General features: G+C 34.2%; 1 protein-coding gene, 1 non-coding gene and 5 pseudogenes across 2 annotated transcripts; 6 read left to right on the plus strand and 1 right to left on the minus strand.

Annotated features, from left to right (window-relative positions):
* Positions 1–2,256: 2,256 nt before the first annotated feature.
* LOC140692203 (olfactory receptor 5AK2-like) lies at positions 2,257–3,138 on the plus strand (annotated as a pseudogene).
* Positions 3,139–27,021: 23,883 nt separating this feature from the next.
* Positions 27,022–27,945, plus strand: LOC140692177 (olfactory receptor 4A47-like; annotated as a pseudogene).
* A 5,417-nt stretch (positions 27,946–33,362) lies between these two features.
* Positions 33,363–34,291, plus strand: LOC140692193 (olfactory receptor 4A47-like; annotated as a pseudogene).
* Positions 34,292–44,571: 10,280 nt separating this feature from the next.
* Positions 44,572–45,495, plus strand: LOC140692178 (olfactory receptor 4A47-like). Its single transcript, XM_072956937.1, has one exon. It carries the CDS (start codon positions 44,572–44,574, stop codon positions 45,493–45,495), a length of 924 nt encoding a protein of 307 aa, XP_072813038.1.
* A 1,815-nt stretch (positions 45,496–47,310) lies between these two features.
* On the minus strand, positions 47,311–47,417 carry LOC140692265 (U6 spliceosomal RNA). Its single transcript, XR_012067835.1, has one exon. It is a non-coding gene; the product is annotated as a U6 spliceosomal RNA (small nuclear RNA).
* A 5,672-nt stretch (positions 47,418–53,089) lies between these two features.
* LOC140692188 (olfactory receptor 4A47-like) lies at positions 53,090–54,010 on the plus strand (annotated as a pseudogene).
* A 12,661-nt stretch (positions 54,011–66,671) lies between these two features.
* On the plus strand, positions 66,672–67,617 carry LOC140692191 (olfactory receptor 4A47-like; annotated as a pseudogene).
* The last annotated feature ends 4,472 nt before the right edge of the window (positions 67,618–72,089 follow it).

Genomic DNA, 72,089 nt, shown 5'->3' on the forward strand with positions numbered 1-72,089 from the left:
GTCTTTTATATTATGTGGCTTGGAGCAGAAGGATGAATGGGATTTTCAAAAATAATTCTCCCCACCTCACTTGTTTTGAATCAACCCTCAAGGAACAAACATTTCCACTATTGATTTATATTCAGGAAGATGGATTTCAGATTCTGAAAGCAATTACCAGAGGAGAATTTTCAAAAACTATTTTGTTAAAGGCATTATCACTGGTATTAACAATTCAGTGTCTGAAGCACATTGAATTTGACAATTGTCATTGAAATGTGAGATTTTGGTAAAATGTTAATCTTAATATTTTGCTGGGATACTATTTTGTTAAAGGCATTATCACTGGTATTAAAAATTCAGTGTCTGAAGCACATTGAATTTGACAATAGTCATTGAAATGTGAGATTTTGGTAAAATGTTAATCTTAATATTTTGCTGGGATACTACATATAAATTAGTCCTGTGATTTTAGCAGCCACACTCCCACATGCAGTTGTCATTTGATATTCATGATGGTTAGGTTTAGAGAATTTTGAACACTTAATTTCTTTTAATGCCCTAAAAGACAAAGTACAGAGAATAAAAAAAAACTGACATTGGAGTGTATCAATTATGCTTTCTTTTTTGGAAAATAATGCATTCTAAACCATATAGACTCTCACAACTAACAAGACTCAGTCTTACTTTAACAGTACTCCAATTTACTGTGCATCAGACAATTAAAGGTCACTCATGAATAATCAGAAGCATGACTGCAGTGAGAGCTGATTAAAATAACACTAGCTGTGAGAATAAACAAATCTCAAAATCTCAGTGACTTCTCATACCCGAAGTTCTCAATCACATACAGTCCAGTGGAGGAAACAGTTTGCTGGCAGAGGGTCTCTGCTCCACAGTGTCATTCAAGATCAGAGACTGAACAAGGCTACAATAGTGACGTAGATGGGGCTGCCAGACTTGGCAAATAAAAATGCAAGTCTCACTTAACTGTGAATTTCAAATGAACAGTAATTTTTCATAGATTTTCCATGCAATATTTAAATTTTAGTTATACTAACAAATTATGTGGTTTATCTGCAGTCCTGATTTAACTGGTTGTCCTGTAGTTTATCTTAACACGTGGCTTCCAAAATTTTCCTGAATGTCAGTATCCAGTCAACAGATGAGGGATAAAGGGAGTAGAAAGTCATATGATTCCACTTGGAGGGGAGCAGGGAAGGCCTAGAAGCAGCATTCTTTCCTTTTGCCCATGTTCCACTGGCCAAAAAGGGTATCCTGGCCAAACTTAAGAAAGTTCGATTGGAAGTGATGTTTAACTGTGTGCCTAGAAGAGAAAGGAGATCTACTGATGAGGCCATTTCTGCCTCAGCAAAGGCCCATGACACATTACTCCACACTGAGCAGTGCTCAGCAGTTGGAGTCATGTTTAAGAGTAAAGGAACTAGAATAGAGAATTTGGGGGGCTTACAGAATATGAAAAATTATAGAAGAAAACAACTCAGCTGTATTCCTAACCAGGTACATAGGTAACAAAATTCAGAGTGGAAAACAAAGAGCTCTGTGATTTAAAATATGCTATCATTATATACTAATAGAGTTATTACAAGATGATTTGTCCTGCAGATGGGCTATGGCTAAAGAGAAAAACAAGGAAATGGGAAATGCAGGACTATCTCTTAGAAATCCACAAATATATATATACACAAATAAAAGTGTGTGTGTGTGTGTATATAAATATATGTATTTATGTATATATATATAAATACAGTTGCATGCTAAGGATGATGGTATAAAGATGCTCTGAAGTCTTCCATGCATATGTGAATCATAAACAAATCTCAGAAAATTTCCCTAGTGAATGCTGCTAACTTCAGGAACTTGACCAGGATTCAAATGATAAGTGGTTGAGAAAAGCTATAGGTTGTTGAAAGGTACAAAATCATATAAGAATATTGGTTTAAGCAAATATGAATACATTTTTAATATAATGAAAATGTGTTAATCTGTGTTTCCTAGATTAACACATATTAGAAATCAGTCTTCTTCTATGAAATCTTACTTATTTTGGAGATGAATCCATGGCTCACATATCACTGTTTTTGTGGTGGGTTTTTATCAAGAAAATAGAAAAAAAATTGGAAAGAAATAAGCCCTGTTGTGAGTGTTTGCCATGAAAATCAAAAAACGGTGACTGGAATATAACCTTTCATGTTTAAGAAGATTTATTTTCTTTTCTTGGTCCTCATCTTGGTCCTTTTTAGGCTTTTGATAGTCATGACACAAGGAAATAGCACTAGAGTGACTGAATTCTTTCTTCAGGGATTTGGTGCCCAACACAAATTTCAGTATGTCCTCTTAACTTTATTTTTGGTCATCTATGTGAAGTCCAGACTTCAGACACCCATGTACTTTTTCCTACAACATTTAGTTTTTGTTGATATCTGTTACAGTTCTGCTATCATTCCCAAGACAATGCAAAACTTCATAGTAGAAAACAAATCAATATAATTCAAGGGCTGTGTCATGCAATTATTGGTTTATGCAACATTTGTGACCACTGACTGCTACCTCCTGGTGACTATGGCAGTGGACCATTATGTGGCCATCTGTAACCCACTTTGCTATCCCATAGTCATGTCCCAGAGAGTCTGCATCCAGTTGGTAGCTGGTTCATATGTCATGGGCACTATAAATGCTTCTGTGCACACAGGGTTTACATTTCAGTGTTCTTCTGAAAGGGCAACACCATCAATCACTTCTTACATGACATTCCTCCAATCCTCACCCTCTCATGCTCCAACATTGACATCAACATCATGCTACTTGTAGTCTTTGTGGGATTTAACTTGGTGATCACCGTGTCAGTCATCAAATGTTCCTACACGTATAACCTGACTGCCATCCTCAAGATGTCTTCCAGTTCAGGGAGGAAAAAAGCCTTCTCCACGTGTTCCTCCCAAATGATGCAGTCACCATTTTCTGTGGGACCCTCTCTTACATGTACTTACAGCCTCATTCTAATAATTCCCAGGAGAACATGAAAGTGGCTTCTGTATTTTACAGCATTGTGATTCCCATGTTGAACCCCTGATCTAAAGTCTGAGAAATAAGGAGGTAAAAGAAGCTCTAAAAGTGATGGGGAAGAAATTCTTCTAGATTGGACCCCAAGGGTTAAAATGCAGCACACCAAAGTATGCAGTAAAGATGTTTGACCATATTTAATGTTTCTGAAATAGGGAACCTGTTCACCTCTTAAACCAGTGATACCTCCTTCAGTAGATAATTTCTTAGAATGTAATAAATATAGTGACAGCTCATGGGACTAACTTTTTGGTTATATATTTTGAGAAACATATCACATACTACCCATGAAGAAGAACTCTATGGAACTTATTTCAAATATTAAGGAATATGTGTAGACTTTACAAAGTATAGTTATTACAAATATATTGTAGATACATTCTTAAAGACTGTATTTTGCATATAATCAATATTAAAATTGAAGTTCACTATTTCCTATTCATTTAAACAAGTTCCCCAAATTATCTATGAAGTAGCTCTTTGTATGTTCTGTTCCAATTGTCTTGTATACGTGAATGCAAAATAAATGTACTGCTTTGAAAAGCACCTTATGGCTCAGGCCACTGTACTTCCTACTTACAGCACTTTAAAACACTTACTTCTCATGTGACATTGTGACTTGTTTTGTCATTAGTTACCCTCTTTATTCTGAATCCTCCCTTTTCTTGTGGAAGTTAAGTAAACTTCTAGAAATAGTTTCTATCTCTCTAATAGAAATAGAAAACATAGAATGTAAATGGATCTAAAATGGCAGTGGTCATTCATTTATGAAAGGTGTACCAATCATTTTAGACCAGACAGAAAATTTTAAACTTAGAGATGCACTGAGAAATTCAAGAAGCCAAGAGCACTTTGATTCAGGAAGACAAACTGTTGACAGAAAAACTTTAGTAGATAGATTGTGGGTAAGTGATGGAAATCCTCACATAAATCTAAAGACAACATGCTAGCTAGATGAAAGATCAAGTTTCATATTAAAATAACAGCAGCCAATCTAATGAACTGGCCAGGGAATGTACTGTTAAGTAACAGCACAGGGAGAATTGGGCAAGAGATGAATATATTTTTTCAAGTACATTATCCTACATAAATTCTAAGAGATCAGTTAAAATTAACCTGAAGTCTGTGCAGCATGACCATAATCTGCCCAGCAAAAGTCTAACTTTAGAAAGAAGAGATCTTGTATCCAGGGCAGATCCATGTGTCTTCAAAGACCAGGACAAGGGACAATAGCTGGAGAATCATGGAAAGTAGACAGAGGATTTCCAGAGACCCTAGAGGGGAAAACTGGAGACTAATGTACAGCATGATGACTGTAGTTAAAACACAGTGCTATACACTTGAAATTTGCTTAGAGAGTAAATTTTAAGCATTGTCACCACAGGAAGGAGAGAAGGAAGGCTAGGAAGGGAGGAGAGGGGAAGGAAGGATAGGAAGGGAGGAGGGGGAAAGGAAGGAAAGAAGGATTGGGAGGGAGGAGGGTGGAAGAAAGAGGAAGGAAGCAAAGGAAAGAAAGAAAACTTTAAATATGTGAGATGATGGATATTTTGAACTTAATTGTTATGATCATTTTACTATGTATATCTATATCAAAATACCATGTATATACCTTAAGTATATACAAATGTTATCAGTTATACCTCAAGTAAATTTGGGAGGGAGGTGATCAAGCAAAGAAGAACTTAGTGCACATTGCGAAGTCTAAGTGGCCAAATTAGAAACAGGGCACGAAGTGGAGAGTTGCATAGTACTAGGCATTCAATACCTAAGTGAAAGAAACCCCAAAAGGAAATAAACTGAATGGTAAATGGACAAAAGTAGCAAAAATCTCAGAGTCTTATGTAAGGATGAAACAGTTGATGTGGGTTCTGACACGGGAACAATTAGCAATTGTTAGCACTTGTCGAAGAGAGACATCCCTTCCGGCATTGTGCAGAGTAGCAGTGGTCTGTTGCATAATCACATATGTTTCATAAATCATCAGCTGCCTTAAAGCTGTTTGGGCCCCGTCAAGACTGAGGGGAACAAAAAATATAAACTCCTGTCTTGAGTGAACCAGTATTCTGTGCATCCATTCATGTATTTTTTTTTTTTTTGCAATTTCAAAAATTTACTGGGGGTAGTGTAGAATCACAGGGCACCTACAATTGAATCAGGTACTGACCCTAGCAAGACATTTAGGAAGCATCTAAATCACTAAAGAAATAATAATAATAACTTGTTGACCTATTTCCAAGGAATCAGAGGGATAGAAGTAGGGCTCGTTCCCAGCCTAAAATAGCAGCCTGGGAGCCAGGGAGAAACAACTGGAAGAGTAGCTAGAGGCTGAGACAGGATGAACGCTAAGCAAATATCCATGAAGCAGAAGCCCAAATCTCAACCATTAAGAGGACACCCTCCTAAAAAGTGAAATTAGTAAAGAGTAAAAATGAATAAAATTTTGATACACACAACAACTTGGATGAATTTACAGGGAATTAAGCTAAGTTAAAAAAAAAAAAAGCCAAACCTCAAAGTTGTACACTGTATAGTTCTAGTTATAAGACATATTTGAAATGACAAAATTTTGAATGTTGAAGACAAATGAATGGTTACCAGGGTTAGGGATGGAGCGAAGTAAGTGTTGGATGAGGTGTAGGTTGTGTTATAAAAGAACAATACATGAGATCCTTGTTTGAAACTGTTCAGTATCTTCACTGGGGTGGTGACAATAGAAATCAGCATGGATCATAAAAATTTTTAGCAGGGGAGGGATATAGCTCAGTGAAATTCATGCATGAGATCTTAGGTTCAATTCCCAGTACCACCATTAATTAATAAATAAATAAATAAGCAAATTTATAGAACTTACTACAAGCACACATACACAAATGAGTTTGGAGGAAACTGGAGAAATCTGAATAAAATCAGTGCAATGCATTAGTGTTGATATCCTGGTTGTGATTTTATACTATAATTTTTTCAAAACCTTACTATTAGTGGTGTATTAGTTTTCTATTGCTGCTATAACAAATTACCAAAAAGTTTAGTGGCTTAAAACAACACAGACTTATTATCTTAGAGTTTTGGAAGTCAGAAGTTCCAAATGGGTCTCTAGATGAAGTGTTATCAGGGTTGTATTTCTTTCTGAGTAAACTAGAGGAGAATCCATTTTCTTGATTTCTTTTCAGCTTTTAGAAGCCACCTGTTTTCCCTGACTTATAGCTTATTTTCTCTATCTTCAAAGCCAACATCACAGCATCTGCAAATTGCCCTCTGACTCTCACTCTTCTACACCCCTCTTCCAACTTTAGGGACTCTTAGAAAACTCAGAGTATTCTCTTGACCACAAGGTCAGCTAATTTACACCCTTCATTCTATCTACAACCTTAGTTGCTCTTTGCCACGCAGTCTAATGGGTTTACAGATTCCAGGTGTTCATAGATGTAGATTCTTTGGGAACTGTTACTCTGCCTATCACAAGAGGAATCTGGACAAACTGTACAATGGATCTCCATCTGTTATTTCTTACAACAGCACATAAATCTATAATCATCTCAATTATTCAATTATAAAATATTTCATGAAAATGTTTTTTAATCTATCCTGTGATTAACTTAATTTTGAACTGTGTTGCTCATTATTTTCTCATACACACACGCATCATCTACCATCCTGAGCTTGCCCTCTGTGATAGGGGAAGTAAAGGGGCTCTGTCTTGCTCCTGAGCTCTTATCTTTTCTTTAGGGCCCCCTCTTGCATGTACTTACAGCCTAGATCTACCAACTCTCAAGAGTAGGGAAAACATCCTTATAGTGTGGCATTATGATTCCATGTTAAATCTCCTTATCTACTGACAATGAAATGAGGAAGTAAAAGAAGCTATAAAATCAATAAGGATTAAGTCCTTGCTTGGGCATAAATCTAACACTGAGTGCCAGAGAAATCCAAGTGGGATGTTTTTATGCACTAGCTGGTATCACATTGTCCATAGCAAGTCACATGGCCAACCCTGATTCAAAGAATTGGAGTCATTGACTCTACCACTGAATGGTAGGACCTGCAACATCACATAGAAATGATGTGCCTGCATTGAAGGAAATAATTTGTGACCTGATTTATAACCTATGAGAAAATGTTCCTACCTGGAATAAGTATTTTTTAGCTGACACCCTGATCAGGAAATGATTTATACTGCCATAGGTGTGTGCATGACAAAGACTCAAATTTAATCTCTGTAAACATAATGATAATTTTTCTTTTGCTCATTATTATGTCCCCAGCATCCATTAATTCAGGAATACATCATGTGCTCATTAAGTGCTTAGTAAAAGAATGAGCAAAGAATACACACAAAAATTTGACTATGGCCCCACGTGGAAAATAAATACTAGCTACATCCCAGTACTGCTAACTGTTCTTATAACATCTCATGTTTCATCCCAGATTGTTGGGTCCACCAACTGTCTCTAAGACATTATGATAAAGGCTCAGTTCTTCAACCAAAATTTGAGATCAAGGAATAGCAAAGATGGCTAACTTTGTTAGTCTAGACCAAAATGGAAGGAAAGATGATATTACATGTAAAAGTTTTGAACAAGAATGACATGGAGAAGACAATAATTTAAAAAACTGAAAAACAAAGAATCTCTTCACCATCACTAGTCATGGCAAAATATACTGATTTTTTGACCCCCTTTCCATTCTCCTCCCATTCCACCCTAAAAAAACCCGATGTTATGTGGAAGGTAATGCAGCCAGATAAACAGGTACTTACCTCCTAGCTTCCACTGTAGCTAGAGTGGTACGTGTCATAGTTTACATACCTGAGATATGGCCTTGGGTGAAGTTAATGTATGTGGGGGTGTTTAGTGAAGAATTAACCTTATCTGAAGAAAAGTTCCAACTTTGCCTTCACCTACTGGGAGGTGACCTCAAAGACCCTGAAATGCCATCCTTCAGAGGAGTGGCTTTGTTTGCCTGGAGGCTTTGGCCACTGGACAGTCCAACAGTGTGACTTATGATCAGGGCTTTGGAATGTGCCCTATCAGCTCCAAACTCCAGAGGAACTGGGAACTAAAGGTATAACCCTGAACCTCCAGGAGGGATTGAGAACTAAAGATCAGCCACATGGGCAGTGACAGAGAGCCCCAAAAGGAACTGTGTACACTGAAGTTTCAGGTGAGCTTCCTGACTTGGCCAAAGTCCACGCATATAGCAACATGTTGACATCCTGGCAAGTAATATGTCCCCGAGGACAATGAAAGCTTCAAGCTTGGAACCTCACAGACTTTATCATCTATGTATGTTTGTTTAGGTGGTTATAATTTGTGTCTATTTGCTGTAATAAAATTGGAATTGTATTGTAGTGGTTTCCAGTTGTGTTTGTTCAAGCTCTATTATAAATTACATACACCAAGTGGCTTCTAAAGAACAGAAATTCTTGGCCATCTGAATTTCCTCTTTGGAAAAATGTGTGTTCAGTTCTTCTACCCATTTTTTAATCATATTGTTTGGGCAACTTTTTTGTTTTTTTGTTTTATTTTTTGGGGGGGTTGATGTTGAGTTGTATGAGTTGTTTATATATACTAGCTATTTATTTTCCCCTCATTGGTTGGGTCATTTGAAAATACTTTATCCCATTCACTAGATTATCTTTTCATTTTGTTGATGGCATCCTTTGCTGTGCAAAAGCCTTTACATTTAATCAGGTTCCATTTGTTTACTTTCCCTTTTGCTTCCTTTGCTAGGAAATAGATCCAAAGAAATTATAATCTTAAATTTAGATTAGCTTTGGATATCTTTTTTCCAGATTTCCATGTTTTTTTGCTGATCTGGGGGACAAGATCAATTTTCTAGACCTGAATACAACTTCTTAGACATAGCAAGAATTGCTCAAAGTGATTCTTAACAAGAAAATATTTTAAAGCCTTGCTCTATAACAAGGCAACACACACACCCAAAGTCCCTGATGACAGTAACATGATTAAATTTATTTCTCTAGAGAAAACTTAAACATTCTTCAGCTGAAAATAACTATTGAACATTGTTCATTCCAAATCCATTTCAGCCCCTGGAAGCCCAGTTTCTCAAGGGAGCAAGTATCAATCCCTTAGGCTCAAGCTTTAAACTCTCCAGTTAGAAAGAAATACACAGAGAACTTGGTGGCCATCAGCCTGTACCAGATGCAGAAAGAAAAATCTAGATGCAACCCTAGTGTAAGTAAAAAGAAGCAAACCCTATTTTTAAAAATCAGCCATGTGCCTTCCCAGTGCATGCTGGAAATGGTAGAGCAAATGGGTCAGACTCAAATTTCTAGTAAGTTTCAGCCAAGACCAGGAGTAATCACTTCATCCTTGGTGACAAAATGGAAATGAAGTGAGGGACCTGAATTGAGCTGTGTGTTGCCTGAGAAGGATGTGAATGAACATATGATTGGATGAATGAATGAATGAATGATATTATATACCTTTAGTGTGTTATTTGACTGTGTTATTATAATCAGTTTTGAGTTCCCACTCAGTGGCTGGCCCTGTGCTGGGAATTTTACATAAATCACCTCACCTTAAGTCACATCACTGCAAACCAGACTTCACTCTTCCTCTTACTCTTCTGTTTCAAAATACTTAAGGCTTTTTTTTTTAAAGAAAAGGTGATGAACTTTATACGTTTAAAGACTTCCTCTCCCCACTCTCACTCCCAAGGATAATCCCTTATAAGTTTGGTGTGAATTCTTTCTGAGCTTTTTCATGGGTAAGTAAAATGAGAAAAATAGAGTTCAGAGTGAAAGAAATTTTTATTTTAAAAGGGTCCATACTTTGTGTATTATTCTGCAGCTTGTTCTGCTCATTTGAAAACATGACATGAGCACCGTTCGTAAAACATATATAAAAGTATATATGTTCCTCATACTTTTTGGACTCTGTATTGATCCATAATATGAATCTGCTCTGACTTAGTTAACCCTATTTCCAAACTTCTGCTATTGTACACAGTGTAACAATGAACATTATCAACTTCCCAGTAATTCTGTGATCCACATTTTGTAGAGGCTGGAATTGAGAAGACAGGAAGCTAAATCCTTTGCCTCTAAGAGATAGTGCAACTGGAATTCAAACCCAGCCATACCTGTCTCCTTTCTACTGCACAGTGCTGAGTATAAATGAAGCTTGAGAACCTCCAGGGTTCAGCACAGGTTAAGAGGTTCAAAATGCTCGGGCATTTGTCTTAACATTGTCTGTGTGTCCCTTGTACTGGTTTTCCATAGCTCTTGAAAATTGTCTCCATATGTCATACATTTTATTTTAACACAAGAGAAATAAATTAATATGGTAAATGTCATTATCTCATCAAGATTCTAGTTTAAGTGGACTCACACCAGTGCTAGCTTCCTCTGACAAGTGCTTCCACACACTGCATGGACGCCTCCTCGAAAGGGTTGCAGTTAATCTGTTTTACAATAAATTTAACCTAAGGAGGCAGCTCACACATACTTATTGGCCTGTGACCATCACTAAATGTTGAAAGAGGAGAATTGTCTCTTATCCCAGCACCACAGAGTTACCCCACTCTTTTTACTTCTCAAGATGTTTGAGAGAACCGGATTGCCCACATCCCCACAGGTGGGCAGGTGGGTTTGCTGTACTCCCCACCTCTAAAGGCACCTTCTCATCCCAAACTGATCCTCCAATCCATGGAGCTACAGACCTGCCCAGAGTTACCCACATCAGAGTGAGGAGCCCTCTACTGAGGTGTCGGGGTGGGGTTTGTCTTTCTGAGAAACTCCTGTCCTTGCACACTATTTAAGATGTACAAAAATATATTTAAAAGAATTCAACCATTCTTGTAGCCACCATCTAAATTCTGCACCTTACTTTTCATTACTGATTTATTTAATAGTTTATATTTTACTATATTCAAAGATGTTGCTATGGCTCTTCTTGTGTGTATATAAGTATATTTACACATACACATATTCATACATATATTTACATGTGTATGTAAATGTGTGTACATGTCCTTGTTTACATGGTCAAAAATTAATTTAGAGTATATCCCTACAGTAAACATTCTGGACCCAGGGACATAAATGTTTAACTTTACTAATATTTCCAAATTTGTCTCCAACATGAATATGCAAATTTATTTCTCCAAAAAAAAAATAAGTGAGTCCACATTCTCACCTAAAGTTTGCATTTTAGAGGCTGTGGACTATAAAATTGTATTTCCATGCAATGTTAATACATTGCCTTATTAGTGAGCTGTGTATATATATATCCATATTTCTATTGACTATTTAAGATTTTCCTTCTATAAGTGTTCTGATTATGTCTTTTGGGAATTTTTCCCTTGGGGAAATTCATAGAAATTATTTAAACATGCTGGATACTGATTGCTTGTCATTTATATGTGTTGCAAACAAATTCATCTGAGTAAATTCCCAGTCAGTATCTAATCTTTTCTTTTTTATAATGTTGGTAATTTTAATTTAAAGTTGAATTTTCAGTGTTTTACATTTTATGCACTTAAGTCTTATTTAAATTTTTTACTTCGTAACTAAGTCATATATATTATGCTATGCTTTAATCTTACAACTTTATAATTTAAATTTAGTCATTTAGGATTCATAAAATGTAAAGTAGAAATACAACATAACATTTCATACCCACAAGCATTTATAGCACAGTAGTTTAATGGGCCATTTTTCATTGTTATGCATGCTACTGTTTTCATACTTGAAGCTTCAGTGACTTGTGAGCCTGTTTCTGATCTTTCTCACAGTTCCATTGACCTGCTTGTCTCTCCTCACACCAATACCACACTGTCTCTATTATTGTTGCTTTATAATTAGTTCTGATTTCTGAAAGGACAAATTCTCCCTTTTTATCCACTGAAATTCTCTTAGCTATGTTTAGCTCTTATCTTTTCCATATAAGTTTTATAAGTTTTGAAGGTGTACATGAAATTCTCTCAAGCATTTCACTGAAATTGCATTGATCTTGTAAACTAATATAAGGGGAAACATCACGTTGGTACAACTTGGTCATGACTGCTGCTGGAGAATACTTTGTCCCTGCTCCTGCTGTTTCTCTTCTGTGAGTGGAGCTCAATTTATGTAATCACAGCCACCCTGTCCCCATTTTATTCACTCAGTTCCTGGAAAGGTGGAGGGACTTACCTGATTGTTAAATCTGAGAACAACCTGGTGTGCCCTGCTCTGCCCTCACCCTTAGGAGCAGCCAGGCTGCTGAAGCCCATGGACCCCTGCATTTCAGAGGTGCTTCCCCACAATGTGCAAGAGGGCTGCCCCTGTCACTGCCACCAAGACTGGATGGATAAGCCTGTTTGCTTATGGTGTTCATTATGAGCAAGCAACTTGACTTACAGAAGTCTAATTTCACTTGACTAATGAAGTCTTCCCCCAGGTGTCTAAAGGTGATATAATGGTCTCCATATACACACTGTCTTTTATTTCTCAACTTGTTCAAATCTACAGAAAGGAAGAATTGGGCCCTTCTTTGAAACCCTAACAACCATTTGTTTAATGTGTTAATGAATTTGATTATTGAATGTGTATTTTTAAAGGGGTTTGCATCTATATTCATAAGTAAAATTGGCTGTAATTTTTTTCTCAAACTTTACTTAATTGGGTGTCAAGTTTACATTTGCCTCATGAAATGAGTTGGGTAATACTTTCTTTGAGACTTAGAGGAAAAGATTATGTAATGCTAGAATTTTCTGCTCCATAAGTGTTTGGTAGTAGTTTCTGTAAAATAGTTGGGTCTAGTGTCTGCATGTAAATTTTTAAATAACAAGTCAAACCACATAATTGTTTAAAATATTTAAATATTTTGCTCATACATAGAGAGACACACACAGACTACAGTAAGTATCCTGTTAGTCTTTTGTAAAAACAAATAAATAAATATTGAGAAAAAACAAACATTTATCAAATTATTTGTATGATATGAAAAGTCATAGTGCCACAAATAACATATGCCAGAAACCCAGCATAAAATGAAAAAAAAAAGTTTTCTTATTGCTTTTTACTGTCCTGGAGAAACAAGCTAGTGAAAGAAATGATCTTCATTCAATTATTTTTTTCAAAAGAACAAACTGTGAGGCAAAAAAGATAAATTGTTATTTTAAATTTAAAGATTTCATTGTATAAAGGGTATCTTAGACAAAATTAGTAGATGGTACAATGTAAGAAAGATTTGTTAAGTCAAAAACTGACAAGAGATTCAAATCTTGGATAAACAAATACCATCAACAATCAACTCAATAAAAACTTTCACCAAAAAGTTAACAAACAATTTACAAAACCATAGAATCTCAAAATTCTGAGAACATTAAATAATGATCAAATATATTTGTAATTAAAGGGAAAGGAAACAAATAAAATCATATATCACCTAGTACACCTGATTTCCTGGCTAAAAATTTATTAGGAAAATACCAATATTCACTAGGAAGTGAGGGTATGGGATCCCCATACACAAATAATAGGAGTGTGCACTGGTGCAGCCATTATGGAAAGCAATCTGAAAAAACTTGGTCAAATGAAATATAAGCATACCCTCAGACTTAAAATATTTTTCTATAGGAAAATACCCTAGAAAATTTTTGACAGTGAGTTCTTTGTAGTGAAGACAAATTGTTGGCAATCTGCTCTCCCTCACTACAAAAGCACATAGGTAAATTATGATGGATGGACACCATAGAGCAGTGCTACGTAATGTGTGGTCCATGGACCAGCATCAGTCCTTGCACTCTCTGCTTTCACTCTATGATGAGACAACTACTGAAAGTGAGGTTGAGCATTTAAACTATCACAAGATTTTGATAGTTTTCAAAATTGCAAAAATATGGAGCACAACAGATTGTAAGTCTTACAAAGAACATTATCATTTACCATTAATACTTTGATAAGCTATTCTATAAAAGACTCTATATGTCCATGAGTCCATCATGGCACAGAAGAGTTACTAAGCAAGGGCAAAAGATAAAATGAAAATATGAAAATGATAGGAGTAAGATAATTTAGAACTTCATGGATATGTCAAGATTTTAAATATAATGATTAGCATTTTGGCAAATTAGGGCTTCTAACTGAAACATAGAGTGTATAAAAGAAAGCATAATTAGCAAGGGGTCAAGATGGTGGAGTAGAAGGACGCTTTTAGCTCACCCTTTCCCACAAATACACTAGTAGTCACATCCATGGACCCACCTACCTGCTGAACTCAAACATAACATCGCCCTCTTCAAAAGGCAAAGACACCACAAATCTGGTAGGAGAAAAGGAAAAAAGAAAAAGAAAAACAATGTGGATCTGGTCCTGCAGGGAAAAAGTGGCAAAGGAGGACTAGTGCTCATTTGCTAGGTCTCCCCCTCTCCAATGGAGAGGCCAGCAGGACAGAGAGGGAGCCTCCTAGGCTTGGGTCTGTACAGAGCACCCATTGGCTGACAGGATTAAGTTAAATGGGCACAAAGGGTCCCTGTGACACCCAGCCTGAGATGTGAGCCAGAAGCTGGGGGAAAGTCCAGGCTGCCCGAGCCAGGCAGAAGACTGGGGTGGCTGAACTGAGGTATCCCTGGGGGACAGCAAAGTGCTGCATGCCATGTCTGGGAGGGGATACAGAGCAGAAAAACCTGGGCCCTCCATAAATTACAAAACAAAAAAAGCAAAGTGATACTGCTGATGTGCCCTGTGGGAAGGGGCACAATAGTCTTTGTCTCTTTAGCCCTGCGGCACCATTACTGGTGCTTCTCATGAGAAGAGAGGCGGGGCACAGCCACAGCCACCATATTCTCCTGGGTGCAGTGCCCTGTCGGGGGCGGGGGCTGGACATAGACCTGAATCTGCACCTGGAGGCTCTGCAACCTCCTAGGCAGGACTGAGATCTGTCTACAGCCTGGGGAAGATAGGATCTTCCTGCCCTGGTACCTCAGAGAACTTGCACCACCACGACAAACAAGGAGCAGGGTTTTGGCAAAGAGCAGGGGAGGGGCTGTTCATGGTCTTCCCTGAGCCCACCTACAGAGCACTGACCCCAGATGGAGCAGGCAGCTGCATACAGCATGGGAGCAACCAGCACCTGGAGAGGGCAGGCGGCCACCTGCCTTCCAAGCAGGGACACAGCACCTCACCATGGTGCTGGGAGGGAGCATGTTCTGCTTGCCTATCTCGCCCGAGCACAGCATCTGACTGCAGCACCAGGAGGGGGAGTGACCTGCCAGCCCACCATGTAGGAGCGCAGCACCTGACCCAGTGTTGGGAGGGGGTGTGATCTTTGCCGTCAGGCACTGGAAGCAGCACAGATGAGAGTGCCAATGGAGGGCCTCTGGAAACAGCAAGCTGAGTCTGAGAAACAGGGTGAAGACAGAAAGACCTATCAATAAAATCATCAAGAGCACATGGTCTCCAGGAGAACACATTTTTTTAACCTTTTATTTCATCTGTTCTACTTTTTATTGCCTTTTTAATCTTTAAATTTTAAACAATTCTATATAACTACATTTTTAATTCCTTTAAATTTTTCTTTTCAAATTTTTTATTATTATTATTTTTAAAAGCCACCTCATTTCATTTTTATTTCTCTTGGTTTTGATCTCCTGTTATAGATTATAAACAGGTTTCAATTATTGTTTTTTTATTTTTTTCTCCTTTTTTAATGTTTTAAAAAACATATCAACTCAATTGCTATTCTGCTTCAAGTTGCTCTTCTATTATTGATTATATACTGTTTTTAAACTTTTTTCCTCCCTTCTTTTAAAAATCTCTCTCTTTTTAAAAGTTTTATTCCTGCATAGGCTTTAGATAAATAAATAAATAAACTCCTTAAGGACCACAATACATAACTGATACTCTATAAGCCACAGTGCCAGAGAGATATGAGCAATATGAAGAAGCAGAGGAACCACTCCCAATTAAAAGAACAAGAGAAATCCCCTGAAAGAACAATCAATGAAATAGACATTGATAGCCTACTAGATGAAGATTTCAAAAAAGGAATGATCAAAGTATTGAAGGAGAGATAGTGTTTAGAGATATAAAATATGTCAAAAATGAAATTGAAGCTATAAAGAAGAGTCAAGTAGAATTGGTAAACTCATTTGCAGAGATGAACTCTGATCTAAAGGCTGTACAAAACAAGCTAGATAATGCAAAGGAACAAATAAGTGACCTAGAAGACAGGATGGCAGAAAGCAATCAATCAGAACAGCTGAGAGAAAAACAAATTAAAAATAATGAAAATAATATAAGGGACCTATGGGATAATATAAAGCATGCAAATCTACTCATAATAGGGGTTCCAAAAGGGGAAAAAAGAACAAAGGGGATTGAAAAGGTATTTGAAGAAATCATGATGGAAAACTTCCCAAACTTAAAGAAGGAATCAGATATCCAAGTACAGGAAGCTGAGAGGGTCCCAAACAGGAAGAACTCAAATAGACTCACACCAAGACATATCATAATCAAGATGGCCAGAGTCAAGGATAAAGAAATGATCCTAAAGGTAGCAGGAGAAAAGCAAAGAGTGAGTTACAAAAGAACCCCCATAAGGCTCTCAGCTGATTTCTCTACACAAACACTACAGGCCAGAAGGGAGTGGCAAGATATAGTCACAGCCCTGAATGAAAAAAAGAGACAGCCTAGGATACTTTATCCAGCAAGGCTATTCTTTAGGATAGAAGTAGAGGTAAAGAACTTTACAGACAAGAAACAGCAACAAGAGTTCAGCAACACTAAACCCATGCTAAAAGGAAATATTGACAAGTCTACTCTAAATAGAAAAGAAGCAGGATGCTACAGAAATGAGAAATCCATAACTGGAAAGGTGATAACTATCATGAATTCCAAATAGAATAAACACAAAATTGTAGAAGAAGACATCTAAATCATTAAGAGTGGAGAGGGAAGCAAGAAAATATAGAGTAATTATTTTGCTTTTTTAAGTTTTTTGTTGTCGGTAGGATGAGTTTGAGATTATATTACTATCTGCTTAATAAAAACAGTTATAGTGATGGGTTAATAGATGCACAAAAGGGAAACCACAAGCCAAAAACTTACATATGAGTCACAAAAACTAAATAAAGTCCAAGATAATACAAAGAAAAATTACCAAACCACAAAAGGAAGAAGAAAGGAACAGAGAGGAAATACCAAGTCAACTGTAAAAATAAGTTCAAAATGGCAATAAACACACATCTATCATTAATTACTGTAAATGTTAATGGACTAAAAGTGCCAGTCAAAAGACATAGAGTGGTAGACTGGATAATAAAGCAAGAACCTTCAATATGCTGCATACAAGAGACCCACTTTAGGGAGAAGGACACATATAGATTGAGAGTGAAAGGATGGAAAAGGATATTCCATGTAAATGGAAAAGCAAAAAAAGCAGGTGTTGCAGTACTGATTTCAGACAAAATGGACTTATAAGAAAGGACATAAAGAAAGAGAGAAGGACATTTTATAATGATTAAAGAAGTAATACAGATGAGGATATTATACTCATTAATATATATGCACCCAGTATAGGAGCACCTAAGTTCATAAAAAAAATTACTAACACAGATAAAAGGGGAAATTGATGGGAATACAATCATTGTTGGAGATTTTAAGACCACATTGACATCACCAGATAGGTCTTCCAGATAGAAACTAAATAAGGCAACAGAGAAATTAAATGATACAATAGAAAAATTAGAGTTGGTGGATATTTTCAGAGCATCACAGCTCCCAAAAATAGGATACACATTCTTTTCAAGTACACATGGAACATTTTCTAGGATTGATCATGTACTTGGGCACAAAAGAAGCCTCAACAATTTTAAGAAGCTAGAAATTATCTCAAGCGTCTTTACTGATCACAATGCCATGAAAGTAGAAATCAACTACAGAGAAACAAAGGACAAAAAAAGGAAAGCATGGAGATTAAACAACATGCTATTAAAAAGCCAATGGTTCAATGAGGAAATCAAAATTGAAATTAACAAAATAACTTGAGAAAATGAAAATGAAAACACAACCACACAAAATTAATGGGCCACAGCAAAGGCAGTGCCAAGAGGGAAGTTTATAGTGATATAGGCTTTCCTCAAAAAAGAAGAATGATCTCAAATAAACAATCTAACCCAACAGCTTAAAGAACTAGAAAAAGAAGAGCAAAAAAACCCCCAAAAGTCAGAAGAAGGAAGGAAATAATAAAGATCAGGGAGGGAATAAATAAAACAGAGATTAAAAAACAATAGAAAATATCAATCAAACCAAAAGCTTTTTTTTGAAACAGTAAATAAAATTGACAAACCTCTGGACAAACTCACAAAGAAGAAAAAATAGGGAGCACAAATAAGCAAAATAAGAAAGGAAAATGAAAAAAATTACAAGTAACATAGAAATATAGAATATCATATGAGAATATTATGAAAAACTATATCGGACCAAAATGGATAACCTAGAGGACATGGACAAATTTCTGGAAACATACAGCCCACCAAGACTGATTCAAGAAGAAACTGACCACTTGAACAAACCAATCACTAGAAATAAAGTTGAATTAGCAATAAAAAGCCTCGCTACAAATAAAAGTCCAGGACCAGACAGCTTTACTGGGGAATTCTACAAAACATACAAAGAAGAACTCATACCAGTCCTTCTCAAACTCTTCCAGAAGATTGAAAAGGATGGAATACTCCCAAACTCATTCTATGAAGCCACCATCGCCCTGATACCAAAACCAGGCAAAGACACTACCAAAAAAGAGAATTATAGGTCAATATCACTGATGAACATAGATGCCAAAATCCTCACCAAAATATTAGCAAATAGAATCCTACAACACATAAAAAAGATTATACATCATGACCAAGTGGGGTTCATCCCAGGGACATAAGGGTGGTTCAACATATGCAAATCAATCAATGTAATACATCACATCAACAAGAGAAAGGACAAAATCACATGATCATCTCAATAGATGTAGAAAAAGCATTTGATAAAAGTCAACACCCACTTATGATTAAAAACTCTCACCAAAGTGGGTATAGAGGGAACATATCTCAACATCATAAAAGCTATATATGACAAACCTACAGCCAGCAGAGTACTCAACAGTGAAAAACTCAAAAGCTTCCCACTAAAATCTGGAACAAGACAAGGATGCCCACTATCACCACTGCTATTCAACATAGTCTTGGAAGTCCTAGCCACAGCAATCAGGCAAGAGAGAGAAATAAATGGGATCCAAATTTGAAAACTAGAGATGAAAGTGTCACCATATGCCAATGACATGTTACTAAATCTAGAAAACCCTAAAAGCTCCACACAAAAACTACTAGAGCTGATTGAAGAATTCAGCAATGTAGCAGATTACAAGAATAAAGTTCAAACATCAGTTGCATTTTTTTACACTAACAGTGAATCAACAGAAAAAGAAAGTAAAGAAACAATCCCTTTCAAAATAGCACCCAAATTAATAAAACACCTAGAAATAAATCTAACCAAGGAGGTGAAAGACTTATACATGGAAAACTATAAAACACTGATTAAAGAAATTAAAGAAGACTTAAAAAAATGGAGACATATCACACTCCTAGATTGGAAGAATCAATATTGTCAAAATGGTCATACTGCCCAAGACAATCTACAGATTTAATGCAATCCCTACCAAATTACCCAGGACATATTTCACAGAACTAGAACAAACCATAATGAAATTTATGTGGAAACATAAAAAACCTAGAATTGCCAAAATATTACTGAGGAAAAAGAAAGAGGCTGGAGTAATAACTCTCCCAGACTTCATACAATACTATAGAGCTACAGTAATCAAAACAGTATGGTACTGGTACAAAAACAGATATAAGGCCTAATGGAACAGAATAGAGAGCCCAGAAATGAACCCACAAATTTTTGGTCAACTAAACTTCGACAAAGGAGGCAAGAACACACAATGGAATAAAGACAGTCTCCTCAGCAAATGGTTTTGGGGAAACTGGACAGCAGCATGTAAATCAATGAAGCCAGAACACTCCCTTACACCATACACAAAAATAAACTCAAAATGGATCAAAGACTTAAACATAAGACAAGATACAATAAACCTCCTAAAAGAAAATATAGGCAAAACATTATCTGACATACATTTCAAAAATGTTCTCCTAGAACAGTCTACTCTAGCAATAGAAATAAAAGCAAGAATAAACAAATGTGACCTAATGAAACTTACAAGCTTCTGCACAGCAAAGGAAACCATAAGTAAAACAAAATGACAACCTATAGAATGGGAGAAAATTTTTGCAAATGAAACCGACAAAGGCTTGATCTCCAGAATATATAAGCAGTCCATATGACTTAATAAAAAAAAAGTAAACAACCCAATCCAAAAATGGGCAGAAGACCTAAACAAGAAACTTTCCAAAGAAGAAATACAAATGATCAATACTCACACGAAAAAATGCTCAATATCACTAATTATCAGAGAAATGTAAATCAAAATTAGAAGAAGGCATCACCTCACACCAGTCAGAATGGCCATCATTCAAAAGTCCACAAATGACAAATTCTGGGGATGCTGTGGAGAAAGGGGAACACTCCTACACTGCTGGTGGGAATGCAGTTTGGTGCAGCCACTGTGGAAAACAGTATGGAGATTCCTCAAAAGGCTAGGAATAGACTTACCATATGACCCAGTAATACTGACCCTGGGCATATATCCAGAAGGAACCCTACTTCAGGATGACACCTGCACCCCAATGTTCATAGCAGCACTATTTACAATAGCCAAGACATGGAAACAGCCTTAATGTCAATCAACAGATGACTGGATTAAGAAGTTGTGGTATGTTTATTCAATGGAATACTATTCAGCCATAAAACCCAACAACATTATGCCATTTGCAGCAACATGGTTATTCATGGAATATGTCATTCTAAATGAAGTAAGCCAGAAAAAGAAAAAAAATACCATATAATATTGCTCATATGTGGAATCTTAAAAAAAAAAAGAAGAAGAACATAAATGCAAAACATAAAGACACATAGGTATAGAATACAAACTTGTAGTTGCCTAGGAGGGGGGTAAAAAGGGATAGACTATGAGTCCAAAATTTGTATATATTGATAGGCATATGTAGAATAGATAAACAAGACTATGCTGTATAGCACAGGGAAATATATACAAGATCTTGTGGTAGCTCACAGTGAAAAATATGTGTCAATGAATATATGTATGTTCACATATAACTGTAAAATTGTGCTCTACACTGGAATTTGACACAACATTGTAAAATGACTATAACTCAATAAAAATGTTTAAAAAATAAATGAAAAAGAAAATACAATAATAATGATTATAAAAATAGGAACCATATGAAATGGTGCAAGTGAAAAATAAATCTCCTTTTAAAATATTTCTAAACAAACTAAGAAGGAAAGAATGATAAATTTGACCATAGTAAGAACTTTTGTTCAACAAAAACACCTGAAAGAAAGTAAAAAGGCAAGTTACAAAAAGAGTTGAGAAAGTATTCATATAAAATTGGGATGATTTTTGCCTAGAAAGCTTAGTAAAACATCCTGCAAAACCAAACCAAACCAAACTTCTTTTTCATCCTTTTTAGTGTTTCCCAGTGTTCTTACCTAGAGTTAGTGCAAAGCCTCTTTCTTAAGATGTTTCAAGTATCAATCTTTGCACATATAAGCATATTTACATATGTGTATGTGGATATATGCCTGCATGTAAACACTTACATTTTACTATTCAACATCTTGAGCATCTTTTCATACCACTCTATATAGATCTAACTCATGCTCAGTTATTTGTATAATATGTGATGTTCCCTTATAATATTCCTGAATTAATGCACCCAGTACTTTTCATGTCATTTCAATCTTTTTCTATGATACATAATTCTGCAATAAGTATATATCTTCTCAAGTATGTTTTCCTAGAAATGTCAGTTGCTATAAGTAGAACTTTTGGGTCAACAGGGAATATGTATTTAAATGTTGATATTCATAGTTATTGCCAAAATGCCATTCATGAAGTTGTACCTACAATTCTGCCCATAGTCTGAGACTATCAGCTTGTCCCCATTCTCAACAACCAGTGAATATTTTTTGGTATATGACAAGAAGGTTCATTAAAGAAATTATAATTCATTTTCATATATAGTTAAAGAAGATTGTGTTTTATTGTTTTCTAAATGACCTTTTTTTGTAGTTGCTTAATTATCTTTCACCACTAATTTGAAATCCTCATATTACTGTATTCTAAATTTCCATAAATATTTGAATGCAGTTTAGGACTCAGTTCCATTGGTCTTTTCAGTCATGTACCATTTAATTTATGATATAGTTGCAATTCATCTAGAATACATTTAGAATAATAAGTCTAACACTCCCTCATTACTCTTCTTTTCCAGCATTATGTCTGTTCTTGCAAATTTAGGACATCAAATTAAATTTATATTAAGCTAGGCTAGTCACAAAAATTTCTGTTATTTTTCAATGCATTTTTATTTAGGATGACTAATTTAGGAAGGGTTTATATCTTTAGAGATTTGAGAATTCCTCTCCATGAAGAGAGTTAGGTGTTTTCATTTAGTCCTTTGTACACTCTTTGGTAATGCTTTACATGTTGTTTATGTGTTACTTATTCGTCATAGATAGTGGCTGTTCTTCTTCCCTGACCCCGTCAAGGTCCTGACACTCTTACTGTAAGGAAAACCATGTTTTAGTAAGTGCATGACTTAAAACTTTGCTGAACATCTTTTGGTGCTGCTGAAAGAGGCTGGAGGAATAACTCTCCCAGACTTCATACAATACTATAGAGCTACAGTAATCAAAACAGTATGGTACTGGTACAAAAACAGATATATGGCCTAATGGAACAGAATAGAGAGCCCAGAAATGAACCCACAAATTTTTGGTCAACTAAACTTTGACAAAGGAGGCAAGAACACACAATGGAATAAAGACATCATTCTGCTGATGGGTATGACCTATGACTACTATGTGTCCATCTGTACTACCTGACCACCAAAAGCTGATAGAGATGTGGTCATCTCTGGGAGTCACCTGGGCTGGAGACTTATCCATCCAGCAGTTTAAATCCTCTTCACAGTCTGGCACCCTTTTTTGGCCCCAGTGACATAGATCACTTTGTGTGTGACATGAACTCTGTTGAAACTTATCAACATGGACAGTGATATTTTTGTCTCTTTGTTGCTACCAACAAAGGGGTCATCTTTCTGTTAAACTTACTCCTTTTGATGGTCTCCTATATCATGACCCTATACACTTTGAAATCTCATAGCTTGGATGGTAGGTGCAAAGTACACTCCACCTAAGCCTCTCACATCGCTCTGGTCATTTTATTCTTTGTACCTTGCACATGTATGTATCTGCCTCAAATTATCACTTTTTCAATTAATTAAGCCATGGCTATATTTTATACTGTGCTAAATTTTGTGTTAAACTCTATTATACCCTAAGATCTGCAGAGGTTAAAAATGCTATGGAGAAGTTCTGAGTCAAAAGATGACTTCATCAGGGAAATAATGAAAACAATGTAAAATAACTTTATCCCTCAAATGGTTACAAGTTAAAGAAGATAATTCCTAATTTTCAGGGCCAAGGGCACACTATTTGTCAAAGGTATGTGGATGTTGGCATTAGGCAATCTGAGGAGACCTTAACAGGAAATCATCCTTATAAAAATAGCCTATTTAGATGTTTTTATTGCCAATTTGGTAGTCAAATGTTAAAGTACTATCAGAACCAGTTTTGTTTCTTGTTAAAATGCAATTGTTCACTACCTATGAAATTGCAAAGCAAAATAAAGCATTTTGGGAAAATAGGAATTTTAGAGTATTTATTTTCCAATTTCTCTTTTGATCCTTTCTAATACTCTGGCATATCTTGTCTGGTTCTCTAATTTTCTATTTCTTCCTCTGAAATATAAAGTCTACCATGTTTTTCCTGTATTATTTGTGGAAAACTTATTGTTATTATAATCTTAAACGTATATTTGGATTAAAAATCTCTTTTTCCAGTTTTGCTTTGTTGATTGGGATTTTATGTATCATACATACATTGCTGAGGAATAGGTGATAAAATTTAGTACACTATGATGGTAAAGAGCTTAGTGTTCAAAAAGATAATTCTGAGTTCAAATCTTAGTTTTGCCACGTACAATGTAAACTTTGGCAAAAGGTCTATTTATGAGATGGATATTTTCCTTAACTAAAAAAATTGCTTGTCTTACTTTGCTTACTCTAACCTTAAAGGAGCACTAAGTGAAATCCAGATTCTTTACCAAGACCTGTAGTGCTCTGCAGAGATCGTATCTTGTCCACCTCTTTGACCTCAGTTTGTTCTATCCACTCCCTTTCTTATTTCTCTTCAGGCACAATGACTTTTCAGTGTCTTGAACTTGCTGAGCTCTTTCCAATGTTGGAGTTTAACACAAGTAACAGAGCTTCACCTGGTAGCTGCTTTTTGTCTTTTTTTTTAACATTTTTTACTGAGTTATAATCATTGTACAATGTGTCAAATTCCAATGTAGAGCACAATTTTTCAGTTATAGATGTACATATATATATTCATTGTCACATTTTTTCCTCTGTGAACTACCATAAGATCTTGTATATATTTCCCTGTGCTATACAGTATAATCTTATTTATCTATTCTACAGCTTTTCATCTTTTGGATCTCAGGTATAATGTTACATTTTCTAAAGACCTTTTCTGACTATCTTATTATCTGCTGTAGATGCTTCCTCTTATTTTCTGTCATTATGCCCTGTTTTTTGTTTTATTAGCAAGATCACAGATTATAATTATCTTATTAAGTTGTTTACTTTTTAAATGTCTGACTGTATTATAGGGTCAATGCAGGCAGCACCTTTTTCCTGATTTTTTTTCTGTTTAATAACTGCTATATTCTCTAGCTTACAGCATAGAGCCTGATAAACAAGTAGGCCCTCAGTAAAATTTTTAACAAATAATAATTTGGATAAATAATGCTTTGAATCTAAACTGGAGATGAAAATTTAACATCTTGAGCCCCACACTTACAGGCAGAAAACATTATGCATTGGATCAAAAGAAAGAATCTTCCCATGGTTAAGTGAGGAAATAAGTGATAAATTCATTTTTCTTGGAACAAAATGACAAGGTTAATATTTTATTCTCTACTGGCTAAAGTTCCTTAATGGTCCTGAGGCTATGTTTTTCTCCTTGTCACATCTTCCTGACCCCAATTATGCAATTGGTTTAACAGTATATTTACATAGAGATGTTCTTTTAAGATCTGATGGAAAATCGCAGTGAATATAATTAAGTCTTAGACAAATCAGTCTTGGATACACTCCAACTGCATGAGTTGATATATCTGGTTAGAAGGTGTAGGATGTCCTATGATCTTTGCCTCTATTGGGGAGAAGTTGCTATCCTTTTTAGAACTGTTTTAACTTATACAGTAGTTGCAATAAAACAATAGAATGAGATGGCCACAAATACTGCACCATAAATTTTCCTTATTTTAGTTACTATAGGTTAGTTACTTGAGACCTATTTCCCTTTTAAAATATTTACTAACTTCTTATGTGACATAGATTTGTTTGCCTTTTTGATAAATTACTCAATATGAAAAATTTTTGTTTTTCTGTTTGCATCATGGAATTCCTTTTAAACAGATCTACAATGCAAGTAATAATAATTTTTTATAATATTTAGAAGACTCTGCAAAGAAAATAGACAGACATAGTCATGTGAAATCAAATATGTCTTTAAGGAATAATGTAGTTTTTTGTCCTTGGATTGAAGAGATATTTCCAGGTCCTTATGACATAGTTAAAAAGGCTCCTTGCTGATCGTGAACAAGACTCCAAAAGGTAACCTTGTAACAGTTGATAGTGGAAGCCGGGCTTTTGAATTGTGTAAATTATTGTATTATGTAGGAAATTACAAACTTGAACTTATAAGAATTGAAAAGTTGAAAAATTTTTTCTAGGATCACAGGAATTTTGAAGTCAACCATAGTATAATTCCATTTCTCTCACTGAAAAATGTATGACTTTGAGTTTAATATTCTGAGCTTATTTCTTCAACTAAAAAATGAGCATAACAATATTTGTTACAGCAAAGATTAAATGTTACACATTAAATGTGATTTTATTAATATATGTATGTTTATAGTTGTACATACATATGTATGTATATATGTATATATAAAAACATCTATGTAAGCATGGATATAGCATCTGATATATAGTTTTGCATAAAAATGATAGGTATTTCACAGTATTTACATTTCCTTTCATTAAACTGTTTTGTACCATGTAATGAATTGGAGAACACCCAGGGAGCAATAGGTTTATGTGGAAAATTTTAAATTTATTTTAATAAATATTAAATTGATATCTGTTTGAAAGTGTCAATTAGGTAGTTGTATACACAGATCCATTCATAAATGGTTCTCTCCACTTTGAATATATAAATTACCTTAAGTGATTCTTCACCTAAATATCACACTTGTGTGACTTTATGCATGTGCATCTTTTCATAGAATTCCCTTTCCCTCCACTCTTGTTCTCTCCTCCTTTCAAACTCAGCTAAAGCATTTCTTTCCTTGGGAGGAATTTACAGATCCAGAGTTGATTTAGATGATCTGAAACTGTGAACCCTTACCACACGAGTATATTTATAGGTACACTTTAAATAAAATTAGTCTCTGTACTCTGACACCTCATTATATATCAAATCACTGAGAATAGTGAACCATATTTTGTTCAACTTGGTGATCCTGTCTATATCAGGCTTGACTCAGATGGATTCTCCATGTGCATTTTTGATTGAATGAATAAAAAAGGTAAAGCTTACAATACATGTAAAGGTTATTTTCTTTTATTTGATTTATAGGTAAACCGTTCCTAATATCTGAAGTCAACACCTATAAGGAATAGATGGAACCAAGGAACAATGTGACTCACTTTGTCCTTCTGGGCCTCACACAGAATCCAAAGGAACAGAAAGTTATTTTTATTATGTTCTTGCTCTTCTACATTTTGACCATGGGAGGCAACTTGCTCATTGTGGTGACTGTAACTGTCAGTAAGACTCTGAATTCACCAATGAATTTTTTCTTGCTAGCTTATCATTAATGGATGTCATTTATTCCTCATCTACTTCTCCCAAACTGATTTAGAGCTTGTTCCTTGGGGGAAATACCATGTCCTTCCAATCTTGTATCATACAGCTCTTTTCTGAGCACTTTTTTGGTGGGTCAGAGGTCTTCCTTCTGTTGGTGATGGCCTATGACTGCTACATGGCCATCTGTAAGCCCTTGCATTATTTGGTTACCATGAGGCAAAGAGTGTGTGTTGTGCTGCTGCTGGTGTCCTGGGTTGGAGGTTTCATGCACTCAGTAATTCAACTTGGCACTATTTACGTGCTCCCATTCTGTGGTCCTAATGTTATTGATTACTTTATGTGTGATATGTACCCTTTACTGAAACTCATTTGTACTGACACCTCTATCACTGGCCTTTTAGTGGCAGTGAATGGAGGACTGATCTGCACTATTGTGTTTCTGCTCTTACTTATCTCGTATGGAGTCATCTTGCACTCTCTAAAGAACCTGAGTCAGGAAGGAAGGTGGAAAGCCCTCCAGACCTGTATTTCCCACATCACTGTGGTTATCTGCTTCTTTGTCCTTTGTATGTTCATGTATCCAAGACCTCCTAAGACCTTCCCTATTGACAAATCATTGGGTGTGTTTTATACAGTCATCACCCCAATGCTGAACCCTCTAATCTACACTCAGAAATTCAGAGATGACTAATGCCATGAAGAAGCTCTGGAGAGGAAACATTCATTGTATCCCATAGTAAATAAGTGCATCATCCACCATGAAGAGAGTTGTACGACATCAGGGGCCACAGTCTTGGAATTCAGGAGTCTAAAATCTGATGCTGACTTCCTTTTCTTCAAAGAATTTATGATAATTATAACTAAAGAATACAACTATATAATTAAAAAATACAACTACACAATTATGCTGTTAGTAAGTTTCCTTCCCTGGTAGAATATAAGGTCTATAATGTCATTTTTATCACTTCACCTAGAAAGATGTAATGCCTATATTGTGAGGAGTCAACAATATATAACTAATTAGTAAGAAAATTTTTATATAATTACACTGGTTTTTAATTAATTTATGCATTTTGTTTTACTTTTTTCTGAGACAGATTCTTGTCATTTAATTCTTTTAAAATAATATTTGAAGTATTTAATGATATGTAGGCTTTTTAAATAAGATTTTATTTGCATTATACACAAAAATTTTAGTATAATTCTAATTTTAAGAAATTAACGTGTATTAGATAATAACAAAGAGCAAAATAAAAAACATACAAAATGGGATAAAGTGTAGAATGGATTTCTTATTTATGTCTCAGCATAAATTCTCCAGTCCTCTTTACCAGAGGGAATCACTTAATCTGTTTCTTAAAATTAATCAGGTAATAATCTATATAAATAAAACTGCATCTAAGTATATGTGTGTGATTTTTCTGTGTATGTAAACTTTTTTTTGTATGCAATGTCTAAAAGGTATTTACATATCAGTCCATTTAGATCTAACTCTTAGTTTTTCTCATACTGCACAATACTCCCTTATATATATATATACTAAAACTAATGCATCCATTTCTTTTCATGTCGTTCTTAAATTTTTTTGTGACAAGTCATTTTGTAAGTCTGTGGCTCCAATGTCATAGAACCTTCATGTGAGACTTTAACCCTTTATTGAAACTGTCTGTGTGGACACATACACTAGGATTCTATGTTGCTGACAATAGTGAGTTCATCTCCCCAGTTTTTTCCTCATGATGGTCTTCTGTGTGATAATCTTGTGCTCCCTAAGGACCTGTAGCTTGGAGGGAGGTGCAAAGCCCTCTTCACATGTGTCTCTCACATCACTGTGGTCATCTTAGTCTTTGTGCCCTGATTATTTGTATATTTGCACCCAACTACCACCTTCTTCACTGGTAAAGCTGTGGCTACATTTATGTCATGATAATTCCTTTGCTAAGCTTAAACCTACATACAAAATTTAGAGGTGAAAAATGCTATCCAGAAGTCCTGGAGTGAAATAGTGACTTTGGGGAGTAATCAAACCAATATAAAATGACTATCTTTTCAATCGAGAAGAGAAAAGAAGACAGTTTTATGGTTTGGGGCCAGCTGAACACTGCTTATCAAAAGTATGTTGATGTTGACATCTAGGCTTTGAGGAGGGTCCAGGTAGGGAATTACCTACGATTATAAAATTTTTATTTAAATTTATGTATTGCTCAATTGGTTGTTTAATTTACTGTCAGAATTAGGTTCTTGTAAAATGCAGATTCTCAGGATACAGTTCTAGAGATTTTAATGTAGTAATTTTGCTATTGGAAAGATGTGTTTACCTCTCAAACAAATTACCCTGGTGTAGCTTATGTAAATGACCTTTGCATATACTTTGGGCTATCGTGTCATAGTTTATGTTCACATCATAAACCAGTTGACAAGGTCACTTTTGTTCTTAAATTTATTTTAAAACTTGCGATTAAATGTAAGTAACAAAATTTATAATTTCAAAATTTTATTCACATTGTTATACAAACATCACCACTGCCAACCTCCAGAACTTTTCCACCTTCCCAAGTGGAAACTCCACACCCAATAAATAAAAATCCCCACTCACTGAGCCCCAGGCAACCCCTATTCTGCTTTCTGTCTAGAATTTGACTACTTTAAGTGCCTCATATAAGTGGATTTATATGATATTTGTTTTTTTGTGACTGCCTTTTCCCACTTAGGATAATGTCCTTTCCCCATTAAATGCTTTTGGCATCCCCCTCAAAAATTATGAAACACATATACAAAGGTTTATTTCTAGGCTGTCTATTTTATTCCATTAGTCTGCAAGTCCATCTTTATTTCAATACCGGTTCTGTGATTACCAAATCTTTGTAGAATGTTTTAGAATCATGAAGTATGAGACCTCCAATTTCTTTGTTTTCAAATATTGTTTTGGCAATTTGGAGCCCCCCGAGATTCCATATGAATTTTAGCATGGATTTTTCTATTTCTGCAAAAAACATTTTTGGGATTTTGATAGGGATTGCATTGAGTCTGTAGATTACTTGAGGTAGTATTAACATTTTAATAATACTAAATATTCCAGCTCATATGTGTCTCTCCCGATATGTGTGTGTTCTATAACATCTTTCAGCAACATTTTGCAGTTTTCAATGTTCAAGACTTTTATCTCCTTGTTTAAGTTTATTCCTAACTATATTACTCTTTTGATGTTATTTGTAAGTGGAATTATTTTCTTAATTTTCCTTGGGTTGTTCATAACAGTATAGAAATTCAACATCATTTCATGGAAAAACCTCTCAACAAATTGGGTGTAGAAGAAAAGCACCTCAACATAGCAAACACTGTATATGGCAGATCCACAGTGCACACCATCCTCAGCATTGAAAGGTGGAAAGCTTTCCCATTAACACCTGGAAAAGACAAGAGTGCACACTCTCAGTAGCAAAATTTAAAAATTTCTATGAAAAATTTTTGAGTTTTCTATGTATAAATCATGCCATCTCTGAAGAGATATAATTTTACTTAACTAATATTTACTTAACTTTACTGTCTGTAACAGTGCTTCAGTGGTAGCCACTTCCTATCCTTTGGATCTCAGCTTAATCACATTTTAAGAAACATTGTCCCTGATTACATTATCCATGGTAGAATTCTCCCTCTTATTTCTGTCACAGTACCCTATTTGTTATCTTCTAAGGGGTGAATAAAACTATAATTACTTTATTAAATCATCTCCTTTTATTGTTTGACTTTGTATATAAGAATATAAGATCATACAGGGAAGACCTTTTATATGATTCCCCCCATCCAGTTTTATTAATCATTGTGTCCTCACTCATTGCACAGTTGCTGGCATAAAATGGGTGCCCTAAATTTTTTAAAAACAATTTATAGTAGGATAAATAATTATTACTTTTAAATTGATGATACAATTTTTATATCTAACCAAACTTTTAGCTGATTTCATTGAGTACTAAATAAAAAGAAGGAAAATCTTGCTATGACAGGTGAGGAAATACAGAATAAGTAAATTCACTGGAAGAAAATGACTAGGTTTAAATTTTATTCTGGGTTGGCATTAGTCTCATAAGGGCTCTAAAGCTATATTTTTCCTCCATGTTATGTCTTTCTGACCCTAATTACTTGATTTGATCTAGTAATAGCTTTACATATAGATGTTCTTTTAAAATTTTGTTGAAAATCCCAGTGAATTAATTAAGCAAGAATCGGTTTTGGACACTTTCCAATTCTGAGACTCAATGAGAAATGTGTTTAGAAGGGACAAAAAGTCTCGTGATCTTCACCTCTATCTGGAAGAAGACAGTATCCACTTAGGAACTACACAAATTTTTTAGGAGTTCCTTTCTTAGGCTTAAAGCATGACATAAAATAAATCACAGGAATGTCTTTCAAAAATAACAAGTCAACTAGTTTAGTCATGTTACACTGAAGGTGTGAGAAGGGTTAAACAATCAAATGTTATTTTTCTTTTTGAAATTCATGGGAAAGAAGCTACTTGTGAAACATTTACCCAGGAAATGACTAGTTGCTATCTTTCTATGTAAATATAGGATTTGCTGGTCTTTTTGATAAATTTCCTAACACTATAAACTTGCTTCTCTGTGCACAACATGGAATTCCTTTTAAATAATCTATTGTGCACATAAAAATGACCTTCCAGGTAATCATAAGACTCTATCAAGAAAAAGGACAGCCAGCCAAATGAAATAAAATATATCCCCAAGTCATAATGCAACCTTTCCCCCTCTGTTAGCAATGAAAGAATTCCAGGGCCACATACTGAGTTAAAACCTTCAGATTGTGAATAAATCTGTACAAGGTATATCTAACTGTAAATAGTGGGAACCAGGCTCACCATTGTGTGACCTTCTTCATTATGTAAAAAATTAAATTATTTTGAAATAAATCAAACTTAGTTTCCAATTCTAGATTGATCACTTAAAAATGGGTGGCCTTGGGAAAATTAATCAGATGTTCTGAGCCTTAGTTTCTTCAGTTATGAAATGGGTATTACATTTCTTGTTACTGTAAATACTAAATTGATACATTAAATCATGAGTGTGTGTGACTGGAATATACTGTAGGAGTTTTGAACAACAGGGTGATGTCATCAGAATAAGATTATAAAGGACAGTTTGTGCTGCTTCAGGAGAAGCAGTTTTTGGAGGCCAGAATAAAAGTGGAGTCAGGAGATTATTGCAGTGAACCCAAAAGGAACTAATGGGTAGAGAGTGATCAAATTTGTGATATATTTCAAAAGTAGAGACAATAGGATGTGTTTAAGTTGTATGAGAGTTGCAACAGTGAAGAACACTGTGAATTTTTTTGTAAAAACATAACATAGAAAATGATAGCCATTTAATGAGATGAATAGGGAATATCTATTAAATTTTAGGTATAGGAAATCTTTATGTTTATTATGGACAATTAAAAGTTAGTTTTACAAATGCTAAATTTCAATTCAGTTGGATGTCCAAAATTAGAGATGTTGCACATACAGGCTTGAAAATTAGGGGAGAGAGAAAGCCTGGAGATGCAAAATTGGACTGCTGCAGTATTTATTGCTCAGGAAAAGGGAAATACCCACCTAGAGACCCTGAAGAATTATCACTGAGGTTTGACACAATTCAGGATAGAGAACACCTATTTATGGTTAGATCTACTCATACTGATAATGTAAATCACCTTAAGTGAGTCTCAAGTATTATACTTTTGTGACTTTATAAGTCGTGTACCTTTTCATGAAATTCCTTTCCCATCTTTTCTTGTTCTTTCACTTAAAAAAAAAACTCAGCTAAATCATTGCTTTACATAAGAAGCCTTCTCTGATTTCAGTTTGATTGACATATTCCTACACTCTTAGCATTGTGTGAATATCCTTTTAATGGTACTTATTACATGGGTCTGGAATTGTCTGATCCCCTGTCATGTATCCTATCACTGATGTTGGGGAACGATGCCTTATTCAACTTGGTATTCACAATGTCAATGGCACATTGGACATGAACAAATACTCCATACACATTCTTTTAATTGAATAGATAAAACAATTAACCTTATAATGCATTTAAATGTCCCCCATTGTTTTGTAGGTAAACTGCTTCTAATATGTGAAGTCAGCTTGTGTACAGACTAAATGGAACCAAGGAAAAATGTAACTAACTTTGTTCTCTTGGGCCTCACACAGAATCCAAAGGAACAGAAATTCCTTATTGTCATGTTCTTGCTTTTCAGCATTTTGACTATGGTGGGTAACCTGCTCATTGTCGTTACAATTACTGTCAGTAAGACTCTGAACTCATCGATGTACATTTTTCTTGCTAGCTTATCATTTATAGATCTAATTTATTCTTCTTCTAGTTCCCCCAGATTGATTTCAGACTTCTTCTTTGGGGAAAACACCATATCCTTTGAATCTTGCATGACTCAGCTTTTTACAGAACACTTTTTTGGTGGGTCAGAGATTGTTCTTCTGTTGGTGATGGCCTATGATTTCTATGTGGCCATCTGTAAGCCCTTGCATTATTTGGTTATCATGAGGCAAAGGGTGTGTGTTGTGTTGCTGGTGGTGTCCTGTGTTGGAGGTTTTCTGCACTCAGTAATTCATCTTGGCACTATTTATGTGCTCCCATTCTGTGGCCCCAATGTCATTGATCATTTTATGTGTGATATGTTCCCCTTGTTGAAACTCATCTGTACTGACACCTTTGTCACTGGCATCTTAGTGGTGGCCAATGGAGGACTGATGTGCAGTATTTTTTTCTGCTCTTACTCATCTCTTATGTAATCATCTTGCACTCTCTAAAGAACCTGAGTCAGGAAGGGAGGCAGAAAGCCCTCCAGACCTGTGTTTCCCACATTGCTGTGGTTGTCTGCTTCTTTGTTCCTTGTATTTTCATGTATGCAAGACCTGCTAAGACCTTCCCTATTGACAAATTTTTAAATGTGTTTTATACAGTCATAAGCCCCGTGCTGAACCCATTTATCTACAGTCTAAGAAATTCTGAGATGACTAATGCTATGAAGAAGCTCTGGAGAAAAAAAGTGAGATCAAGTAATAAATAAGCACATTATCCATCATAAAGGAAAGAATTTAGCACTAGAACTAGCCTCCTTGGAATATGAAAGTCTTCATAAATCTGATGCAAGCTTTCCTTTTCTCTGAAGAATTTGTGATCATTATAATTCAAAAATGAACTGTATCCTTCTGCTATTAATACTAGCTTTCCTGCTAAAATATAAACTCTATAATGTCTGGTTTATCAGTGCACCTAGAAGTTTGGAATGCATTTACAGTAGGGAGTCAGTAAATGATATGTAATAAAGTAGTCAACTCAATTTTATAAAGTTTCATTAATTTTTACTTAATTGCTATATTTACTTTTAATTCTTTCTCATTCTTAGTTTTATGTTACTCAGATTCTTATCACTTATCTTCATTGTTTTTATTGTAAATTTAGAATGTTTAATGTTATACAGATTATTCTTTTATTCAATATAACATTTTTAGTGTAATATTTAATTTTCTAAATTAAAAATTGAAAGCTAATAGATAATAATGATAATACATATTAAAAATGAAATCTGTGCAAAATGGAATAACTTGGAATAAACCTCCTACTCATCCTAAATTACAGTCTTCCAGTTTTTCCAGATGCAGTCATTATCCTCTAAGTTTCTTCCAATAATAATATTTGCAAAAATATGTATATTTTTACATATGTGTTCACAATGATGTCTCTGTGTATAAATTTTGCTATTTACTACTCAGCCTCCTGAGCATCTTCATATACCAGTCTACAGATCTAACTCACTCTCAGTTTCTTCAAACTGCTTAATTTCTTTTTAAAGATCACTAACACCGATGAATCCAGTCCCCTTCATGTTTTCTTCAGTCTTCTATGACAAATAATTTTGCAATGAAGTCTTTTTGAAATTTCTTAAGTTTGAGTTCCCAGCGGTGGAATTGCTGAGTCAATTGATACATACATTTAAAATGTTGATGTTCATAGTTATTGACAAAATGCCATCTATGAGTTTGTACCAAACTCACTACTTTCCTAATTCTGGAGAATACCTTTTTATGACATTCTCAACAGCCAGTGTTGATAAACATTTGTAGTATTTCAGTCTGATTAAAGAAATTGTGTTTCATTTGTATACTTTAATTACAAATGAATATAATTGAATTTGAGCATTTATTCAAGTGTTTTAAATGATTTGTATTCCTCTTTCATGAATTGCCTATTAATGGATTTTATGTGTTTTATTTGATTGCTGATCTTTTTCATATTGATTTTTATAATTTAATTATAATAATAAAGAAGTTATCCAATTTACTATGTAGGTAGAATTATTATTTTTCCAGCTTCTTATTTATTTTTCTTATTTCTATACTGTGCAGAATCGTTTTGGCCATGTCAAAATATTTTAAATTTTACATAATCAAATATATCCATATTTTATAGTTTCTGTGTCTTGCTTAGTAAGAATTTTCCTATTCAAATGTTACCAAAATATTCTTCCACATTTTTTCACATTTAATTTTTAAGTCTTTTTGCTTTTTAAATTTTATGTCTGTATTTTTAAACCAGCTGCACTTAATTTTGTTGTAAGGAGTTAAGTAGATATTACATTTTAATTATTTTTTTGGATTGGCATTCTTATCAATACATGATTATTTTTCCCCATGGCTTTGCTATCCCAACTATGCATTCTAAAATATGGTATGCATTACATCCAATTGAAGCTTCTATTATCTTCCATTGGTCTCTTTGTTCATGTTCCATGTAACAGAGGATGTAATTACATTTGATTTAAAATACACTTTGATACCTTATCAGTATAGGATTCCTTCATTACTATTTCTTATCAGAATTATTACTATTCTTATATATTAATGCTTTGAAATTTAGTTTCAACAAGCTAGTCTAGTAAAAACTATGTTCAGTTAGTATTTTGAATAAGATTTTATTGAGAAAGAATTTGGATCTTTAGAGAATTCTTATTCACAAACTGGTAGGTCTTTCCACTTACGTCATCTTTTATGTTAATAATATCTAGTATGTTTCCAGTATATATAAAGTTTAGTCTTTCTGAATTTTTTATGCTGTTATTTTAAAAGGATCTTATTATCTATTGCATTTTCCAAGTATCTGTTCTTTCAATATAGAATTTTTTTTAACTTTTTAGATAAGATACAGTTTTCACAGTATATCATTCATCCTTTTCAGTCTAAGTTCTAAAAGTTCTGATAAATGCATAAGTTCTGCAATCATTATCACAATCAACATGCAGAATGCTTCATCACCAAAAGTGTTTCCATGACCCTCTGTAACCTTCTCTTGCCTTCACTTCCAGGTCCTAGTAAACACAGATCCATTTCCAATTCTAGAGTTTTGTCTTTTCCCAGAATGTCATATAAATTGAATCACATAGTATGTAACATTGTTCTCCCAGCTTTACTGAGGTATAGTTAACAACTTAAAGTTGTATATATTGCAGATGTACAATGTGATGATTTTACATACATATACACTTTGAAGTGATTACCACAGTGGAGCTAATTAAAACATTCCTTACTCTTAGTAAATTTCAAATATACAATACAGTATATCATACAGCATTATGCTGTATATTAGACTCTCAGAACTTATTCATCTTATAACTGGAAATTTGTAACCTTTGAACTAACATATCCTCATTCCCCTCCAACTCCTGGCAATCAACATTTACTCTCTACTGCTTTGAGTTTGCTTTTTTTTCCCCTCAAGTTTCTACTTGTTTGTGAGATAATACATTATTTTTCTCTCTGTATCTGGTTTATTTCACTTTGTGTCTTCCCAGTTCATCCATGTTCCAAAAGACATGGTCTTCTTTTTATGGTTGAATAATATTCCATTGTTATAGAAACAATGCATTGTCGTGTGTTGTCAGACACTTGGGTTGTTTTCATATTTTAGCTGTTGTGAATAATGCTTCACTTAACATGGGAATGCAGATATCTTTGATGATACTGCTGTCATTTCCTTTGGATATATACCCAGAAGTGGAATTGTGGGATGATATAGTATTTTTAATCTTTAATTATTTTAGAAACCTCCATGCTGTTTTCCATGGTGTTTGCATCAGTTTGTATTCCCACCAACAGAGGACAAGGGTTCCAATTCTTATATGCCCACATCAAACATTCCTCTTTTATAAGACATTAATTTCTTTAATGAGGGCCTTGCCCTTTTGGTTTAATCACCCTGCAAATGCTCTAGTGCCTCACATTATCATCTTGGGCAATCAAATTTCAGCATATGAATTTTGGGGAATATATACATTCAAACCATAAACAGGGTACAGATTCATTCTTCTGCATTTGGATAAGCAGTTTTCCCAACTCAAAGTAGAGCCTTTTCCTTTTCCCACAGTGTATTCATGCCTCTCTTTTCACTGACCATTTGACCATATATGTGTGGGTTTATTTCTAACCTTGCTGTTGAGTTTCACTTGTCTATGTAGCTGTTTTTATCCTATTACCATGCTGTTTTGATTACTAAAGATTTGTAATATATTTAGAAATCAGAAAGTGTAGTGTCTCAAGCTTTGTTTTCCCCTCTCAAAATTGCTTGGCTATTTGGGGTCTTATGTGGTTCTATATGAATTTAATGAGTTTTTTTCTTGTATTTCTCTGAAAAATGCCATTGGAAATTTGATGGGGATAATTTTGAATCTGTAAATTGCTTTAGATAGTGTGGACATTTTACCAATATTTATTTTTCCATTCATGAACATGGAACATCTTTCCATTTATTTGTGTCAGTTTTTTTCATCAATGCCACACAATTTTCAGTGCACAAATCTTTCACCTCTTTGGTTAAATTCATTCCAAATTATTCCATCCTTTCTGATGCTGTTGTAAATAGGATTATTTCCTTGAATTCTTTTTCTGATAGGTCATTTCTTGTATATATAAATGCAACTGTTTTTATGCTATTTTTGTATTTACAACTTTGCTGAATTGTTGATTAGTTCTAACAATTTGGGGTGCAATTTATTATGTCTTCTATATGTAAGATCATGTCCAGTATCTAATCTTTTCAGTCTGGCTTCTTGATATTATTATTATCATGCATTTGAGATTTATGCTTATTATTGTGTTTATCAATAGCCCATTTATTTTACTGCTGAATAGTATTCAATTTTATGGCTATATCACAGTTTATTTATTCATTTCTTCATTAAAATATATTTTGATTATTTCCAGTTATTTGAATGCATTAGAAAAACTGCCATAGTCATGTATAGGTTTTTATAAAAACAAGCAAACAAACCTGAAAATATGAAACAATTATTTTAAAGACAGTAGATGTCAGGAACAATTGACAGTGATCAATGTGCAGTTGAAAACAAAAATTTGAGCTCTACAGTTTTTCCAGTTTATTACCTTGGAAAAGTTTCCATGCTGCAGTACACAGAGGGATACCTCAGAAGATCTTGGGAGACTCCTGAGTTGAGGAGATGGTTACTATAACGCTCTCAACTTTCTTTTCCTCCCCATAAAAACATTTTTATTTCTTTGCCATGCAGAGCTGGCATATGGCTTGCTAAGGTTGCAGTCCCCAATTGTGATTCTCTGCTGATCTCCAATACGTACACTTACTGAACAAAATAGGAACATAAGGAATAGGTTAGTAAATATATATATTTTATATATGAAAGTAGTGGTATTGCATGGTAGTGGGAACAATAATTATTCAATAGATGTGTGAGGAAAATTTATTTATCCTTATGACAAGAAGAATGTGTATTTCTACTTCACATCTTATCTGAAAATGTATACACCCTATGTGGGGATATATGCAAATGTGGGAAAATACTTTTAAGTGCTTAAAGAAAATTATGTTTGTAAATTTGGGGCAGCATGGAATTTTAGAAGTACGTGGAGAGATTCATCCTGAATCTGGTTTCTACATCCCTACATCCCAGCATAGGTGGTTAATCCTTGATCCCAACCATGTCTACTCCAGTATCCATGAATGATCTCCAATTCTCATAATTTGGAAGTGCTTTATTCACTCTATTCATTTCTTTTCTGATTAGAAGATCTAGAGTTTTTTTTCACTTAAAAATAAATGAAACTATCATCTATAATAACCTATAATGAAAAAAGAATATCAAAAAGAATATATACATATATCTGTATAACTGAGTAACTATGCTGTTCACCAGAAACCAACACAACATTGTAAGTCAACTATACTTCAATAAAACAAAATAAGTGAAAGTTCATGCCTGGTGTGTAGCTGGGGCCTGTTGGGTATCAGGGCTGGCCCCTGGCCCCTAGTGGGTGAGGCTGGGCACTTGGGCTAGTGTCAGTACACTGGTAATGAAGCTAAGTCCCGAGGTCTCTGGCTGTGGGGTCTGGGGGTCCCAGAGCTGGTGCTGGATTGCTGGTTGGTGGGCCTAGGGCAAAGGGTGTCCTGAGGCTGGCATCTTCTGCTTGGTGAGTGGGTCTGAGTCCTGACATGGATACCTAAAGGACACTGGTGTTTCCAGGGCTGATGTCCACTAACTGGTGTTCTAGGCCATTGCCCAGTGGGGCTTGTGTCCTCCCACTGGTGGGTGGAGCCAGGTCCTGGGGTCTCTGGTGGCAGGGTCTATAGGTTCAGAATCTGCTGCTGGCATGCACATGCATGGGGGTGGGGGGACACGGGATCCTCGGTCTGATGCCCATCCCCTAGTGGACGAGAATGGTTCCAAGGTGACTGGGGTCTCAGGATTCCCTACAGTAACCAGCCTTCTGGTGGTGAGGTTATGCCCCCACCCACCTTGCTGCTTGGTCTGAGGCTTCTTAGGTCTGGTGCACACTAGCTGGTGGGCTGGGCTGGGCCCAACCACTAAAACACTAGAGGGAATGTTCCAAAATGCAATGTGCAAGCATCAGTGCTCTTGTCATGAGATAGCTCCCCCAAATGGCTCCTGCCAATGTCTTTGTCCCTAACATGAGTCCCAATTTTTCTTACCTCCCCAGGAGGATCTCTAAGATCAGCAAATGAGTCTGACTCAAGCTCCTTTCAAATGACTATTTATGCCCTCGGTGTTGGAGTGTGTGTGATTTTTGGAAGAGCTCTTTTTGTTTGTAGTCTCTACTTCCCACAGTCTTCTACTGGTTATCCCAAAGGTAGACCAAACTGGCCTTCAAACTTGGGGGCTCATCTTTCAAATGCAGGACTCCTTGGCTGAGGAGCTTGATGTGGGTTCAGGATCTTCACTCCTTAGGGAGAAATTCTGCTACTGTAATTATCCTCCCCTTTATGGGTTACTTACCTGGGGGTAAGGGTCTTGACTGAACTGTCTCCAATCTTCCTATTTGTTGTAGTTCCTTATTTATATCTTTTATTGTAGAGGAAATTTTTCTAGCATTCAGAATGTTCTCATTAGTAGCTGCTCTAAAAATAGTTGTAATTTTGGTGCCCCCATGGGAGGAAGTGAGCTCAGGGTCTTCCTACTCTGCCTGTTGGCCATTCCCTCCTATATGTCTGTCTTTATGTCAATTCCACACTGCTATGATTATCATAGTTTTGTAGTATGTTTTAGTATCAGGAATAGTAAATCCCCAGATTCATTCACATTTTCAAGTTTGTTTTGACTATTTGGTTTGGATCCCTTGCAATTTCATATGAATTTTAAGATGGATTTTTTTATTTCTGCAAAGAAACATTTTTGGGATTTTAATATGGATTTCACTGAATGTGTATATCACTTTAGGTTGTATTGTCATCTCAGTAATGCTAAATTTTCCAACTCATGAATGTTTTCCATTTATGTGTGTCTTCTATAATATCTTTCAGCAATCTTTTATAGTTTTCAGAGTGCAAGACTTTTGCCTACTTGAATAAATTTATTCTTAAGTCTTTTATTCTTTTTGATGCTACTGTAAATGGAAGTGTTTAGTCTTTGATTTGTTCATTTATAGTATAGAAATTCAACATTCATTCATGATTAAAAAAATAGAAGGGCTGTATCTCAACATAATAAAGGCCATTTATGACCATTCCACAGCTCAAATCAGACTCAACTTTGGAAGGTTGAAAGCTTTTCCATTAAATTCAGGAGCAAGACAAGAGTGAACACTCTCACCACTTTTTAAAAAAACATAGTACTGCAAAAATTTTCTTTTGACATATTTTTGGTATTCTATCTATAAATCCTGTCATCTTCTAGATGATATGATTTACTTAATTAAATTTTCCTTAACTTTACTTTCTGTAACAGTGCTTCCAATGGTAGCCACTTCCTATCCTTTGGATCTCAGTTTGTCACCTTTTAAGTAATGCCTTCTCTGATTACATAGTAGAATCCTCCCTCTTATTTCTGTTGCAGTGCCCTATTTGTTGTCTTATAAGCAGTACATAAGACCATCATTACTTTATTAAATTTTCTTTTATTTTTTGACTCTAAAATAAGAATCTGAGATCCATGTAGGAAGGAAATTTAACATGATATCCTCCCCTGTTTTATTTATTAATGGCTGTGTTTTCACTCACAGTACAGTTCCTGGCATTAAATAGGTATTTTAAATTATAAAGTATGGATACTTAATTAGTTATTATATCTATATTGGTGATAATATTTTATACATCTAACCAAACTTCAAGGCAAAATAAATTTGGTATTAAATAAAAGAAAAGAAAATCTTATTGCGACAGATTGGAAAATACATGATCATTTAATCTAATTGGAACAAAATGACTGGGCTGGTATCATATTTTTCACTAGCATTAACATCATAATATTTTTAAAGCTATTTTTTCTCCATATTACACTTTCCTGACCTAGTTATATGATTTGACCTAATCGGATCTTTATATAAAGATATACTTTTAAAACTTTGTGGAAAATCACAGTGAGTTTAATTAAATGAGGATCAGTTTTGGACACATTCCAATTCTAAGACTCAATGATAAATCAGGTTAGAAGGGATAAAATGCCCAGTGATCTTTGCCAATATCAGGAAAGAGATGCTATGTTTTTAAGAACAGATAGAACATTTTAGTTGGTCCTTTGTTAGAATTAAAGCATTGCATTAGAAAAAGAAAAGCAGAAGAATGTCTCTCACAACCAACCAGCTAGTCTGGATCTGCAACATAATACAGTGAGAAGGACTGAGCAATTGAATAATATTTTTATTTTTTTAATTTATCTATTTTCTCATTAAACCTTGCTTTACTGGGTCTCAGAATTCTTTTTTTTTAAACTTCTTTTTATTGCATTATAGTCATTTTACAATGTTGTGTCAAATTCCAGTGTACAGCACAATTTTTCAGTTATACATAAATATACATATATTCATTTTCACATTCTTTTTCGCTGTGAGCTGACACAACATCTTGTATATACATCCCTTGGCTATACAGTATAGTCTTGTTTATCTATTCTGCATATGTCTGTCAGTATCTACAAATTTTTGAACTCCCAGTCTATCCCTTCCCACCTGTCTCCTCCTGGAACCACAAGTTTTTATTCTATGTCTATGAGTCTGTTTCTGTTTTGTATTTATGTTCTTTAATTTATTTTATTTTATTTTATTTTATTTTAGATTCCATATATGAACAATCTCATATGGTATTTTTCTTTCTCTTCCTGGCTTCTTCACTTAGAATGACATTGAAAGTTATTTTTAAATTTTGAAGTTAGTAGAGTAAGGTTACTAGAGACACCTTTTCTTGTCCAATGACTGGTTGCAGTCTTTCTATGTAAACACAAGATTTGCTAGTTTTTTTGTGTGTGTGATAAATTTCCAGTGTGATAAATCATGTGTGTGTATGTGCGTGTGTGTGCTCACACACTGAGGGATTTTTTTACATAATTCATAGTGCAAATAAAAATAATCTTCTGAATAATCAGAAAACTCCTCAGAGAAAATGGACAGAAAGTTGAATGAAATAAAAGAGATCCTCAAGTAATAATGCAGCCTATGTCCTCTGTTTTCAAACTGGATGATGGATGATTTCCAAGTCTTTGTGAGTAACTTAAAAAGCCTTCCTCCAGATAGTGAACAAGCCTCCACAAGGTATGTCTAACAGTAAGTATTGGGAACCAGGCTTGACAATTGTGTGACTGTCTTCATTATGTAAGAAATTAAATTACTTTGAAATAAATCAAACAGATTCAATTGTAGTTTTATCACTTAAAAATGTGAGGCCTTGGAAAATTAATTGGATGTTCTGAGCCTTAATTTCTTCAACTACGAAGTGGGGGTTACAGCTCCTGTTATTAAACATTTAAATATGACATATTAAATTGTGAGAGCTTGATTGGAATCCACTATAGGAGTTTTGAGACATATAGTGATATAATAAGAGCAAGATTTAAAGAGGATCATATGGGTGGATTCAAGAGAATAAATTTTTGGAGGCCAGAATAAAAGTGGAAAGACAGATATGAAAGAAGGATATTGCAGTGGGCCAGTAAGGAAATGAGGGTGTAGGGAATGATCAGATTTGTGATATATTTTGAAAATGGAGACAAAAGGATGTGTTAAAACTATCAATAATATGAGAACAATAGGGAGTGAAGAACACTAGGAGGTTATTTGTCTAAGCAATTTAATGATACGGAAACTCCTTTTTATTACAGAAAATTTTAAAATTATTTTTATGTAGGTTAAATTGATATCCAATTGTAGATGCCAAAAATTGGAGATGCTGCCTATACAAGGTTAAAAATAAATGGAAAGATAGAAGATTGGGACACAAAATTAAAGTGCTTCAGCATTTATTGGTCAGGAAAAGGAGGAATATCCATCTATAAACCCTAAGAATTTTCTGTGTGGTTTGAGGCAATTCAGGACAGTTACCTTCTATTTATAATTTGATCTACTCACACTGAATGTGTAATTTAGCTTAAATGAAGTTAAATTATTACACTTTTATGACATTGTAAATGGTGTACTATTTTAGGGAATTCCCTTCCCATCTTCTTTTGTTTTTTCACTTTTTCATTTAAAACTCAGTTAAAGCATTCCTTTCTCTGGGAAACTTTCTTTGATTTTAGTTTGATTGATATATTCCTACACTGTTACCTTAGTGTTGTGTGAATATCCTTACAATGGTACTTATTACATGGATCTAATCTCTATTTTGTATCATATCACTGTGCATAAGAAACTCTGCCTTATTCAACTTGGTAATCACATGTCTATGATCCATTGGATACAAACAAATACTCCATACAAATTGTTTTAATTGAATGGATAAATAAAGGATTATACTTACAATGCATTTAAGTATTGTCCCCCTTGTTTTGTAGCTAAACTGCTTCTAATATGTGAAGTCAGCTCCTGTACAGACTAGATGGAACCAAGGAACAATGTAACTTATTTCATCCCCCTGGGCCTCACACAGAATCCAAAGAAGCAGAAAGTCCTTATTGTCATGTTCTTGCTTTTCTACATTTTGACTGTTGTGGGCAGCCTGCTCATTGTGGTGACAATTACTGTCAGTAAGACCCTCAATGCACCAATGTACTTTTTTCTTGCTAGCTTATCATTTATAGATCTAATTTATTCCTATTCTAGTTCCCCCAGATTTATTTCAGACTTCTTCTTTGGGGAAAACATCATATCCTTTGAATCTTGCATGACTCAGCTTTTTACTGAGCACTTTTTTGGTGGGTCAGAGATTGTTTTTCTGTTGGTGATGGCCTATGATTGCTACATGGCCATTTGTAAGCCTTTGCATTATTTGGTTATCATGAGGCAAAGGGTGTGTGTTGTGTTGCTGGTGGTGTCCTGTGTTGGAGGTTTTCTGCACTCAATTATTCAACTTAGTACTATTTATGTGCTCCCATTCTGTGGCCCCAATGTCATTGATCACTTTATGTGCGATATGTTCCCCTTGTTGAAACTTGTCTGTACTGACACCTTTGTCACTGGCATCTTAGTGGTGGCCAATGGAGGACTGATGTGCAGTATTTTATTCCTGCTCTTACTCATCTCTTATGGAGTCATCTTGCACTCTCTAAAGAACCTGAGTCAGGAAGGGAGGCAGAAAGCCCTCCAGACCTGTGTTTCCCACATTCCTGTGGTTGTCTGTTTCTTTGCTCCCTTTATTTTTATGTATGCAAGACCTGCTAAGACGTTCTCTGTTGACAAATCATTAAGTGTGTTTTATACAGTCATAAGCCCCATGCTGAACCCATTTATCTACAGCCCAAGAAATTCTGAGATGACTAATGTTATGAAGAAACTCTGGAGAAAAATATGTCGTATCAAGTAGTAAATAAGTGCTTCATCCATGATGAAGCAATAAAATTAGCATTAAGGCCAATCTCCTTGGAATGTAAAAGTCTTCATAAATCTGAAGTAAATGTCCTTTTCTAAAGAGATTTATGATAATTATAATTAAAGAATGAAGTATATACTTGTGCATTTGGTAACAGTTTCCCTGCTAAAATGTAAACTCTAATAGTGTCTAATTTAACACTGCATCTGGAAGGGTGGAATGCATTTACAGTTGAGAGTCAGCAAATGTTATGCAATGTATTAGTCAATGAATATTATAGAGGTGCACTATTTTTTAGTTAATTTCTGTATTTATTTTTACTTTCTTATTCTTATTTTTGTTGTCAGTCAGATTTCTGTCTTTTATATTCATTCCTATATTTGTTAAAATATTTAATACTGTACAGACTTTCCTCTTTATTCAATTTAATTTGCTTTACATATCCTATTTTTAGTGTAATACTCTACTTTTGAAAATAAGAAACTGAAAATAGTGGATAATAATAAATATTAAAATAGAATTGATACAAAAGGGAATATGTAGAATAAATCTCTTAATCCTCCTATAGCAGTATCTCCCATTTCTTCAAATGCAGTCACTCTGTTCTTAAGATTCTTCAAGTTATAATCTTTGCAAAAATTAGCGTATTTTCATAGATGTGTTTGTGATGATGTCTCTGTGTATGAATTTTGCTATTTAATACTCAGCCTCCTGGACGTCTTCATATACCAATCTATAGATCTACCTCATTCTCAGTCTCCTCATACTGCTTAACTTCTTTATAAATATACAGTGACACTGATGTATCCATCTTCTTCATGCTTTCTTCAGTCTTTCTCCATGACAAGCAGTTCTTCAATTAAGTCTTTTTGAAATTTTCTAAGTATGAGTTCCCAGTGGTGGAATTGTTGAGTCAATTGGTTTATGTATTTAAAATGTTGATGTTCATAGTTATTGAAAAAATGCCATCCATGAGCTTGTATCAAACTCACTACCCTCTTCATTCTGGAAAATATCTGTTTGCCTGAATTCTCAAAAACCATTGCTTGATAAATATTTTGGGTATATAACAGTCTGATTAAGGAAATTGTGTTTCATTTGTATACTTTAATTATAAATAAGTAGAATTGAATTTGGGTACCTATTCAAATGTTTAAATTGATTTGTATTCATTTACATGAATTGCCTATTAGTGATTTATGTGTTTTATTTGATTGCTGATTTTTTTCCGTATCAATTTTTAGAATTTATTTATGTACTAAGGAAATGATTTCCTTTTCCATGTATGTGGAATTATCTTCTAGCTTGTTATTTGATTTTGTTGTTTCTATACTGTGCAGAATATTCTTGGCCATGTAGAAATATGTTTATATTTGTATAATTAAATCTATCCATATTTTCTTGCTTTTATGTCTTGTTTAGGAAGAATTTCCTTGTTTCACCATTACTAAAATATCCCACATTTTTTCAGCATTTAATTTTTAAATTTTTTTATTGTTTTATATTTTATATTTAGATTTTTGAACCATGTAAGTAGGGATTGCATTTTAATTATTTTTCAAGAATCATTCAAGGTCATTTTTATAGGTGCAATAGTATTTTCCTCATGACTTGATATCTCAACTTTGTATTCTAAAATATGGTATGTGCTTGGATAAAAATCAGGCCTCTATTAACTTACAGTGATTCATGTGACTTTTAAGCATATGATGTGATTACATTTGATTTAAAATATGCTTTGATACCTCATAAGCCTAGGACTCCTTCATTTCTATTCCTTATCAGAAATGCCTATTCTTTTTTTTTTTTTTTAATATGGAACGCTTCACGAATTTGCATGTCATCCTTGCGCAGGGGCCAAGCTAATCTTCTCTGTATCATTCCAATTTTAGTATATGTGCTGCCGAAGTGAGCACAGAAATGCCTATTCTTGCATATTTGTTTTATAATTAAAATTCAGTAAGCTAGTGTAGCAAAAACTAAGTTTAGTTAATATTTTCAATGAGACTTGATTTAGAGAAAGTTTATAACTTTAGTGAATTGAGATTTCTTATCCACAAACATGGGTATTTCTTTTATGTTCATATAAATCTGGTATATTTTTTATAGATTTAGTATTTTTGAGTTCTTTTGCTACTATTGTAAATAGAATCTTTTGTTCTAATACATTTTCCAATTGTCTGATATTTTAATGTAAAAATTCTTTTTGTTTTCTATTTTTACATAATATAAAATCTTTACAGTGCCTCATTCATCCTTTTTAAGTCAAAGCTATGTAAGTACTGACAAATATATATAGTTATGTAACCACCACATCAATTAATATGCAGACTGTTTCATCACCAAAAATATTTCCCCGTGCTCCTTTGCATCACATCCTCCCTTCACCTCCAGGTCTTGGAAAACACTGATCCATTTCCATTCCTATAGTTTTGTCTTTTCCACAGTGTCCTATAAATTGAATCATACAGTATGTAGTCTTTTTTTTCCTCCCAGCATTGTAAAGGTATAATTGAGAATTCAAAATTTTCTATATTTAAGGTATACAATGTCATGATTTCATATACATATATGCTGTAAAATGGATACCACAGTCAAGCTAATTTACATACCAATTACCTCTCATGAATATCTAGGTAATTTATTATTTTTGATGCCATTGTAAATGGGATTATTTTCAAAATTAATATAAAATATTTTTAGATAGCTCATTGTTAGTATATGTAAATGCAGCTGATTTTTGTATGTTGATTTTGTAGCCTGCAAATTTATTGAAGTTGTTTATTTGTTCTAACAGTTTGGGGTGCAATATTTTTAGGTCTTCTATACATAGGATCATGTCGAATATCTAGTCTTTTAAACTTGGCTTCTTAGTCCTGGTATCATGCATTTGAAATTTGTGCATATTGCACTTGTTAATAGTTCATTTTATTGCTGAGTATTATTCCAAACTGTATGACATTTATCCTTTTCTCCATTAAGAGATATTTTTATTGTTTCCAGCTATTCGAAATTATGGATAAAACTGATACAAATATTCATGTATAGGTTTTTATAAAGTCAGGCAAACAAAGAGCCAGAATATGAAATAATTATTTTCAAGACACCAGATGTCAATAATGATTGACAGTGATTGCTGAGTGATGAGAAATGAACAAGTGAAGCTCTAAGGTTGTTCTGATTTATTACCTTTAAAAAGTTTCCATATTGTGGTACAGAGAAGGATCCCTCAAAAGATCCTGGTAGACTCTGAGTTGAGGAGATGAAGTTGAGGGTCTGAGAAGACCAAGGCACTGAGGCAGCTAGATTTCTGAGGGTGGAACACTGCAGATCATAGACCTGCGGGGCAGAGAAAGAGAGATTCAGAGGCATTGAGGGAGGCAATGTTGGAGATCTGGAGAGATCCCCCTCAATTATTCATAGTCTTCAGGAAACTACATGAGGATGGGAAAAGATCTACCCACACAGGTTAGAGAGAGGAGTGCTTGGTGCTCAGACTGGGCTAGGAATAATGCCTATTCTCAGCAGCTGGAAGGCTTCATTGTTCACAGGGTCAGTAGAGGGAGTTAAATACTAAGACAATTCTGCATCAGCAGTGGGACGTAATTTAGCCCCAGACCCAGTACCGCTTCAGATCTGCTTCATAAATCATAACAGCATGAAAAAAATCAGAAATAAAACATTTAAAAGAATCAAACTAAATATTGTGCTCACAATTTTGTGTCTGTGATAATATGAGATCTTGGTCTGATTATTTCTCTTATGAGGACCTTGTTTCATTCTGGTATAAGGATCACGCTGGGTGCATATGCAGCGAGGAGATGAGCTGGGAAGTATAATTTCCTCCCATCCCTAAAAGTATGTATGTAGGATTGGTACTATTTCTTGATTGATTTTTATGTAGAATTCACTGATAAAGCTATATGGGGATGGAATTTTGGGAAGGATTTTAAAGAAATAATTTTCTTGAGTGTTAGATTATTACAGTTTTTAATTACTTTTCTTAGTGTGTTTATGTAGAAATTTGTGTTTTTCATAACCGTGGTCCATTTTCTTTTAGTTGTCAAGTATGCTGTCATAAATTATTGTATCCTTTTATTATCTTTTTAAGTTCTGCAGACTCTTCATACAGTGATGACCCTCTCTTCATTCTCAATTATGATAATTTTTTTCTCTTAATTTTCTTATTCATTTTTGCTAAGATCTTATCAATTTTACTAGACTTTCAAAGAACCAATTTCTGGATTCATATATTTTCTCTATTTTTTCAATCAATTTCTATTTCAGTGATTTCTGTATTCTATTTACTATTTCCATTGTACAATGTTCTATTTACTATTTCCATTGTACAATGTTCTCTGTAATAGTTTTGCTTTTTCTTTGCTAGCTCCTTAACATCGAAGTTTAGGTCATTTCTTATAGCATTTCTTATAACATTTCTTGCTTTCTAATGCTTAAAATTAAAGCTATACATTTCCCTCTAACCATTCCTGGAGCTACATCTTCTTTTTATAGTTTTTAAATATATAGTTCATATATATCTTTAATACATCTTTTTTTACACATGTATCATTATCTTTCTATTGAAAATTAATTTTTCCAAAGATTCATGAATAATTTAGACTTGGGTTGTTTGATTTGTATATAACTGGAAAATGTTATATTTTTGTTGTCAATTTCTTGTTGAATTACATTTTTATAATATATACATATATTCTATATTATTAAGTCCTTTGAAATGTATTGCAAATTCTTTTGTGGCCCAGTTTATTGGTTATTTTGATGAATGCTCCATGAGCAGTTCTTTGAGATAAACAGAACAGTCCCACAAATGTTTTCTCTTTCCCTACTCCCACACTAACACAGATTCTCTCAACTTGGCTCTCTGAAACCATGTGACAAACTTTATCTGCATTATAAATAAGATTTAAATGACTTCTTTTGAAATTAACATTTATTATCTTCTGGAAATCAGATCAGATGTCATCTGCAAAGACAAAGCTTAAACAGATTTTCCTACTTTGAAGGTCATGATTTAAACAAGAAAGCTTTTACATATTCTACTTCTACCCAGACTGGACTGTCCCCTTTTAGAGATATGACCTCAAGTTGTTCTTTCAGGATTTTCCCTCAGAGGACAGGGTTCTGAAAGGCCTATTCTACATGGTGATTACCTTGGTGGCATCTCTGGAGATAAGAAGTGTACTGTCAAAATTATGATTAATGTCCCAATGAATTTAATTAGACAAGAATCACCCTTGGAGATGCACCAGTTGAATGACTCTATAATATGTACTGCAGTTCAAATGTAGATAAAGTGTTTGTGGACCTTTGCCATTACCCTCAGAGAGTATCTGTCTGTACTAGTACTCACGTGATAGGCTTCTTCCCAAAATGGAATGATGTACTCAAAACATAATAAAGCATGCATATGAAGTATTCATCCTTCAGGAAACCCAACATTCAACAGTGCTGTATGAAGACAGGACAGTGTAACAGGTTGAGAATCAAAATGTGATAAAGGCTTTTTCACTGTTTCATTTTTACTGGTATAAAACACAAAATGGCAAAATTTTTATCTAATTAATTTAAGCATAATTTACAGTTTTTTCTTCAATTAAAATGTTGATTTAATATTTCTTTGTTAAGAGGACAAATTTTGCCAGCAATTTATATTTTTAGTCTCTGTTCAAAATCAAGATTCAAATTTCTTTAGGTATCAGGGCATACATATTCATTTTGAAAATTCTAACAGTTCAAAAAGATATATTTTTCTAAAAGATTGGGATGAATCAGATTTCCTGCAACATGAGAAGAGTTGGCCATGTGGAAACAGGTCAAAGTCCAGTGATGGTGTAAGTGTCCTGTTGTCTGTGTTCTCAGAGATGGAATCAGTCAATGAAGGACAAGGGAGAAGGCACCAGAGCCCAGTTCATGGATTGAATGGCTGTCTCCTTATGCAGGTAACCCAGGAAAGTTTATACACAAGATTCTGAACTAGACTTTATATTTTGCAAAAGTACATTGGTGGTGTGAGAATCCAGTCTTTCAGAAGTTCCCCTATCTGTTTCTCATGACCAGCAAAGTTAGGGATCCTTTGTGATCACTAAAATATGTGAAAATCAATTCTATTATGTAATACCCTTTTGGGATATCCTCTTATTATAAAGATCTAGAAAAAATTTACCTTCTCTAACATCAAGTATACTTTAAAAACTAATTTCAAGTGTAACTATTTGGGAATAATTTAATGGGCAGATATTTCTATCTTATTCTTTATTTCCCCCCTTTTTAAACCCTTGTGTTGAGGGCTGACTTCCACTAGATCACAGCTAGGGAGCTGCTGTGCTACCTAGGAAACCCCGACACAGAAGTATGTCTTCTATCAATGGTTTAGCACCAGGTTCCCCACAACCTGTGATGCATGATGGGTGAGGGGGCGGCTGCCTTTCTGGCCATGCCCCGTGTCCCAGGACAAAAAGCTGTCCTCAACAGATACTTCTAAATCTCATGGTAGTTTTAATTAATATGTGCTGTAAGCATTGCATTTTTATCTAAACATTCCAAATATAATTTAGAGTTTTTTCTCCAATTAAAATGTCAGTTTAATATTTCTTTGTTAAGAGAACAAATTTTGCCAGCAATTAATATTTGTAGTCTCTGTTCACAATCAAGATCAAATTTCTTTAGGTATCAGGGCATTCACATTCATTTTTAAAATTCCAGCAGTTCAAAAGAAAATCTTCTGTTAAAAACTAAAAGATGATGTAGCATCTGTAGAAAGTGACTGAGTGACTTCCAAGAGCCCAATGTAATACTGTAGTAAGTAAGCTGTTGCTTCAATTCCTATTTTTCTGTTCACATATTAATTTCAGCATCTTATCATATGTTTGTGGACCATTTTGATGTATCCTTCCTTTAATAGTTTGTTTATATTTTTATTTATTTTATATTTTTATTTATATCTTTTATCAGTTAATTGCTTAGAGATATTTGTCTATTTTAGATATTAACTCTGTATATGACTTCTAAAATGTAAACCTTTTCTCCAAACTACTTTTGTATATTGTCATTGTTATATCTTTTCCTAAATCTATGCAAAATTTTTAAATTGTCAAATATATCTATTTGGGATTTTAATGATTGGTTAAGAAGATTCTTCCACCTTTAGAATGTAGAAAGTTACCTCTTTTATTAACTGGAAAGTAAATATTAAGTAAATCTTGCTTTGCTTTTGTATTAAATCTTTAATAAATTTTAATTTTTGTAATAAGTATTACCTATATGTACAATTTAATTAGCTTCCTGATGGAAAGTTAACTGTGGCAAGTGATTTATATACTAATTTATCCTTTTCCCATATATGTCCCTAATTACTTGCCTCTCCATTAGCCTATAAGATTGTTGAGGTTAAGGATAATGTTTTAATCAGATTTGTATTATAATTTCTGAAAGTACTGGAACATAATAAACCATACTGCCTATTGGCTGAATAAACAAATTATCTTAAGATTTCAAGAAGTCACTAATAATAAATATATTTACAGGTAATTTTGTCCTGAGCTCTGAAATAAGACATATAGAAGAATCTATGGAGCAAAGGAACAATGTAACCAAGTTTGTCTTCTTGGGGCTCACTCAGAGCCCCCAGGGTCAGAAAATGTTATTTGTTGTGTTCTTGCTCATCTACATGGTGACAATGGTGGGCAACATACTCATTGTCATGACTGTGGTGGTCAGTTCAACGCTGGATTCCTCCATGTGCTTCTTTCTTGGCTACTTATCATATATGGATGCTGCTTATTCTACTGCAATCACCCCAAATATGATTATAAACTTACTCAGTGAGAAGAAAATCATTTCATTCCAAGCCTGCATGACCCAGCTTTTCATAGAGCACTTATTTGGTGGTGCTGAGATTTTACTCCTGGTGATCATGGCTTAAGACTGCTTTGTGGCCATCTGCAAACCCTTACATTATTTGACGATCATGAATAAGTGAGTGTGTATTCTGCTGCTGCTGTTGGCTTGGGTTGGTGGGTTTTTGCATGCTGTAGTTCAACTGCTCTTGGCTTACAACCTTCCCTTCTGTGGCCCCAATGTCATTGACCACTTCCTCTGTGACATGTATCCCTTGTTAAAACTTGCCTGCTCTGATACCTACATTATTGGCCTCACTGTGGTTGCCAATGATGGGGCAATCTGTGTGGTCATCTTTATGCTCTTACTCATCTCCTATGGGGTCATCCTGCACTCCCTGAAGAATCTTAGTCAGGAAGGGAGGTGCAAAGCTTTGTCCACCAGTGGCTCCCACATTACTGTGGTGGTCCTCTTCTTTGTCCCTTGAGTCTTTATGTATGTGAGACATCCTTCTGCCTTACCCATTGATAAGTCCTTGACTGTGTTTTACACTGTTATCACTCCTATGTTGAACCTTCTAATCTATACTCTGAGAAATGGAAAGATGAAAAATGCCATGAAAAAGCTCTGGACCAAAAAAAGAAAATGAGACATCAGGGAAATGTATTACTTATTTTCTATGAAAAGTTACTCTTTCTAAGTTAGCCATGAATGATCATTTAGCTGTAGTAAATTTCTCCTCAGGTTTAATAACTTGAGAATGATGAAAAACATTTATTATTTGAATACTTCCAATGGTCAAAACATATTTTTAAGATTTTCATAATTTTTCAGTTCAAAGCATATATTTTATGTGAATTATATTTTTAAGATTTTTAAAATTTCCTATGAAAATATGTATAGTTTTTGGTTATAAAATGTCTCTGTTGAGACTACTGATTTCTGTTCTATATGGCCAGTTAAGCTATAGTTAATCCTATAAATTTATTTTAGTTAGTGGAAGATTTTCTTATGTTTATGTCTTAAGTAATGTAATCTTTCCAGAATCAATAGGGTTCATTACAGATTTTGGAAAAATAAAGTAAGAAATAAGACATAAAAATGTGGTTCACTCCTCCCTACACAGAAACAGCCCATATTAATATTTGAAACACGTGTTTTATTTTTCTATCTGAAAGATATTTTTATATATCCTTTTGCTTATATTGCTCAGTATGTTAACATCAAAGAAGAGTGATGTTTCAGAGATGCAACATTAATAACCAAGAGGCTAAGTATATTAAAATAATCTAAATAAACAAAGTGTATATACATGAAATAACCAATCTTACTTATTTTTACAATTGGGAAATCATATTATCTCCTCAATTGGAACAGCTTTTTTTGGTGTTACATTTTCATAAATATGACTCATTAATCTTCCCAGATAGTTTAGACTATCTGATAATACTTCTGCTGGTTTTCATTATCCCCATCTCCATTTTTGCTCATACTGTTCCATGGCATTCTTTAGAGACACAGACTCTGCCTTTCATCTGTAAATTCATCATAAACCATAATCTGTCAGCTTCAAATATACACTACAGAACTTGACACCAGATATTTTGAGTGATATCGTTAAAAGACATGCTGCAGTATATGTCTTTCTCATCTCTTTTATTAATGAAATACAGATTATTAGGAAGAAGCCAGAATACATTGTTCTATTTGGTCAAGATATCATTAATAAATCTTCTTTTTCTCTGAATAAGGCTTGAAACAAAATATTATCTGCCTTTAAAGTGGTCAAAATCATGCAGTCAAAGAAACTTACTATTCTACCTCCCTTATTTATCCTGGATACATGAGGGGCTAAGGCTAGGGGGCTGTGGGTGATTTTTCACTGGTAAATCACACTGTATGAAAAGCCTCATATTCTGATTTGTATTGCTATTGTTGTTATATGGATATTTCTTATATTATCCCAAAATCTTTCCAAACATCATAGTATTCATCAAATAATATCAAGCATTTGATTTGATTGGAATTTACGGAATTAATTCCTCCCCTTTTGGATGTTGCTATAGATTGAAAGTTTGTTTCCCTCTCCAAATTTATAAGTTAAATCCTTTATAATATGGTGGTATTTGGAGGTGGGCTGTTTGAGAAATAATTATGTCATGAATGTGGAGCCCTGATGATGGAATTAATGCCCCTATAAGAGAAGTTTGAGAGCTCACCTGATCCTTCTGCCACATGAGGACACAACAGATAGCTGTCTGTAAACTGAGGAGGGACCCTCACCAGACATGGAATCTGCTGACACCTTAATCTTGGAGTTCTGAGACTCTAGATCTGTGAAAAATAAATGTTTATTGTTAAAGCCATCCAGTCTGTGGTATTCTGAAATAGCTCCCCAAGTGGACTAAGACAGAAATTTAGTTAATTTTCAAATTTGTATAATTCTGTCAAATGATGAGCTATAAAATTTTGCTAATTATCTGTATTCACTGGTCTATAAACTCCCTGGTGTCAGGGAAATTATTTTAGCTGTCTTTATGTTCTCATAATATGTGGGACATAGAATCCACTCTATATACTGTCAATTTCTTGAATTCTTCATCTATTGGAGTGAAAATTTTTATTGAAAAACTTTGATTAATTCTTTCTACATTAAATATATATATTTGTCACAAATATTTACTCTTCTTTGACATTTTCTACAAATACTTACCATGTTATTTATGCTGTAATAATGGCTATTTTTATAAAAAGATGTTGTTTAATAGTCTTTAACTTTTGGATTTCTTTTATCATGTCACTCTTGGAAAATCCCATTTCCTTCCACAGATTTTATAAATTTTAACTTCTTGTTTTTTTTTAAATAACTTTTCAAAACATTTTATCTTTAACCCATCTAGAATTTAGTTTTATTAGTGATTAGGAAATATCTAAGCCTTCTTTCCCCCAACAGGTAAACTAATCTGACAATATTATTACAACTTTCAGTAATAATTTGAAAATTTTCTATTTAATATATCAGGTTTTATATCAACTAGAAGCTTCAATTTTGGGGCATTTTTTTCTCATCCTTCACCTTCCCCTCCTCCTCTAAATTTTAGGATTATTCTGCAAAGTTTGAAAGCTTCCCAGAAAAAGAAATTTAGAAAGTTGTGACTCTACATATTTATTTTGAGGAAGACATGTTTTAATATCTTGTTTTCTTACCCAGAATAAGACACATATTGTGAAGGGTTGATTGATGTCTCAATAAAAATTTGTAATCTTCTCTCTAGAGTATATCTTGCCTTTTGGTTTTCTTAAAATGAGGACTTTCTTAATTATATTTAATTCACATTTTCAATGAGCTGGTCAGAAAGGGTTTGATGTCTTTCACTGGTGTGAATTACAGCACAATCCTCAAAGCCAGGAGCATATGTCTGTACTCAAACATTTATAGGCCTGTATCCAACAATACACGTCTGTATCCCACCACACACTCAGATCTGTATCCAACCTCATGCGAATATGTATGACCACCTGTATGTGTATATTCAGTGATATGTAAGTCTGTATACAATTTCATGTATGTATTTATATGTGAAAACGCATGGGTCTGTATCTCACAACACATGGGTCAGTATTTGACTACTGTTATGACTGCATGTATGTATGTATATGCATATGTATCTGATATGATCACACATGAGCATGTATCTGTCCACATACAGGGCTATATCTTGCCATTCACTAGTCTGTATCTGACTATATGAATTGAGGAAGAACTTGATGGAACAATTCTGTTTCATGTGGCATGGACTGAGGTCACTCTTCAATTGATTGATGGACATTTAAGGAGGTTCCAAGATGACTTCACTTATATGAATGAAGCCTTGGTAGAGATGACTATAGGACGGGGCTCTTCTGGGTCTCTTTCTTCTCCATGTAGATATAGGGTAATGTAGACAATGTCTACCCAGTGAGGTTCTCAGACTTGTAAAATGACAGTTCAGGGCTCTGAGAAGGAAGAGACAAAAGCTATCAGGCCAGTTATGTCTCATCCCAACATGACATAAGATTTAAGTCCAGGATATCAAGTTTTATTATTACTATTATTATTATTATTTTTGCAGGGGGATGTAATTAGATTTATTTGGTTTTTCTTTGGAGGTAATGAGGATTGAACCCAGGACCTCATGCATGCTAAGCATGCATTCTACCACTTGAGCTATACCCTCCCCCAGGATATCAAGTTTTAAATTCAGACTGCTCTTCACATCCAAAGAAGCAATCAACAAAATAAAAGGTAACTTATAGAATGGGAGAAAATAGTTGCAAATCTTATATCTGGTAAGAGTTAATATCTGAGAAATATAAGGAATTTTACAACTCAATAGCCAAAAACCAAAAAACTCAATTTAAAATGGGCAAAGACTTAAATTGGTATTTTTCCAAAGAAGACATACAAATTGTCACTAGGAACGTAAGAAGGTGCTCAACATCACTAATAATTAGGGAAATGCAAATCATAATAAAAATTAGATACCACCTCACACCCCTTAGGATGGCTATATGAGATTTACAGGAGAAATTAAATGCTTGTGAGGATGTAGAGAAGAGGGAACTCTACTATCCAGGTGGTGGGAATATATATGTGTTCAGCTACTATGGGAAACATTATGGAGGTTTCTAAAAAAATTAAAAATAAAACTACCATATGGTTCAACAATCCACTTCTGTGTGTATATACAAAAATATAAAATTAGGAACCTGAAGAGATATCTATACTCCCATGTTCATGGCAGTATTATTCACAATAGCCTAATGTAAAACCTAAATGTCCCCTGATTGATGAACGGATAAAGAAACATGGTATACATACATATGTATTGTGTATCTATGTAAATATATACATATAGAAACACAATGGAATATTATTCATCTATATAAAAGAAGTGAATCCTGCCATCTGTGACAATATGGAGGGACTCTGAGGGCATTATGCTAAGTAAAATAAGCAGAAATAGAAAGACAAATACTTTATTTTAGTATAAGCATTTAAAGCTATACATTTTCTTCTAAGTACAGTGTTGGTCACAACCCATCCATTTTGTTACAGTTTTATTGTGTAGTTACAAATATTTGTTAATTATATTAAGATTTCTTCTTTGGTTCATGATTACTTTAAATATTTATTGCTAAGTTTCTGATTAATTGGAAGATTTTTCTAGATATCTATGTTAGCTGTCTATTTCTGCATTGCAAGTCACCTCAAAACTTAGTGACTTGAAAAAACACAAACTTATATCACAGTTTCTGTAGGTCCACATACTAAGCATGACTTAGCTGGTTCCTCCACTTCAGGTTCTCTGACAAGGCTGCAATCAAGGTGCTGGCTGGGGATGCAGCCTCACATGAAGTCTCCCCTGAAGAAGGATCCACTTCTTATCTTGTGCAGATGGTTGTTGGCAGGATTTGGTTTCTCAACATCAATTAAATATCTTATCAAATTATAATTCCAATTACATCCCACTGACCTTGAAATTGTTGTCATATATTTTACTGCTACATATGTTATAAGTTTCTGAATATATTATTAATCTTTCATTACATAACTAATTATTTAAAACTTTAGAAAAGGAATTTCTTTCTTTTCTCTATTAATTCATGTACATCATTTCCACTTTCTTCATCCTTTTCTATAAATTCTGATTTCTGTATGATACTGTTTTCTTCAGCCTGAATAACTTCTTTTTCTATTTCTTGTAATGTCTGTTTGCTGGCTAGGAGACAAAATATTGTCTCCTCGAGGTTGAGGAGTTTTAAAGGCATAAGCTGCCACAGAGTTTTGGCTAGTTTCCCTACAAAATTGTGGCTTATAAGGGAGTCAGTGATTAACTTTACTAATGGAATTGGAACATTCAGCAGTGACAGGAGCCAGATCAGGATCAGTGACAGGTAGCTCCTATTGCTCACTCAGCCTGTGTAGATCATTCATCTCTGCCACAGTGACCAACAAAATGGTTGAAAATGCTGATTGATAGCCACAGGACAGGCCATCTTGTCGACCAGATTATTTGACAGTTTTCTCTGCAGCAAATTCTCTGATAGGTACTTTATATGATGAACAGACATTTTTGTGTTTGGTCCATTCTGAGTAATCCAGCTACATACAGCACCTCCAGATTGCTTTGTCATCCATTCTTCCATTTTCCTCTTTTCCTCAACAGTGTATCAAATTTGTATTTACTCTCTATTTCTTCTCCCATGTAAAATGAAAGCCATATGTACTGCTCAAAATACTGCTTATCAGGAGGGTTTTTCTTCACCTTGAGCCTTCATTTTTTGCGTTTTTCCCCTTTGTTTTATGAGGGGGAGGTAATTAGGTTTATTTATTTATTTCTGTTTGGAGGAGGTACTGGGGATTGAACCCAGGATGTCATGCATTCTAAGCATTTGCTCTACCACTTGAGCTATACCATTCCCTCCCCCACTTTGAGCATTTAATATCAACTTCAAGTGAAACTGCAGAGCAGCAATTGTCTACTTTTGGCTGCTGCTGCTGCTGTACTAGGCAGATGTATTCATAAATCTGTCTGTATCTTTATTCCCTCCATCATACTGATTATTTTGGCTTTATACTTGTGTTACATTAATAAATTCTTGAATATATGTTTATAATCAAAAGCATTGGATTTTTGAGGTTTATTATTTTCTAATATATGAAAGTAAGATTTAGCTGACACTAATAAGCTCTAATAAGCTCTAATATGTTGTATTTTCATTATCATTAAGCTCAAAGTGTTTTCTAATTTTTGTTGTGTTTCATTTTACCCAGGGGGTATTTAGAAATGCACTGGGTTTATTTTAAACATTTTTTATTGATTTATAATCATTTTACAATGTTGTGTCAAATTCCAGTGTAGAGCACAATTTTTCAGTTATACATGAACATATATATATTCATCATCACATTTTTTCTGTGTGAGCTACCATTACACCTTGTATATATTTCCCTGTGCTATACAGTATAGTCTTGTTTATCTATTTCTACAATTTTGAAATCCCAGTCTATCTCTTCCCACCCCCCCACCCCCTAGGCAACCACAAGTTTATATTCTATGTCTGTGAGTCTATTTCTGTTTTGTATTTATGCTTTGTATGTTTTGTTTGTTTGTTTGTTTCTTAGATTCCACATATGAGCGATCTCATATGATATTTTTCTTTCTCTTTCTGGCTTACTTCACTTAAAATGATATTCTCCAGGAGCATCCATGTTGCTGCAAATGGCATTATGTTGTTGGTTTTTATAGCTGAGTAGTATTCCATTGTATAAATATACCACCTCTTCTTTATCCAGTCATCTCTTGATAGATATTTAGGCTGTTTCCATGTCTTGGCTATTGTGAACAATGCTGCTATGAACATTGGGGTGCAGGTGTCATCCTGAAGTAGGGCTCCTTCTGGATATAAGCCCGGGAGTGGGATTCCTGGGTCATATGGTAAGTCTATTCCTAGAGTAATTTTCTGGCTACTTTTAGGTTTTGATTTTCTAGGTTATTTAATTTCTTCATGTCCAGAGACAAACTTTATGACTGTAATTTTTGAAATTTCTTGGGAATTGCTTTTTGGCTCAGCATATAATTACTTTTGAAGAATGTTCTATGGGCACTTTTTGCCATTGTTGGATGCATTGTTTCTTGTTTCAATCAATCACATTTGTTAAGGATGTTTAAACATTTTATATCTTTATAAATTTTTTGGTGTGTCCACACTCATGCAATTAACACGAGTTGTGCTATTATCTCCCTCTATTATTGCTTATTTACTTATTATTCCTTTCAGGTTAATAAGTTTAAAAATATGTTATAAAGGTAGAAGTCTATTATTTTTCCCTGATGTTAGAAAGAGTGCTCCTTTTCTGTGGAACCTTTTCTGGGTTACTTTATGCAATTTATTCCACTACCTCTTTTTCACTTTTTATTCTGTTATTTAAGATGTTTATCTTGTCAGGCTCTTACCTTTCACGCTATTTCCTGCATTGTCCATCCTTTTATCTCTTTCTACTTGCATCTGTATATTCTCTTCTAATTTCTCTTATCATTTACTAGTTCCCTATCCATATCTATCCAATCTACTATTAAACCCCACAAATAAATTTTGAATTTCAGTTTTATGTATTTTAACTTTCAAATTTATTTCATTCAATTTATTATCCACCTTGTGTTTTAATTGTTTGAACACACTAAGTTTATTTTGAAATGCTTTTTTTCCCATATTTTGGATCATCTATATTTATTTTAATAGCTTTTGCTTTTCAATTAGGTCTTGTATTTGTCTATAGTTTGTTACATTTGTTTTTTTGTGGCATATTTTATATTTAAAAAGTTGAGAAGTTATTCAAGGACTTTTATTATGCTTTCTTCTTTAACAGAAAATTTCATTTTGTTTCTGGCTGACAGGTAGGCTTGGGGAAATAAAAATCCCAGATAATCTAATCAGGAAATTAGATGAGTCATTGTGGGCTTGAGTTTCTATGAGCACTACTCTCTTTTTAGTCACCCTTACTCCAAGAGTAAAACTATTCATGGTCTCAAAGAAAAGCCTGGTTGTTTTCAAAGTCCTCTTCTTGATGGAATTTGAATCTCATTTATTGTCTTCAGGGTAAAACATTTGTAGGAACTTCCACTCAACCTTTTTAGCTTTTCATGTGTGGTTTTTACAATAAGCCCACTTTAGCAAAAAGAGGGCATCAAATGCAGGTTTTAGCTCTCTGGCTTCTCTTCTTTTCAAAATTTTGGCCCCACACATCCTTGATTCCCTGTTAGTTTTCTGATGACTTCAGACACATGCATTTTACATTTTTCTAGCTACTCTGGTGGCTCTTATGGAAATATTTGGTGCAAAACAACCCATTCTTCCTTTCCAGATGACAAATATTATCCCAATATTTAATTTTCTAGTTTTAGGACTGACATAGCTTACAGAGCATCACTGTGGGTTATTACATATTTTGAAGCAACATCCATATCAGTTATATTTTCAGTGTATTATATTTATTGAGACATAGAAATTCAGTGTCTGTACTTTTGTAGACACCACTGATCTAGCAAATTATTTTTCTTAATTCAGACAGCAGGAAACATTAGTAGTTCTTTGCATTCAGCTGAAAGGAACACAGAGATTATACATATGTATATATTAGTTCTTCAGTTCCGAGTCATAATTTAATCCACAGTAATCTGGATCATATCAGATAATTTTTTCAAATGAAAAATAAATTCTCCATTTTTTCCCCCTACTGGTAAGAGAGGAAGTGGCACTTAGATGTACTCTAAATCTTAGAAGTACCATGTGTGACATTTGTATTTGTTGGATTTCATCCATTTATTAGGTAAGCTGAAAACCACCAAAACTTTGGTGGGACTCTGCACAAAGTAAAGACTTCAGTTGGTTTAGATAGGTATTTAATGACTCTTTAAGGCCTGTATGACCCAGAAAATGCAATATTAAACTAAATATATGTGGAGATGCAGATGCCCAGTGGAGCCCCTTGTAAACCATTCTAAGGAAATAACAGTGGAAGCCCCCAGAGGTTTTATATAGAAGTAGGCTTTTGTTGGAAAATAATTCTTTTTTTGTAGAAATAGTAACTCAATTGATACTGAATTGAAATAAATGGACTGAATTAATGACCTGAAGATCATTATGGTTTCAGCTGACATAGATTTAGGCCTGATCAACAATGTCTGCTTCAACCCAGAACCACAGAACCGTGATTACTTGTTATTTCAAGAATTGACTGTCTACTTCAATAACTTCCCCAGTCCCAAAGCACTCTGCCTGTGAGGCTCAGGGCATCTTGAATAGATGCTCAAACAGCTAACAGTAAGAACCTCCATTGTTCAGGATATGGTTGGATATGTTTCTCTCTTAATTACAGATGAAATATTATTTGCCTTACCAAAGATTTCCTAACATGAAATTCATAAATTATTCACTATACTTTTTTTTTATTTTCAAATTACAGACTTTTTATGTATTTGGCATTTTGCTGCTCTTTTTTGCAAGATCCAAATCTTTTTCTCTCTAGGGATTATTCTGAAGAAGAAAACTGTCTAGAGGTTTCTTCATTTGAATTTGTTCCAGATAGTCTATAAATGGATCTATAATGACCTTATATTCTCTTTCACATAAAATAGTAACGAAAAAAAGTCAGAGTCTGTGTCTGCATATATAAATGGAAGAATAATTTTTTCTGACAGATTAGCCCAGGAGATTTCTGAAAACCCAAACTTCTGCCCAGGCTGAAATTTATTCTCAATTGGTATCTAATCTTCCAGACATCTAATTTTCTCATCATAGACTTATTGTTTGAGAAGTTTGTGAAGTTCCCAATTTTCTGAGATAAAATTGGGGAGAGGTAGAAACATGCTTTTAATTAAGGATGAGGCAGCCTTAAGGAAAAGCTATTTAAATGACCAGAAGCCTAAAGAGTCTACTATTGCCCGTGAAATGCTCAGCCATTGGCTATTCCAAGAAGTTAAAAATCCCAGAATTTCTCTTGTTAGGTGCAGAGAGAGATTAATGGCCAGAGATATGAATATTAGACTAAACCCTCTATCAAAGTAAGGTAATTTTTGGTTGCCTTACCATAATTAACTGAGAACAGACACATTCAAATAACCAATTTCAGTGTTTTTAAATTTTTGAGTTTTTTTATATCAGCCAATAGTGGGCTCAATCAAGTTAATTTCCACTAATTAGGCCAGTATGCACACAAACAGCAGCTTTGTTTTTCTTTGCAGAAATTTTTCTAGCAGGTGAGAGTGTTCAACTGTCTTTGCAAGGCAGATGTTTTTGTTGTATTTCAGTGTCTTTATATTCTAGGCATCCATGTCAGATGCTTCTACATTTACCTGAAAGACTGATGTGATGGGGAGATTGTGTGGAAGTACAGAAAGTGTGACCATTTGAAATGATTTATAGATCCATTGCTCAGCCATACAATACTATGTGTTCTATGATCACACATAGATACGCAAAGTATCTGCAGTTACCCTTAGAGGAAGAAGCACTAATCTTTAAAGACAAAGGAAAAAACCCAAGAGGTGGGTTCTTGAAACAATTAACAAGGGATAATCACTGAAAATTCATCTGATATGTTGTTAAATATAGCTATAATCTTAAATATCTTATATTTTCATTGGATGAAGTCTCAGTTGAGAAAATCAAGCTAGAAAAAAACACAGAAATTAGCTGGAATATTTGTATGTATTTGGTGTTAGTATTACAACATGAAAGATAATTATTGTCCATTTTCCCAAACAACAAAGAGAAATGTAGCATATTACAAATAAATTTGTGGATTGATAATCTTGAATTATGGGTTAATTATATTTTAAATGATATGTTAATATTTATAATTTCTTTTATATTTTTAAATTAGATAATTTAAAATTGTAGATCATGTCAAGTTTGCTACAGTATAAAGGAATATGTGCCCATTCTGTTCTGGCAGCTTGATATGGGCCTTTATATGCAGATATTTATAATTATCACGGCAACCATGTTTGAACATATTATTCTTTTTATCCTGAACTATGTCTATACTTTTTGTCAGATTGACAAAATCCAGATGATTTGTTCTGATACAATGTTCATAGTAAAGCATTAAAAAACATTAATTATCACCATCATTTATTGAGCCTGTACGAGGTGCCAGGGAGGGTTCTAGGTGCTTTAATTCCAATAAAATGATGGCGCTAAGCAGTAGGCACTGTTGAGATCCCAATTCTAAAAATGATGAAACTGAGGCACAGAGAGATTTATTAACTTGTCCAAGGTCACCCATTCAGTGGTGAAGCTGGGATTCCAACACAGGCAGTGCAGCCCCAGAGCTCACATTGTTCACTGCTGTGTTCTGTGCTTTCTTCAAGGATGCTTGGGATCATAAATAGGAACACGCTGAATGATAAACCTGTGATCACTCTTTGATCTCTGTAATTATCAAATCTCATTCCCACTGGCTAGTGTTTCTCCAGTGACAGTGATAAGGGTGAGAAATTGTGTTTACTTATGAAAATATGAAAGAAGAAATAAAAGTCAGCAGAGGAGAATAAGGCAAGACTACACAAAAAGTATCACAGGTGGTTACACTCACAAGGGTTCTGAGAGCATCTAGTTTGATCTCTATCGTCCAGTGAGCACACTGATACAGACTTGTAACTACATTTAGAAAATGACCCAGACACATGTCTTCTCACACTGAGCTTGGATTTTTCCCTTGAGTGTGCTGCTGTTTGAAATCCGGGCACTGAAATCCTATTTTTGAGCACTCTCAGTACATAAGCATTATAAGTAAAACCATATCCCATTGTACTCTGCCTCTCCTTTTAGTGTCTATTTTCTCCTCCATCACTACTTAGCTCACCCCAAGTGTTTTGGAGAAAAAATACTAGCTGTTAACCTGCCAATGTAATAGTTGGTGGTAGTCATGAGTCATTTCAATTCTAAAATGTATTCTGAAATATGGCTATGTAGTGTATGTGTGTTAAGCATTGTGGTATAGGTAAACATTAAAAGAAGAGAATTATAACTCCTTAAGAACCTGATAGTCAAAGAGATGACATAATTGCTGCAGGGAACAACGGGCTAAGTATTTTGCAATTATTTGACACTGTCCAGATTCCAGGGCCTTGGAATTTAATGAGAGATTCATGAAGACCAAACAGCCTTTGAAATGGGAGGGATTGAATATCTAAGAGTTGGCTATCATAGTATTAAAGGAGTTAATCCAGAAAAGATGTTAGTTTTGATGCTGCCTGGGTCTATTGTAAAGGTACTCACTACAAATTTTGCCAACTCAAAGGACTGACTCTATGCCAATTTACTTAGAGTTTGTTGTCACCACTGAAGAGTAAGTTTCTAGAGAGCAGGGACCCTTACTTGCTTGTCTTTGTTGACTTCTGTGTCATGAACTGACCTAGTTTCAATAAGGTTCTATTAAAGTTATGACTGCCTCTTGGGTCTTTGACTACACTTCTCTATAGAAGATCCACTAAGACATAGAGATATAACCTCTTATTTGTGGTCCCAACAAAATCATCTGAGGAGAAATAGAACTGTCAAGAGAAGGTGTGATGGGCTTTTGGAAGAAGAATTCAGTAGATATTTACCAAATGCTTATTGTGTGCAAACCACTGTAGACATACAGACACACAGATATGCTCTGTAATGTAACAGATATATTCATAGTCATGTTCACAATCTCATTACAGGTCTGGGTCTCCTGATCTCTCATCCCTGACACTGGCCTCACAGATGACTAAATGGGACATAGCAACAATCTAACAGAATTTGTTCTCCTGGGCCTCACTCAGAATCCTGAGGGGCAAAAAGCATTATTTGTCTTGTTGTTACTCATCTACGTTGTGATGATGGTGGGTAATCTGCTCATTATGGTGACTGTCTTTTCCAGCCCCTCCCTGGGCTCCCCCATATACTTCTTCCTTGCTTATCTGTCCCTCATGGATGCAGTTTACTCCACTGTCATTTCACCCAAATTGATTAGAGACTTACTCTGTGGTAAAAAGACAATCTCCTTCTCAGTTTGCATGGCATAGCTCTTCCTAGAACATTTATTTGGGGGCTCTGTGGTCTTCTGCCTGGTGGTGATGGCCTATGATCACTATGTGGCCCTCTGTAAGGCCCTGCACTACTTGACCGTCATGAATTGGCAGGTTTGCATCCTGTTGCTGGTGGTGGCCTGGGTTGGAGGTTGCCTGCACTCCATGGTTCAACTTCTCTTTGTGTAACATCTCCCCTTCTGTGGCCCCAATGTCATTAATCACTTCATCTGTGACATATACCCATTGTTGGAACTTGCCTGTACTGACACTCACCGTGTGGGTTTCACTGTGGTTGCCAATGGTGGAGCAATCTGTATGGTCATATTCATCCTTCTACTAACATCCTATGGGGTCATCCTAAATTCCCTTAAAACTCATAGTCAGGAAGGGAGGTGAAAAGGCCTGTCTACCTGCAGTTCCCACATCACAGTGGTGGAACTCTTCTTCATTCCCTATAGTTTCATGTATGTGAGACCTGTTTCCAACTTTCCCATTGATAAATCCATAACTGTGGTTTATACTGTCATCACTCCCATGTTGAACCCTTTAATATACACCTTGAGAAACTCAGAGATGAAAAGTGCTATGGCAAAACTCTGGGAGAAAAAGTTAACTAGGTAGAATAAGAATGTGTCACCCACACTGAACACATTTGTCACTAATCCTAAAGGCAATGACCAGGCAGGACATTCTAACAATGGATGATTTAGCCAATTCAACAGACTCCACAGAGATGCTTTTCTTTATTTATACAAAAGCATCAAAAAAGTAGAATAAACTGTCCTTTAAGGCTTGAATCAATCTAATAGTCAAGTTCTGCGGGATGAATAAGAGACACAGGTTTTTGTCCTATTACAAGAAAAAATAAACTAAGTTCACCCTGTAACTTTATTTTTCACAGTTTATACTAAAATGGGACTATAGAAGGGAGAGTTGTGAAAAACAAGCTAACCTTCAAAATTTACTTTCACCCAAATTTTTGGGAAAACAATTGGGCTAATATTTAGAACAAATTTCTGAGGGCCAAAGAGTGGTTTTTAAATTTTAAAGTGTTAAAATTATTTTTTTTGGCACAGCAAATTTCTGAAGCTGCATAATGCATTCATCTTTAAGATGACTTCTGTTACTCAGGTCAATGTCTTTGAGTTTGTAGTGCAGGATATTCAGATGGGAGAAGTTATTGTGTTCATTTAAAGACATGATCAGTGAGCTGTTTTGTTAGATGGGATGTGGTTGAGATGAAAACAGATTCTGGTTCTTGATTAGAGGCTAGAAAACCACACTAATCCAAATTGTCAATATATTTTCATGCTCTTCTTCACTAGTTATCTGAGCATTTTTGCTGCTCTTCAAACAGTAGACAGAACTTCTTATTTTGTCTTGGAGACACTGAAGATATGGAAAAGAGATGTGTTATTTTGCATAAGCAGTGTATTCCCTAAAAGTCATATTCAACTTAAATACTTTTTACTTTCAGACTTAATAATAATTTGTTTCTGTGTAAACAGAATTTTGTTTTTCAATTTTATGTAAAAAAAATCAGGTTTTTTCTCAGTGTGCAGTCCCTTCTGGAATATCTCAAATTAGGAAGAAGATAGATTTGCTCTCATTGTATTATGGAATGTTATCTTGCTTTTTAAGGATTTTCTTTTCTAAAATAAATGTTTTAGAATTTTTCTTACTTAAAAATTTTATTATATATTTTCATGCATATCCATTAATATATGCAATTTATATCTGTTTTGTAGTATCTTACCCAGAATATGATCAATATCACTGAAACTACCAATGTATATTGCCCTGACTCCCTTCCTCTGCCTCTTCCCAGAGATAATCTCAATGCTGAACTCTTTGTTAACCACTGTTAAGAACAGTTTAACTATAGATGTATGTATTCTTAAAGTATATTATTTGAAGTTTCATGTTCTTTATTAAAATTACTCTGTGTAGTATGTGGCTTTCTGGATCTTTTCTCAACAATGTCAATTAACTTTTCTAATATTTGTTCATGTGATTGGACATTTCTCTAGTCCCACCATTTCCCCTGCTGTATGTTATTCTATATCTGAATAGACCATCCAGTCAGTGGTCATTTGGGTTGTTTCCAATTTTTGATAATGCACATGATGCTGCTATAAACATCCTGAAAGAATCGTCTTTCTGTTAAGTAGTATTACAAGTTCACAATCACAGATAGTTGCAATTTTCTTCTAAACCTGTATTATCAGGTGAATTCCTGTTAGCCATATGAAGCAGATCCGTAAGTCCATGTCACAACCAACACTTGATACTGTCAGATGTTTAATGTTTTTGAAAATCTAATGAGTATAAGACTATGACTGTATTATGGTTTTATTTTTCAATGCTTACTGCTACTGAATTTGAACATATTTGCATGTTTATTAAACATTCATTTTTTCTCATCTTCTATTCAACATGTATTCATGCTTTTGTCAGTTTTTCTAGTAGGTTATCATAAATTTATTGGAGTTCTTTAGGAATTCTCTGTACTAATTCTTTTTTTGTTTGTATGCATTGCAAAAGTCTTTTCCCAGTTTTTGGTTTTACTTTTCTACATATCTCTCATATATTTGGATGAATGGGAACTTCTAAATGTAATCAAATTTCTCAGTGTTTATGTGGATTTAAGTTAGCACTTCTATGTCTTTCTTATCATATCATTTCTACAGTATGGCCAGAAAAATGTCAATCTATATTGTCTTCTAAATATTTCAAAAGTTTGCATTTTTTAGTTTCCAACTTTAATCCATTGAACATTGATTTATATATATGCTGTAAAGTGCCCTTTTCATTTTTTTTCCAGTGTAGATAGCCAATTGTCTAAGCACCACTTATTGAATAATCCATCCTATCACATATTGAGTTTTCATTTATGTCTGATTCTAGTTCTGGTTTATTTATTACTGTCAACTGATTAATTTTTCTAAACTTGTGTTTATTTATGTAAGTTTATAATAAGTTTTTATGTCTGATAGGACAAGTCTTTCAATCTTTTTTATGAAGTGAAAAAAGTCTTGTTTCCACATACATTTTAATTCAGCTTGTCATGTTGAAAAAAAGCCATTGGGATTTTTATATTGAAATTGCATTGAAGCCATTAACAGTTGACCCTTCCAACACCAAATATAGCATAAATCTGCACCCAATTAGGCCTTTGATGTTCTTAAAATTTGAAAAAATTCACAAATATTCTTTCATATTTTTAATAAATGCTTTCCTATGTATTCTTGTTATTCTATTCCACAGCATTACTGAACATAGATATTTATAAATATTTCTAACTTTTTATAAGCAAAATTATATCTTATTTTATGTCAATAATTTGCTTTATTTACTTAATAGTGAAGTATTTTGCCATTGGTACATTTTTGTGAATTGCTTTTTCATATATTTCATCCAATTTAATTGGCATGTTCAAAATGTTTTATTGACTTAGGAAAGATTTTATGTTTTAGTATAAAACAAAAAATTTCTCCTAGATAGTGTTTTGGTAGTGTGGAAGTGTTATACTTTTAATGTTGTTGATCACTATTATCAGAGTTTCTGCCTTTTAACTTCAATATTATATAATAATTTATAATTTTTTTCTACTTTACTTATGTCTTTGTATTTTAAAGCATTAAGTACACATATGTGCACACATGTGTGGGGGAGATTTTACAGAAAGTGAGAAAATGTATGTGTATGTTTGTGTGTGTGCCTATGTATAAAGAATTTAAATCTACTTTGCAAATTGTTATCTGTTACCTTAAAACAAAATTTTCAGCACAGTTTCCAAAAATCTTACCTACTTACCTAATTTGATATGTCATGTTTACTATGTTTAATGTCCAAATGCTTTTGTATTTATTTGTAGGATATTTTCCTTTGACCAGTTGCTTATTCCTAAGCCAATACTCCATCTTTTTTAGTTCTTGTAAGTAGATTTTAATATCTGCTAAGAGACCTATAACTCAATACTCTTATTAAAGACAAGATTTTGTGTTTTGAACAATTATTTGTCATGTAAATGTTAGAATAATTTCAGAAGTTGTAGAAACTATGAAAATTTTGACTGACAATATATTAAATGTCTAATTAATTAGGAAAATAATTGATATCTTGTTCACGTTGAATCATTCTCCATGGAAATATGAAAATATCTGTGTTTATTTAGGTCTTCTTTGATATTCTTCAGTAATTCCTTTGTTTTCATCATACAGATCGTTCACATCTTTCTTTTTTAATGTATATTTTATAATTTGGATTATACTTATGAAAAATATTTTTCCACATTCTATTTTCTAAATAATTATAGCTAGAATTCAAGAAAATAACTAAGAAATATTTATCAATTTACTCTTGAATTCAGCCACTTTACTGAACTCTTATTTAGTATGAAAGATCTTCAGTTAACTCTTTTGGGTTTGCTAGAAAGATAATGTTATCTTAATGATTTTTCTTTCTAATAACTTTCTTCAAATATTTTATATCACATTTCTCCTTAATATATCATTATATTACTTGATATAGGAAAACATGGGGTAATGACTGTGAATAGAGAAATCTTGATTCATTTTTAGCTTCAATGGGGATGTGTTCATTAAAAATTATCATCCCCACCCTGTATGTCAGTGTCCTGACGGGAATAGATACCACTCTTCAAAGGAACTACTGAAAACTATTTACAAAGAGTTTTCAAGATCAAAGAATTTTGGGGTCTTTGATTTGCATTTTCTTATTATTTACTGATGTTGAACTTTTTTTTTCATATGCATCTAGTTTTTTTGTTATGTTTTCTTCAGAGAAATGTCTATTCAAATCCTTTTATAAAATGTTAAACAAAGATTGAATTGTAAGGCTTCTTTTATCAGATATATGGTTTTCAAATGTATTTTCTCATTCTGTGGCTTATCTTCACTTTACTGATTTTTATCCTTTGAAACCCAGCAGTTTTAGCTTTAATGAAGCTAAAATTATTTACTTTTCCTTTTATTGTTTATGGTTTTGGTGTCATATCTTAAAAAATACTGCATAATTCAAGATTATTAATATTTACTCATATTTTATACTAAGAATCAGTGGTGTTGGCTCAGATTTTTTCTTTAGTCCATTTGG

This window comes from Vicugna pacos, unplaced genomic scaffold (assembly GCF_048564905.1).
Source record: "Vicugna pacos unplaced genomic scaffold, VicPac4 SAC-SAT, whole genome shotgun sequence".
Classification (NCBI taxonomy): domain Eukaryota; kingdom Metazoa; phylum Chordata; class Mammalia; order Artiodactyla; family Camelidae; genus Vicugna; species Vicugna pacos.

Excerpts from the sequence above, each read along its gene's own strand:
- LOC140692178 (XM_072956937.1), top strand. The coding sequence starts at position 44,572 with ATGGAACCAAGGAACAATGTAACTTATTTCATCCCCCTGGGCCTCACA.